This window comes from Lissotriton vulgaris, unplaced genomic scaffold (assembly GCF_964263255.1).
Source record: "Lissotriton vulgaris unplaced genomic scaffold, aLisVul1.2 SCAFFOLD_671, whole genome shotgun sequence".
NCBI classification, from domain to species: domain Eukaryota; kingdom Metazoa; phylum Chordata; class Amphibia; order Caudata; family Salamandridae; genus Lissotriton; species Lissotriton vulgaris.
This window is the reverse complement of record NW_028248167.1, coordinates 127,387-199,475: the sequence shown is the minus strand read 5'-3', so window position 1 is coordinate 199,475 and position 72,089 is coordinate 127,387. Positions and strand designations below refer to the sequence as shown.

At 50.2% G+C, this 72,089-nt stretch overlaps 1 protein-coding gene across 2 annotated transcripts; it reads right to left on the bottom strand.

The window, feature by feature from the left end:
* Positions 1-22,354: 22,354 nt before the first annotated feature.
* On the bottom strand, positions 22,355-67,613 carry LOC147664908 (uncharacterized). 2 transcript variants are annotated; one of them, XM_086949900.1, is made up of 6 exons: positions 67,411-67,613; positions 58,908-59,028; positions 54,502-54,612; positions 28,250-28,360; positions 24,232-24,327; positions 22,355-23,620 (listed from the first exon to the last, which is right to left on the bottom strand). In XM_086949900.1, exons 1-6 carry the CDS (start codon positions 67,432-67,434, stop codon positions 22,974-22,976), a joined length of 1,110 nt encoding a protein of 369 aa, XP_086806026.1. In that variant the 5' UTR covers positions 67,435-67,613; the 3' UTR covers positions 22,355-22,973. The 2 variants fall into 2 exon arrangements, with proteins under 2 accessions (XP_086806026.1, XP_086806027.1); XM_086949901.1 differs by having other exon boundaries at positions 24,232-24,321; positions 67,411-67,545.
* Positions 67,614-72,089: the final 4,476 nt, after the last annotated feature.

Sequence of the window (72,089 nt, the reverse complement as noted above, 5' to 3'; positions counted from 1 at the left end):
AGGGCTCCTTTTCACAGGAGCTTGGGTAGGTCTGGAGCAACCAGACCTGCTGTTTAAATCTTCGGGTTCGTCGCCAAGATGGCCGCTGACCACGTGGCTAGTGGCCGGGATGGCGCGTCGAGTGGCACAATGCAAAAGGGCCCCACGCAGATCGTGGAGATGCTGGGGGGCTGATCTTCGGTGCAAGGGCTGCTCGGTGGTGGGGGTTCTCAATCCCCAAAGCACAACGTCGAGGATGCCTCAGAAGCTGCGCAGTCAGCTTGTCGAGTGTCTTTCAAGAGGTCCGGTCCCACGTCACTCGGTGCCTCCACGGGTCCCTTCTTCGCAGGGACTGTGGATCGGGCTCTGAGAGGTCTGGGAGTCTGGTTCTTGTCGGGCTCTGGGCTCGGTCTCCGGCGGGAGGCGGCGGCAAAGCAGACGTCGAGTTGCTGGTTGGTACCTGTGTTCACAGGGTGGTCACTCCTTGGCCACAAGGGAGATTCTTCTTCAGTCTTCTGTGCAGCAGAATGTCGAAGTCCAGTCTTCTTCTTAGTTTTAAGTTGATTTCGGGATGATCTGCTGTGCAATGGCACTGCTCCCCCTCTTATTCCCAAACTGGGGGTGGATCACCTACTAGGTCCCTCCTCTGGGAGGAACCAGGAAGGGGGGCGGTTACACCCCCTTTCCTTTGTCCAGCTCCGCGCCAGGACTGGGGCTGGAAGGCCCCAGAACCGGTTTGGGCTGGCCTATGCACGGGGACACCTTGTGTGCCCCGGGCATGTCTGATTCTTTTCAGCCCTGTCCTACCTAATACACAAAATCCTGTCTGGGGTGGTGCTCGCACCTCCCAAGGCAGGAAACCCTTTGTCCAGGCCACCATCTGCCGAGTTTCGGTCAGCAGCAGGAGGCCAGACTTGTGTCTGTGGTGGCAGCGTCCATTTTGTGAAGCTGAGGCTCTGTTTAACTTTAACCGGGGTTAAGGCTACGCACATGTCGTGTCCCTCTAGAAGGGTGGAATGCTATCCCCGTCGCCAGAATTGGCGAGGGGATAGTATTCCAATTCGTATGACACCTTACTCGACATGTTTTGATAAAGCCAAACCAAAGATAGCATATAACCGCGAGGATTATAATGCACTTAAGAGTATATGGTATGGCAATATCCCGGAACAGCTTAGGGAGTGGTTCCCGACAGCTGCAGACAGGCTCAGCTCATGCCAGAGCACCATCTCACATATTTCCAAGCACTCTGCCTCCAGGATTGATGAGGCCTTCCATAGGAGTGGCTGATAGGAACATATGTGTCCAGTTTAGGGTTAGGCACAGACATACTGTACCTAAGTAAGAGGTGGTTACACCGACTTACCCCAGCTGAGTGATCAGCCAGTTGTGTCAAAGATGGAGGCCAGGCCAGGGGTGGCACAATACGTGCTGCAGCCCCTGGTAGGCCTTGGATACACCTATGCCCTGGGCACCTAGGGTGCACTCTTACAGGGGCTCATAAGGTGAACCAGTTCCAATTCGTAATGCACCTAAAGTGCATTGGCATCAATTTAGAGAGAGAACAGCAGGCTGTGGGTCTGATTAGCAGGCCCACAGCCACATTAAGTCAGAAACCAAAAAGCAAAAATTTGGGGTGACCATAGGATAGCAGACCCTACTCTCCTACACCGTCCCACACTCACTCCGCCTCCACTAAGACAGGGCGTGAGCCCCTACACCCCTACCATACTACTGGGACCAAGCTGGGTTACACATGAACCTCTTTCCCTTTACAGGATCATCAGATACACAAGCCACTCCTTTTGGAACCACTCCCTAATGCCTCTGCAAGACATCTAGCACACCGCCAGACATCCACCTTCTTGTCCAGTGCACACCACCAGAGGTACACCTCTCATGCAAGCTCTTTAACAAAAAGAAAACTCACACCAACTCCTCCAGTTCAGCACATCATTCATTCGCACACTCCCCCCCCTCGGACTGGTAAGGCAGTTTCCACCACCCCTGATCACTCAACCTGACCACACGTGACACAGGTACCAAACTCTGGGAGCGGGGAATGGGAATTAACACACTGGACACATTAAAGCTGCCACCACTGGATCCTACCACACTGGGGAATCCAGACACACACACTACACTCAGGGAACAACCACCCTCCTGAGCTAGTCATTTCTCCTCACACTCCCTCTCTTCCATCTACCCACACAGGGACAGGATTTGGGATTGGACACGGGACCCAGCAAGGGATTCCTAATCTATGGGAACCTCCCCCCTCTAATGGCGTCCCGCCCTGTCACTTTCTCTCATCTGCCACTAAACATAAAGCGCAGAAACACATTTGAAAATGACACTCGAGGAAAAAAAATTCAAAAACAATAATCCCAAACATGTGACTATCTGAAAAAAAACAATTGTAGAGTTTTGTAATGTAGCCAGTTGTCGCTATGGCACTGCGCAAACACAAGTCCAAAATCCGCACCGCTGACCCACCAATGTTAGAACTGGCTATTTCTGGTAGGCTAAGGCTGACGCCATAGCCAGGCAGAAACCACCATTCTAGTCAGGGCAAGGAAGTCACACGCCAAGATAACCTCTGCTCACCCCCCTTGGTAGCTTGGCTCAAGCAGTAAGGCTAAACTCGGAGGCAATGTGTAAAGCATTTGCGCCAGCGCACAACAGCAACAACATACTAGGCACACCACAAAAGAGACTCCACACAAGGTTATTATAAAAATAACTTTTGTATTGTAAAAACACATCAGATAAAATCACACATATACATTGTGCCAACTGGCACAGGCAATATTCACAGGGATTATGTACACCAGACAGGGCCACAAGGGCCACTGTCATATTCAGATATAGCACTTCTAGATAAAATGTAGAATATAAAATCACTTCTAGAATGAAATAGTAAAACATAAAATGGTAATCACAAAGATAACAACCAGTAACCACTGGTAACAGGAACCAGGACCTTACTAGGACCACCTGTACTAAGAAAGAAGAACCACCTAAGTATCACACAGCATTAGGGGTCTAAGAAAGAATACATTACTCATGATGCAATAAACCTACATTCAGAGGAGTAGAAAAGACAACCACCTAAGAATAACCACATTTTAGGGGCATAAACCAGAACACCTTACCCATGATGTATGAACACATTCAGAGGAGTAATAAGGAGAAACACATGATGACTACACATTCAGAGGTGTTAAGAATAGAGCACATGATGCAATAAAATCACATTCAGGGGTGCAGCGCAAGAAGACACATGATGACTAAACATTCAGAGGTGCAGCGCATGGAAAGGAAGACACACAATGCATAAACATTCAGAGGTGCCTAATAAGTCAATAGCGCAAAAACTCACACAAGCAATAACTATTTAAAAGCATAGAAATCACCTTGCGCCTACACTACATAAGCCACTACCTGTGGCAGTCCCTAGGCCAACCGGCCTTGTTGGGGCAAGGATGCCCTGTGTCCAATGTCAGGGCGCGCTGCCATGCAGCGCCAGTCCAAAGTACAAAAAGCCTAAACGTGGCAGCTGCCCACAAAGTGCTGGACAGCTGGGATCAAAAAGTTGTGGCAGGGCTCTCAGTAGCCCCCAGAACAAATCTGCGCCACCTGAGCCACACAGGCTCTAATCACTCGTGTCCCCCAAGGGCCTCACTGGGCCCAAAAACATCAGGTGGGCGGTGAGCTCCTCTAGACTCCAACAATAATGTGCCCCCCTAGAGCCTCCGTGGCTCTCGAAACAACTGGGGGAAGACACGGGCCACAGGGGCCATTGACATAATCGGGGGCGGCCCACTGCCATCTGGGGCCGCCCGGAATATACGTCTGCCGTGGCGGAGTTCTCAAGCTCCTGAAATCATGCCCCAAATGCTGGAGCGGCCCGCTGCCAAGTGGGGCCGCTCTTCGCCGTCACTGTGCCTTCAGCAGGCACCCACAGTGGCCCACACGGAGCCCCCCAGCCCTTCGACTCACCGGGCTCTCCTTTGCGGGGCTCCTCTGGGCGCGGGTTCGTCTTCTGGGCAGCGCGGGGCTCCTCTTCCACCACGGAGCCCCGCCTGCAAGCTCAGCTGCTCTCTGCCGCTCTCCTCTCGGCGGCGGGCATCTCCGGTCTCCCTCTCCTCATGGGAGACCGGAAGGAAACGTCCCTGGCTTCACTCTCTCGGGGCTCCCTCTTGGTCACGGGAGCCCCACAGCGGCCGCCGCCATCTTCTCTTCACCTCTTCCCAGGCGCTGGCCAATCCCAGCGCGGCTCGTCGGGACAGCCTCCAGCGCTGCACCAATCACAGCGCGGCCTTTACTGAGGGGGCTCGTCGCGCTGAGCCAACCAGGGCTCTCTTCCTTCGGTTTCTCCTTCGTCCCGGGCAGCGGCGGTGAAGTGGTGGCAAATGCCGGCTGGGCACCGGCCTCTCCAAAACAATGAATCGAGGTGGGCACTCGATCGGGCCACCAACACAAACGCTCCCAGCGCTGCAAGTGGCAAACGAAGCGCTGCCAGGCGCTTCAGGCAAAGACACCGCCATTAAAGTGCTCCTTAGCGCTAGGGGGAAATAAAGCGCTCCAAAGCGCTAGAAGGGCCATGAACCAGCGCTCTCAAGCGCCAGGGGCAGGAATCCAGCGCTCCCAGCGCTATGGACAAAACGAAGCGCTCCCAAGGGCAAATACAGCGCTCCCCAGCGACACGAACAAGAAGTCCAGCAGAGTCCTTCAGGAAAGGGGAGTAGAGGGGACCCAGCAAAAGGTCTCCAGAGTCTCAGGGGGCAAAGCAAAGTCCCCCCCATCAGCCCAGCAAGGCAGAGGGGTCCCCCAGGAGTCCATCAGGTGTCCAGGGCTGGGCAGAGCCAGGGATTCCCCTGAGCTCAAGCAGCAGCAGCCCCTGGCAGATTCAAGTTGAAAACAAGAACAATTTGGAAGGGGATACAACCCCTTTTTATACAGTGCAAAACCTTTGAAGTTCTTTGAAGTCCTTTGAAGCAGGCAGTGTGAGAACCAGCTGGACTGGTTTAGAGGGAAGTCCCCTTCAGTATCAGGGACAGAGGTGTCAGTCGCCCAGCGGGAGGTGGAGCCAGCTTTGTAGTTACACAGGAACAGCCCTTCACTATCAGGTGCCATCTCCTCCCACTTCCCTGGCAGCAGATGCTGCCTTTCATCCATGGGCTGACTTCAGACAACCTCCTGGGCTCTCCAGCCCCTGTCATCCTCAAACCAGACAGTCAATCCACAAGCAGGCCCATGCACTCTGGGCCAGGCTCACCAGCCAATCACACGCTAGCACCAACTTGCACAAATATGCCAACTTCCAAAAGTAGGACTTCTAGACTAGACACAGCCATGTCGCATACATCATTTTGCGGCATTCATTCTCACGAGTTCTCTCATACCAAACTCGCCCCTGCACTCCCCACGCATCAGGAACTACCATGGGCATACATATTCCCCATTCATTCCTATGGGAGGGCAGGTCACTCACCATTCATCCACAGAGAGCTCAAGCACTTTACACTGTACCACAGTGAAAAAGTGCGCAGAGGCCTAAAATCACAAATACCAGGTTCCATAAATAGGCTAGGAAAACGCAAAAAGTCTAGGGGTGAACCTGCCTAATGGGCCGGGTCCAACAAAACCCAATTTGCATCTCTGGCCACCTGTCAGCACCTAGTAAATGGTACCCTAGGTACCCAGGGCACGGTGACCAGAGAAGACCCCTAAGGGCTGCAGCACTTATGGTGCCACCCTTAGGGGCCCTGTACCCTGACACACACACAGTGCCTCTGCAGGGTGAGTGTCCTGGTGCAGAACTAAACCAAGAGTCGACATGGCACCCATCCCTGTGTGCCATGCCCACAAACCCACTGCCCTGACATACATCAGTCACCCCTCTAGCTGGGTGCACAATGCCAGTGGTGTGGGCACAGGTGCATGAGCCCTGTGCACCTACAGTACCCAGGGCCATTCCTGGGCACTTTAAGTACAGTGCAGCCATTTAAGAGTATATGGGGCTGGGAGGTCGTCATTACGTCTTCCCTGAAGACTGAGAAGTTTGGTATCAAACTGCTCAGCACATTAAACCCGCACTGATGCCAGTGTGAGGTTTAATGTAAAATGCACCAGAGGGCATCTTATAGATGCCCCCTGAAACCTAACCTACAAGCCACGTCTGGACTGAGAGGCTGCCTAGGCTGCCACACAGCAGACATGTAGCTGGACCCCTGGGTGGAGAGTCCCCCGCTCTCCTGGGCCTGCAACAATGCACATCCTGGGCGAGGTGCTAGGTCTCCTCTTCCAGGATGAGCAGGGGGAAGCTTCAAAAGCATGCCGCCTCTGTGAGCTTCTCCAGACCATTTGCTGTACCCAGCAACTGGCCCCCACCAGTTCTGACCCCCACTCCGGCGGGAAGACTGGCAGGAAACCCTACGTCAGGAAGGGGGGGGGGGTGTCAGCCTGTGCCAACCCCACCCCTCAGGTGGGAGAGGCGAGGTGAAGCACGACCCAGGGCTCCGGCCATCTTAAAGATGGGGAGCCCTGCCCAATAACATCTAGTTTCCAGCCCCCCCCCCCCCCCCACAGGAGAGGAGCAGACTAGGAGGTGTACCCACCCCAGGACAGGGACCTATTGGTCCCTGCCCTTGCCCTACCTATAACACCCCTAAATTCAGTCTTTAGGGGCTCCCTGAACCTTCCTTCCTCAGATCTCGTTTTGAAAAAGAAGAAGAACATGAATTAGGACGACCTGCCGTGCAGCTGCTAACGACAACTGACTTAGCCCCAGCCCTGGCCTGTTGATACTTGAAACTGTTCCTGCTTAACACAGCGTCTCCTGCGGGCAGCAACCTCGAGAACCCTGGAGGACCTGCCTGCCTTGACCCTCTTAGAGACTAGGACTCCCATGAGCAGAGGTTCTGCTCCAACAGCAACATCCCTGGTGCCAGCCAAGAACCGCAAATCCAGCCCACTCTGCACCCGCCGAGCCCAGCCCATGCCCAAGTGAACCAAGACCACAAGGACGTCCCCCCGGCGACTGGGACCCGAAGTCCAGTGCCCAAAGACCCTCCTCGACGAACCAGACAACGCCTGCAGCCTCAGAACCAGAGACCCCCCCCAACCGCGACCAGCCGAGGGTAAGATTCCCGACACCAAAAGACACCCCTGCACCCGAATCTCTGCAGCTCACCTGTGCCTTCCTTTGGGGTACCTACCTCTTCTCCAAGATCCCAACTTACCTCTCAAAGTGGTGGTCGCACCTGAAGAATCACTGTCCCCAAGTCTGCAGCCTTTGTTCCCTTTTTAGGTCTCGGGACGAAGCTGCGAAGCAGCTTCCGGTCAGAGAATTAATGTCCTCTAGTGGGGCCTCAGAACCCGCCTCCCTGCCCCGTCTCTCACCATTGGCTGGCTTCCTAAAAGGAGGCCAGCCATTGGAGGAGAGATGCATCACTTCAAACAAGCCCCGTCTTTTTCGGATTTGGGGGCGTGATTTTTTGCATTCTTTAGCCCTGTGACGTCGTCTGTCACTCAGGGCGCAAAAAACACGCCCCCGAATCCGAAAATGGCGTGCGTTTCCCCGAGGCATTGTCTCCTTGCCTCGGAGAAACGTGGTTGTGTTTTTGGAGCTGCTCGCCTCCCTTCCCTGCTGCTTTTAGGAGCTGCTCGGCTCCGCTCGCCTCCCCCCTCCCTCTGCCCTCCTCCGTCGCGCTCTCGCCTCTCCCCCCCCCCCTCTCTGCTGCAGCTCTCGGCCCCCACCCCTCCCTCCCCCGGCTTGTCGATGGAGCAGAGAAGAAGCCTTCAGCAGACAGTCCATTCACACCTCTTGCACCATGCGTCCAGCATCCATGTATCTACGTCGGAGGGGGCAGCCAGGCACAGACACGAATGTACCTCTTCGCACGCCCCCCCTCGCCATCATCTGACTGACCCGATGTGAGGCGGCCAGTTTGGAGAACTGTGTACGATGAACCTCGGCTCCGCTCGCCTCCCCCCTCCCTCTGCCCTCCTCCGTCGCGCTCTTGCCTCTAACCCCCCCCCCCTCCCTCTACTGCAGCTCTCGGCCCCCACCCCTCCCTCCCCCCCGCTTGTCGATGGAGCAGAGAAGAAGCCTTCAGCAGACCGTCCGTTCACACCTCCTGCACCATGCGTGCAGCATCCATGTATCTAAGGCGCAGACACGAATGTACCTCTTCGCACGCCCCCCCCTCGCCATCATCTGATTGACCCGATGTGAGGCGGCCAGTTTGGAGAACTGTGTACGATGAACTGGTTTGAAGGAACTGGGTTCAGTTTACGTCCACCTTTATGGCTGCCGGGGCGGCGGGACGTATCTTTCTCACATTTTTTGTAACCGTCTTTAATATGTGTCCAGACAGGTTTGGTTTTCCATGTACTGAGAAGTTGTCGCATGTGTGTGCAACCACCATCGCTCATAAATGCACACGCGTCTGACACTTCCACACCCGACGCTCGAGCAGTGCCTCCGCAGCAAACACTCGCTCCCCAACAGCCAAGAGCTCCATGTCCGCCCCGTTCCCTACACCGGTCAGTGGCACAGGCAGCCCATAATACTCTCGTGACGTAACTGTCTTTGCCAGCGCCGTTGCTAAGGTCTGGGCTCCGTGCACAGCTTTACATTTTGTGTGTTTTCTTTCTCCTACCTGCTCACTCTTGTCCGGGACAAGACGGGAGGGGGGATGTGAGTGAGACAAGTTCTCCCGCTCACCCCCCCCAACCCCCCCATCCCATTTTCCAACACACCCTCAATTGAAAGCGGCAGGTGGGCAGGGGCCAGATTTGCTTTCGCCCAGGGCGCTCTCTTTGCAAACTCCATCTCTGAGAGTGTCGACGTACATAAAAGTCCAGGGAGTTCCTTCCCTGGAAGACGCACCTCCCCCCAACAGAAGCATATTTATTTGCACAGAAAGCTCATCTGAGGCACATCTTTTTAAAGATGTTTTTGCGTGACACTCCTGCGTTACTTTCTGTTTCCAGGGGGAGAGTCTCCGGTGTTGGTGGTTACTGCCCCCCCCCCCCCCCCCAGCACGTGCCCGCCTATCTACGTCCGTTTGTGGCTTGTTGCTACGCGGTTCACATCCTTAAGTACACAGTAGTCAATGCTCAAAGCTGTAAGTGGCAGCAAAGAGGTCTGCCGGCCACCTTGTTCTCTCTGCTTATACCCTTGCAGCAGGGGTGTCCAAATAGGGAACCAGAGGGCCATATCTATGACAGATTTTCCGGCTATACATATAAAGAGAACTACATACAGGGAAATTCAAGTGAACTAATTTACATAGTCAGAGGTAGTGGGTACAATTGTAGGTAGGCTTCCAAGAACAGTTTCAATCAACCCTCCTGGGCCCGCATTGGACACCCCCGCCTTCAGGTCCAGTGGTCTCCAGACATACGCGTCCACAAAACTATCACTCTGGATGGGATGGGTGAAAGAGACTATGCCTTCTCAAAGGAACTGTGCTGCCTCCCTTCTTACTGTGTGTTAGTTGTACAACAGTCTCTGCAGTAGCAGCTAAACCCGCTGGGCTATCTTGTGGCCACAGAATGCATGGAGTGCGGCTCAGTGGACCTACTGGTGACACTCCAACAGGTATACTATAACCAGATGAAATCTAGGCTTTTCAGGACTCAGTTTCCCACTTCCAGCTCTAGAGCCTAGACCCAAAATTGAGATGGCGATTTAAAAGGCAACATTCTGAGAGGACTATTTTGAAATTGTATATCAAAAGTGAGACTTATTGCCACATTTATTTAATAACTAAAAGGGACAACTGGTAGGAGCATCTGCAACCCCACCCCCCCCCCCACCCCGCCCCCAAGCAGTTTATTTGTTTTTAAAGTTCATTAGGCATTCAAACACATTTTGACAAGCAGAGGTGTAGCGATCCATAGTGCAGCAAGTGCAGTGGCACCAGGGTCCAGCGCTGTGAGGGTCACACCGCTTCACAATTATGGATGCTTTTACTTCTCGGCACGGGATCAGAGGGCTCATTTTCCATGGTTCCAGTGGGCCCTATGGCACCCTTGCTACTCCGCTGTTGACAAGCCCATGATTGTTATGTTAAGTTGTGTTATGCAGATTCGTAGAGTGCAGTATCACCTGGGACGATATCCTGGTGCTGAGCAGCTGCGAGTCTAGACACACCTGGAGCCTTGTGGGACTACTCGAAAAGCCAGGTCTTCAGCTTCGTGCAGAGTGCAGAGTGCAGAGGGCAGAGGGCAGAGTGCAAAGTGCAGAGGGCAGAGTGCAGAGTGCAGAATGCAGATTCAGAGTGCAGATTCAGAGTGCAGATTCAGAGTGCAGATTCAGAGTGCAGAATGCAGATTCAGAGTGCAGGTGCAGAGTGCAGGTGCAGAGTGCAGGTGCAGAGTGCAGGTGCAGAGTGCAGGTGCAGAGTGCAGATTCAGAGTGCAGATTCAGAGTGCAGATTCAGAGTGCAGATTCAGAGTGCAGATTCAGAGTGCAGAATGCAGATTCAGAGTGCAGGTGCAGAGTGCAGGTGCAGAGTGCAGATTCAGAGTGCAGGTGCAGAGTGCAGATTCAGAGTGCAGATTCAGAGTGCAGATTCAGAGTGCAGATTCAGAGTGCAGATTCAGAGTGCAGATTCAGAGTGCAGAATGCAGATTCAGAGTGCAGGTGCAGAGTGCAGAATGCAGATTCAGAGTGCAGATTCAGAGTGCAGGTGCAGAGTGCAGAATGCAGATTCAGAGTGCAGGTGCAGAGTGCAGGTGCAGAGTGCAGGTGCAGAGTGCAGATTCAGAGTGCAGGTGCAGAGTGCAGATTCAGAGTGCAGATTCAGAGTGCAGATTCAGAGTGCAGATTCAGAGTGCAGATTCAGAGTGCAGAATGCAGATTCAGAGTGCAGGTGCAGAGTGCAGAATGCAGATTCAGAGTGCAGATTCAGAGTGCAGGTGCAGAGTGCAGAATGCAGATTCAGAGTGCAGATTCAGAGTGCAGATTCAGAGTGCAGATTCAGAGTGCAGATTCAGAGTGCAGGTGCAGAGTGCAGAATGCAGATTCAGAGTGCAGATTCAGAGTGCAGATTCAGAGTGCAGGTGCAGAGTGCAGGTGCAGAGTGCAGAGTGCAGGTGCAGAGTGCAGGTGCAGAGTGCAGGTGCAGAGTGCAGATTCAGAGTGCAGATTCAGAGTGCAGATTCAGAGTGCAGGTGCAGAGTGCAGATTCAGAGTGCAGATTCAGAGTGCAGATTCAGAGTGCAGATTCAGAGTGCAGATTCAGAGTGCAGGTGCAGAGTGCAGATTCAGAGTGCAGATTCAGAGTGCAGATTCAGAGTGCAGATTCAGAGTGCAGATTCAGAATGCAGATTCAGAGTGCAGGTGCAGAGTGCAGAATGCAGATTCAGGGTGCAGATTCAGAGTGCAGGTGCAGAATGCAGATTCAGAGTGCAGGTGCAGAGTGCAGAGTGCAGGTGCAGAGTGCAGGTGCAGAGTGCAGATTCAGAGTGCAGATTCAGAGTGCAGATTCAGAGTGCAGGTGCAGAGTGCAGGTGCAGGTGCAGAGTGCAGATTCAGAGTGCAGATTCAGAATGCAGATTCAGAGTGCAGGTGCAGAGTGCAGAGTGCAGGTGCAGAGTGCAGGTGCAGAGTGCAGATTCAGAGTGCAGATTCAGAGTGCAGGTGCAGAGTGCAGGTGCAGAGTGCAGGTGCAGAGTGCAGGTGCAGGTGCAGAGTGCAGATTCAGAGTGCAGATTCAGAGTGCAGATTCAGAGTGCAGATTCAGAGTGCAGATTCAGAGTGCAGATTCAGAGTGCAGGTGCAGAGTGTAGATTCAAAGTGCAGATTCAGAGTGCAGATTCAGAGTGCAGATTCAGAGTGCAGGTGCAGAGTGCAGGTTCAGAGTGCAGGTGCAGAATGCAGATTCAGAGTGCAGATTCAGAGTGCAGATTCAGAGTGCAGATTCAGAGTGCAGATTCAGAGTGCAGGTGCAGAGTGCAGAGTGCAGGTGCAGGTGCAGATTCAGAGTGCAGATTCAGAGTGCAGATTCAGAGTGCAGATTCAGAGTGCAGGTGCAGAGTGCAGAGTGCAGGTGCAGGTGCAGATTCAGAGTGCAGATTCAGAGTGCAGATTCAGAGTGCAGATTCAGAGTGCAGGTGCAGAGTGCAGGTGCAGATGCAGATTCAGAGTGCAGGTGCAGATGCAGATTCAGAGTGCAGGTGCAGAGTGCAGAGTGCAGGTGCAGAGTGCAGAGTGCAGGTGCAGGTGCAGATTCAGAGTGCAGATTCAGAGTGCAGATTCAGAGTGCAGATTCACAGTGCAGATTCAGAGTGCAGAATGCAGGTGCAGAGTGCAGGTGCAGAGTGCAGATTCAGAGTGCAGATTCAGAGTGCAGATTCAGAGTGCAGATTCAGAGTGCAGAATGCAGATTCAGAGTGCAGATTCAGAGTGCAGGTGCAGAGTGCAGGTGCAGAGTGCAGATTCAGAGTGCAGATTCAGAGTGCAGGTGCAGAGTGCAGAGTGCAGATTCAGAGTGCAGAATGCAGATTCAGAGTGCAGAATGCAGATTCAGAGTGCAGAATGCAGATTCAGAGTGCAGAATGCAGATTCAGAGTGCAGAATGCAGATTCAGAGTGCAGATTCAGAGTGCAGATTCAGAGTGCAGATTCAGAGTGCAGATTCAGAATGCAGATTCAGAATGCAGATTGTGTGGGTGACTATGTGTGTGTGGGTGGCTTTGTGTGTGTGGCTCTGTGTGGGTGTAAAATGCAATAGGTCATGCATTTGCGAGCGATTAAGCTATTGGCATTGTAAATGACTGTTAGACGGACCGGGAGGGTCGGCCGAGATTACGGGGAGAGGTCTCCAGGGAGAGCCGTCTCCAACGACTGTACAGATAAGTAACTTCCCCCCCACAGACGGACACCACACAAGATTGAAGGTTAACGAGACTTTATATGCACTTCTTAGGTTACGTTGATATAATACAAGGAGGTCTGGACTCAGGGGTCCCCTCGGTTCTGATCTCTGGTTGAGGAAAAGGGTAGCGGGACAGTCTTAGTTACCCATGAGTTCAATAGCTCTCAATCCTCGAGCTCGGCGTGGTTGCTGATCGGGCCGTGGAGGAGCCAAGCAGGTCCCGAGATGGATGAAGGGTGGTCGGCGGGCCGTGGAGAAGCCAAGCAGGTCCCGATATGGATGAAGGATGGTCGACGGGCCGTGGAGAAGCCAAGCAGGTCCCGATGCAGATGACAGTTACAACGGTCCGCGGCCTCGCCAGCAGATCCGGACGACGGTGAAGGATGAAGGTTACGACGGCTGTGGCAGCGCCAACAGGCAGGATGATGGTGCACAGGACAGAGCTACGGCAGCGCCAGTAGTCCGTCCAGGATGAGTTCTTCTTTCGTCTCTCGACTCCAAGATACAACTGCCTTCCTGTTCTGGAGCTGCCCCAGTTATAGGGCTGGTGTGCTTTGATGTCCGGACCCTCGCACTTGGAGGTCGGGAGGTCCGGGATGAGGGAGTCCAGACACCCAGCAGGGGGGTGGAGCCAGCGCCCGGGGAGGCGATGGGCGAGCGGCACTGGCCGGGGGAGAACCATCGACACCTCTTTCTCCCATTGACTGGCCAAGTAGCTCGCTCGCCTCCTGGGTGGAGGGTGGTGCCGGAATGTCTGAGGCCGGGCTAGGCCCAGGGTTGAGGTCGATCGGGGGCCAGGCGGCCTCGTGGCGAAGTGTCCAAGATGGCGGCCCGGGCTGGGCGCGTGGGTCGGCCGTGGATCGGACCCACGAGGTTATCATGCTTGAGGGCAGGTGTCCCTGAGGGGACGTAGGACGTGCAATGGTGGTGTGTGGTGCTTGTATGACTGGCTCGGGCTTGGTCGAGCCGGGGGAGAGCGGCCCGTCATGTGGCCTGTCCAACATGCGTCCCCCCCAGCTGAAGGCGGGGAGAGTTACCCATCCTCTTGGGGACTCTCTTCGTCGAGGCGGAAAAACCGGGACAGGCCATCCGCGTTGGCGTGGTCAGACCCAGGCCGGTGTTCAACGGTAAAGTCCATACCTTGCAAGGAGATGGACCAGCGTAGCAGTTTTGGGTTTTCCCCCCGCATATGCATCAACCACTGCAGGGGTCGGTGGTCAGTCTGCACCCGGAAGTGGGTGCCAAAAAGGTAGGGTCGGAGCTTCTTGAGGGCCCATACCACAGCGAAGGCTTCCCTCTCTATGGTGCTCCAGCGTTGCTCCCGTGGTAGGAGTCTCCGGCTGATGAAGGCCACCGGTTGATCAAGGCCTTCGGTGTTCACCTGGGACAGGACCGCCCCAATGCCCTGGTCGGAGGCATCCGTCTGGACGACGAACTCCCGGCTGTAGTCTGGGGCCTGGAGTACAGGAGCGGAACACATGGCGGCCTTTAGCTGTTCGAAGGCCGCTTGACACTCTGGGGTCCAGTTCACCTTCTTGGGCTGATTTTTCGACGTGAGTTCGGTGAGAGGCCCCACGATGGTACCATAGTCTTTCACGAACCTTCGGTAGTAGCCCGTGAGGCCCAGGAAGGCTCGCACCTCAGTTTGAGTGTTAGGGGGTTGCCAGTTCTGGATGGCGGCAATTTTCAGTTGAAGAGGGGCCACTAGACCGCTTCCCACTTGGTGTCCGAGGTAGGTCACTGACCCTTGTCCAATTTGACATTTGCTGGCCTTGATCGTGAGGCCAGCTCGCTGAAGGGCTTGCAACACTGCTTGGAGGTGGTGGAGGTGCTCGGTCCAGTGGTGGCTGTACACAGCGATGTCGTCCAGGTAGGCGGCGCTGAACTCTTCGAGCCCCGCCAGGACCTGATTGACGAGCCGTTGGAACGTCGCTGGGGCATTTTTCATGCCGAAGGGCATGACCGTGAAGTGATAGTGGCCATCGGGGGTGGAGAAGGCAGAACGTTCTTGTGCTCGGGGTGTGAGGCCGATCTGCCAATATCCTGCCGTTAGATCGAAGATGCTGAGGTAGCGGGCAGCGCCCATTCGGTCGACCAGTTCATCTGCCCGGGGGATGGGGTGTGCGTCCGTTCTGGTGACTTCATTCAGGCCCCGGTAGTCGACACAGAACCGGAGTTCGGGTGTGGTTCCGGGGGCGGCTGCTTTGGGGACCAGTACGACCGGGCTGGCCCATGGACTGTCGGAGGGCTCGATGACCCCGAGCGTGAGCATCTTAGTTACTTCCGCCTGGATGCAGGCCCGTACCCGATCAGGTACGCGGTAGGCCCGGTGGCGGATAGGAGGGCTGTCTCCGGTGTCCACATCGTGCACACACCAGGAAGTGACACCTGGGGTGAGGGAGAACAGGCTGGCAAACCGTGATAGGAGGGCTTGGCACTCTTGGCGTTGTTCCTGGGAGAGGGTCTCCGAGAGTCGGACCCCATCCACGGAGCCGTCTTGCTCCTGGGTCCGCAAGAGGTCAGGGAGAGGCTCGGAGTCGTCCTCAACCCCGTTGTCTGTGGCCATCAAGAGGCTGAGTTCTGTTCGTGCAAAGTGGGGTTTCAGTCTGTTGGTGTGGAGGACTCGGAGCGGATTCCGGGCGGACTCCATATCGATCAGATAGGTGGCGGGTCCCTTGCGCTCGATTACTTTGAAGGGTCCCGTCCATTTGTCTTGGAGAGCGCACGGTTCTGTGGGGGACATTACCCAGACCTGTTGCCCCGGCTCGAATTCAATAGATGAGGCGTTCTGGTCATACCATCTCTTCATGTCCTCTTGACTGGCCTCTAGGTTGGCTTTCGCTAGGTCTCTGAACCGCTGGGACTGGTTGCGGAGGGTGAGGAGGTACCGGAAGACATCTGGAGGACTCTTGGCCGGAGGCAACTCCCAGCCTTCTTTGATCAGGCTGAGTGGCCCCCGTACTGGGTGCCCATAGAGCAGCTCGAATGGGCTGAAGCCTAGGGACTTCTGTGGGACCTCCCGGTAGGCGAAGAGGAGGCACGGCAGCAGCACGTCCCACTGGCGACGGAGGGGTTCTTCCAATCCCCCGATCATCCCTTTTAGAGTGCGATTGAACCGCTCAACAAGTCCGTTTCCTTGGGGGTGATAGGGGGTCGTGAAGCGGTAGGTGACCCCACACTGTTGCCAGAGGGACTTCATGTATTTGGAAATAAAGTTCGTGCCTCTGTCACTGACGACTTCTCGGGGGAACCCCACACGGGAGAAGATCCCCATCAGGGCCCTGCCGACCACTGGGGCTGTGACGGTCCGGAGAGGAATAGCCTCAGGGTAGCGGGTGGCGTGGTCCACTAGTACTAGGATGAAGCGATGGCCTTGTCTTGTACGTGGGTCTAGGGGTCCCACAATGTCTATTCCGACCCTCTCAAATGGGGTCGTGACTACGGGAAAGGGTTGCAGGGGGGCCTTTAATTTGCGGCCGCTCTTCCCACTGGCTTGGCACGTGGGGCAAGATCGGCAATGCTGGTGCACATCGTTTCTCATTTTCGGCCAGAAGAAGTGGGTCACTAGGCGGCTGTAGGTTTTATCTTGTCCCAGGTGCCCTGCCAGGGGGACATCGTGGGCCAGATTTAGCAGGAAGTCTCTAAAGCGGAGTGGCACCACTAGTACTCGGTTGGCCCCCAGCTCGGCGATTCGTTGCTCGCTGTACAGTAGGTCATTGTCCCAGTAGACCCAATGAGTTCCGGAGGTATCCCCTGCGCTTTGGGCGAGCGCTTGTTGTCGGAGTCCCTCAAGGGAGGGACAGGTCTTCTGCTCCTGACGAAATTGTTCTTGTGTGGGCCCCCCTTCTTGAGCCCACTGGTCGAGATTAGCAAGGTCGGAAGGTTGAGCAGGTTCGAGGGGGATGCCCTGGTCGGGGGTCTCGGCGGGGGCGACCGGAGGCGGAGGCGCCGGCCATTCTGGTTCTTCCGGGTGATGGTTGGCACGGGCGGCCATAGACCGGGTGGTGACGCACGCCCAGTCTGGGACGCCCAACATCCCCAAGTGTTCTTTTCGCTCCACGGCTGCCCACGGGGAGCTTTCCAGGTCATTTCCGAGGAGGCAGTCCACGGGGGCGTCGTCTCGGACCGTTACTTTCAACATGCCGGAGACCCCTCCCCACTCAAAGGGGACGCAGGCCATCCGACACAGACTCTCCGAGTTGTCGGCTGATCGTACAGGGCAGAGAATGTTCGGTAGATATTGTTCTGGGGTCACCAGATGACAGCGGACGGCTGTCACACTGGCCCCGGTGTCTCGAAGGGCTTCGGCCCGTTGTCCATTGATGCTCACCCATTGGCTGTACTTCTGGGTGTTAGCGGGTAGGGGGACCCGCGGGACCATGTCTCTTCCCCCTAAGCACGCGAGAGTCATGGCGGCTGGCTCCCACCCTTGATACTCTTGCTCGTCTGTTTCTGGTTCCTCGGAGATCTGTTCTTCCCCTAGTGCCGCGGCGGCCACCTGGCGGGGTCTTGGGCTCGGATACTGCGGGCAGCTTGGGTCATTTGCATAGTGGCCTACTCGTTGGCATCGGTGACATGTAACATTGGCTCTGTATCCCGGTCGCGCCGGGGTGCTGCCCCGGTTGGCCGGGGGGGTGGTGCTGGTAGTGGGGGCGGCCGGAGTGTTGTCTCTTCCTCGTCCTTGGCCCCCTCCTCCTCCTCTGGATCGGTGGTGACCATTGTTGTTCCTGTTCTGCTCGTAGGACCCATTCCGGCCCACTCGGGTGATCTCCCACCGGTCAGCTTCGGCTGCGAGCTGCCGGGGATCGGTTAACTTGCTGTCGAGGAGGTGTTGGCGTAGTTCAATGAAGCAGTTGTTGGACAGATGCTCCCATACCATCAGATTGAACAACTGCTCGTAGGTCGTGACGTTGTTCCCTCTGATCCAGCCTTCGAAGGCTCGGCTGAAGTACGTTACATAGTCCACCCAAGTTGTACCTGGAATGCGTGTGCAGTCTCGGAACCTCTGACGGTACATCTCGGGCGTGAGGCCATAGCGAGTGAGGAGGGCCGCTTTCATATGGTCGTAGGAGGTCATCTGGTGGTCTGGGAGCTGTAACAGAGTATCGCGGCCCTCATTGAGGAATTTGCCCCATAGGCCGGCTCCCCAGTCGGCTCTATCGATCCGGTGCGCAGTCATCGCGATTTCATATGCCTTAAACCATTGCTGGATGTCGTCTTCTCGAAAATATTCTCGGACCACATCCTTGGGGATGTGCACTTTTTTGTCCGTGGTCCCGGGGGTGGACGGTCTGTCGGGCACCCCTAATTCTTTATTCTGTTTGCGCAGGTTGATCTCGGCTAGGTTCCGCTCGTGCTCGTACGTTAGTCTTTTTTCCTCGAGCTCCCTTTGCCTCTGTTTCTCCTCTCTTTCTTCTCGGAGGCGAAGGTGCTCTAAGTTTATTTTTTGCTCGGCCAATTTGAGTTCTATGTCCATCTTGAGTCGGGCCATTTCAAGTTCGTGTAGTCGGGCTTTTTCTCTTTCTTGGATCTCGTCTTGCGAGAGACCCGTTCTTTGCTCTTCAGGGGCCGTGTTGGTCTTTTTCGCGGTGCTTTGCTCCGGGGCTTCGACATCCCCGGTCTCTGCCCAAGATTCTAGGGCATGCTTAAAATCGTCCTTGGTACTTAGTCCGGTGGTAGCGATACCTAGTTCGATGCAGAACTGCTTTAGTTCACGATGGCTGTATTCCTCTAGCTTTTCCATTTGGAACTTCTCAGTTGATCCGCTCTCTTTAGTCGACATTGTTGTTCGTTGTGGGGTGAGCTACTCTCTGTACGTTATGCGGTGATTCGGATCGCGCCGCTGGCCACCAATGTTAGACGGACCGGGAGGGTCGGCCGAGATTACGGGGAGAGGTCTCCAGGGAGAGCCGTCTCCAACGACTGTACAGATAAGTAACTTCCCCCCCACAGACGGACACCACACAAGATTGAAGGTTAACGAGACTTTATATGCACTTCTTAGGTTACGTTGATATAATACAAGGAGGTCTGGACTCAGGGGTCCCCTCGGTTCTGATCTCTGGTTGAGGAAAAGGGTAGCGGGACAGTCTTAGTTACCCATGAGTTCAATAGCTCTCAATCCTCGAGCTCGGCGTGGTTGCTGATCGGGCCGTGGAGGAGCCAAGCAGGTCCCGAGATGGATGAAGGGTGGTCGGCGGGCCGTGGAGAAGCCAAGCAGGTCCCGATATGGATGAAGGATGGTCGACGGGCCGTGGAGAAGCCAAGCAGGTCCCGATGCAGATGACAGTTACAACGGTCCGCGGCCTCGCCAGCAGATCCGGACGACGGTGAAGGATGAAGGTTACGACGGCTGTGGCAGCGCCAACAGGCAGGATGATGGTGCACAGGACAGAGCTACGGCAGCGCCAGTAGTCCGTCCAGGATGAGTTCTTCTTTCGTCTCTCGACTCCAAGATACAACTGCCTTCCTGTTCTGGAGCTGCCCCAGTTATAGGGCTGGTGTGCTTTGATGTCCGGACCCTCGCACTTGGAGGTCGGGAGGTCCGGGATGAGGGAGTCCAGACACCCAGCAGGGGGGTGGAGCCAGCGCCCGGGGAGGCGATGGGCGAGCGGCACTGGCCGGGGGAGAACCATCGACACCTCTTTCTCCCATTGACTGGCCAAGTAGCTCGCTCGCCTCCTGGGTGGAGGGTGGTGCCGGAATGTCTGAGGCCGGGCTAGGCCCAGGGTTGAGGTCGATCGGGGGCCAGGCGGCCTCGTGGCGAAGTGTCCAAGATGGCGGCCCGGGCTGGGCGCGTGGGTCGGCCGTGGATCGGACCCACGAGGTTATCATGCTTGAGGGCAGGTGTCCCTGAGGGGACGTAGGACGTGCAATGGTGGTGTGTGGTGCTTGTATGACTGGCTCGGGCTTGGTCGAGCCGGGGGAGAGCGGCCCGTCATGTGGCCTGTCCAACAATGACAAGGCCATTTATTTAACGATTACGCTATCGGCAATGTAAATGACAATGCCATTTATTTATGTTTTTTTTTTAAAACACCCCAAAAAAAATGTCATGAGCAATGCCAATAGCTCTACCTTTAATATTGCCGAGACCATTGCATTGTAAATGCTTGTTACCTTTTCCATTGAATAACATTGGGCGCCCGACGGCTCAAAAGCACCCTGCACCCAGCCGCCCGAGTGCCGCTGGAAGGGAAACTACTACCCTACTCTACTTCCCCACTTGCCCTGAGTAAGTGCCCAGGAGCTCAGCTTCCACAGCCGCGTGGCCTGCTTGCTTGCATGCAGTCACCAACCAAAGGCCCCCTCCCCACCATTTGATAACATTGGGCCTAACTACCTCTGCACCCGGCCGCCCCTGCGCCACTGAGGGTGAACCAACTGTACCTACCTGACCCTGGGGCACCCCTGAGTCTATGCCCAGAACCTTAACTTCACCAGTCGAGTACTCACCTGGAAACCGATAACTCACTTTCCTGCCATAAGATAACATTGACTGGTTTGACTGGATAAATCTTCAGTGTGAAGTTTTGAAACTCTAAAATATTCCCATAAAATCAGCCGAATACCGAATCCCGAAGTACTCCCCTGTGATCAGGAGAGAAGCCAGAGCTGTACCTTGTAGGCCAGTACTGAACCGCAGAAGTAATCCTAACCGGGGTTACTAGTCCCCTGTATTTTCTCCGTAGGAATCCATTGACTGCTTTTCTGTGAAATTTCTTCTGTCTACTTTTGAAAACTTGAAATATTCCTTAAAAATCGTACCAACTACTGAAACGTAATTACTTAACTGTCTTAGGTAGAGATCCCAGTGCTAGACCTAGGAGCCCAGTTCTGGATTACAAAAGTAACGAGAACGTACTTTATCTGTAACCTGAATTTTCTCCCATTGGATAACATTTCTAGATTTTCACTGAAAAGTTTCTAAGTGTGAACTTTTAAAATACCTTTATATTCCTTAAAAATCATTGCAATAACCAAAACGTTTTTACTAAACTGTTTTCAGCTTAGACCCCAGGACTGAATCTAGGATCCAGTCCTGGAATTACAATAGTAATTTACAAAGTAATCAACTGCATTTCTTGTAGAAAAACCCATTGAGCTCAATGTTAGATTGTGTTTAGAATTGTGTTGCCTACTGCAACCCCTGTACCTGTTGTGTGTACAAAGTTATTTCCTTTCTGCAAAGTAATTACTTGAGATCACTCATAATTGAGAAAAGTATATTTTTGATACCTGTTGGTTCTAAAAATAAAACAACTATATCTTTTGATATAAAAACAATTGGCCTGGAGTTCAGTCCTTGAGTGTGTGAAACCTTTTGCTGACTGAGTGTGTACAACAAATGCTTTACACTGTCCTCTGGTACTGCCTTACTGCTCGACCAAGCTACCACTTTGGAGAGTAAGGTCCGCCCTGACTTTAACCTCTGTTATACCTCTAGGGTTGGTGGTCTCTATACACACTGTACCTTACTTTGATCCAGTATATATATAGAGCCACTTTCTCACAGCCTCTCACAATTGTTTTTGTGCAGGAAGGTGCCCATTCTTGCACAAAAAAATCCTGCCTGCAATAGAGGCATCCTTGCACCATGGTGCCAGGGTGCCTGCGTTGGCGCTGGGCTAACAAAAGGGCGCCAGTCAAAGGGAAAAGGCAGGAATCCACTGTATTGACTTAAATACGGTGCATTCTTGTCCTTTCTCTGTCACGTAGTCAGATTAGCAAGGTAACTTGCTGCGCTGCATGACAAGTTCATAAATCTACCCTTACAGCAAATAAATCTCCCCCTAAGATCCTTCGAGAACGGAGCAGAGACATTGAGCCACATGAGCCTACAACAATTTTGCCAGGTAAGGCAATAGGGATATCGGTTGATAGTTTTAAAGTACAAAGGGATCTTCAACCACTTTCTTCTGCGGTGGAATGACCTCAGCCTCTTAAAGGAGTTTGGTAGCCAGCTAAGTAATTATTATTAATTCATTTCGTCTTGCTTTCAGCACCAAAGCTTACTGCACACAGCTGCTACGTCATCCTGCATTTGCAGAGTGGCCGATGCATATAGTTCTGCACACCAATATGTGCTTAGAGCCTATCACCATCGGGAGAGAGTGTGACTTGATATATTTCACAGAGAGCAGTAAAGTTAGCTGAAAATGTATTTATTTTCATTAAAGATCATTTAAAGGGAAGAGTTATGATATACGTCCGTCCAGCACACACACAGCAGACTGACAAATGTTCAGCTCTGTGGCAAATGTGGATTTATTGGGTTCCTGTTATTTGTTAATTATATACCAAAGACAGTTTGTTTTCCAGTTGTTTGTGTCATGTCCGTAGTGTGCTGAAGTAATGAAATATATCCGTGGTTACAGGTTACAATTGACAGCTCTACTTTATTTGCTGCCATACTCTTACAATGAGCTAATGCTCCTCACATGAACAAGGCTTGAAACAGTTTCCAAAAGACGAACAGCAGACTCTGTATTGTAATGTTTACTTTTTTCTGTACAAACAGTAAGCAGTTTGGTGGGTCGTAGGCTTGATGACAAATCCTATTCTTAATTGTGAGAGTATAACAGCTAAAAATAAACTCTTCTGTTAAATTTTAGACTAAAAGCAATCAAGGATTTGATGTCCCAGGAACACCGGACAAGGAATGTACCTTCAACCCTGGCTAAACACGCCTTCCCACAGCCCATCTCATATTAATCCAACTTTTCTTCCTGCAATAAATGCCCTCCACTTCCCAATATCTCACTACTCAGAAGTTTAAAGTCTACCCTCTTGATCTGGAGAGTCACTTCCTCCCTCTGTGAGCTCTACTTTTCCCTGCTCCACACAGAGTGCTTGTTCTCGTCCGGAGTTTGCCTCATCCATGTGGGCTCATCAACCCATGACACATATATATGAAATATAAAATGTTCCAAGGGAGATCACTGGTGCTATATAAAACACTGAAAAAACACATAATTAGGTCTAATTACCAAGTCTCTGTTTGCTAATAACTCATTATAAAATTACCGATCTAAGTGAGAATAGCTATTCAAAGCCCCAAGGCAGTGTAGTTTTCTTTCTCTCTTATCAGTCTACGTTGTTAATTTGCTATTTTGGATTTTTTACTGCCAGCGTGTTTCCGTTGATGTTCATTAAGGTGGCTTTTCCAAGTGAAACTTTTGTCACAGACAGTACATTTATAAGGCCTTTCTCCTGTGTGTATTCGTATGTGCCCATCCAGGTAATCTTTCCGATTGAATCGTTTGTGACAGAAATGGCACATGAATGGTTTTTCACCAGAATGTGTTCTATGGTGCTTGATAAGGTGACTCTTGTAATAAAAGATTTTCTCACATTCAGTGCATGGATATGGCCTCCTTCTTTGATTCGGTTTCATAAGTCTTGGACTGTCTCTACTGAGACTGTAACTGGTATCCAGCTCGGCACATGTGTATCTGCTCGGAGGTTCAGCTGTGTTAGGAATATTGTTATTGCATTCATTATATGTGTTTGATCTTCCGAGGCTGGGGCTTCTGCGAGGTGAACTATAATGTGTTGGGTTGCTAAAAGTACTTTCACATTGAGATGTTTGCTCTCCTCTTGGTTCCGGATAGCTTCCTGACCACGTCTGGAGTCTTGGGTTTGCTTCCCTGTTCAAGCTCTGGGGAACCATTGTCTTGATTCTTCTTCTTTCAGAGTTTTTGATTGAGTCTCCAACTTTTATTTGTCTGCTCATGCTTTCACCACCTGGATGATTGAAATGAATCAGTTATTAAGTGAGATAGAGACTATTTTCTTAAAAATGATCAGTCTTATTTCCTAAAAATGATCAGTCTTATTAGAATTGGTATAAAATGATAACCCTCCAGTGAACATACATGATCCAAATAGCGCTAGTGTAATAAAGACACCGAATTGGGGAGAGGAAGGGTGAGAGAGACTAATTCCAACAGAATAAACATTTTAAGAGCACCTGCCAGTGTGCTCAGTGTATGAGATATATTAGAGGAGGCTGGTTCTTATACGAGGTAGTACCCAGAATATTTACTCTTTCCTAGAGAAAATACACACACACACATATCTGTTTTAACAGTTTTGCCTTAGTATTAGTAAAATAATTTATTATTTACTTATTCAAGTATAGACTGTTACACTTTTAAAGTAAGATGATTGAACGAAAGCGTATGTTATCTTATGGTTTAATGAAGCTGTCTTGTACCATGCCTAAAGAGAAAAGACACATTTTAATGGAAGCAGATAATCCAAACTGAAGAAGGGAAAGAGATCCAGACAAAAGCATCAATTCCCATAAGGGGTCAGACACTGTAACAAATTCTTCTTGTTCTCATTTTACTCACCCGAGGCACCCCCAAGCCTCATACTGTCCCGATGATCCATCACATAGGTCTCCTCTTCATCTTTGATGTGGAATGTAACAATTTCAAACCCTGTCACTTAAAAAAGATAACATTTACATCAATATATGACACAAGAAAGGTCTGCAATACATATGTGAAAACGTGCTGTATTTTCTTTTATAGTTTAGTTGGTACATCACTGTTTACATCAAATTAGAAAATTACAATACTAATGAAACAAGGTCTTACAGCTGCAGCCTCATTCGCAAAGACCTACTACTACATAAGGAAAACAACAGCTTCCTCTAACAATCGCCATATAATGAAATAAGTGCTCTAGTTTTCAATCCAATCCAGGAGAGTTGTGTGATCCTGTTTATTTAATGCATTGCTGGAAATCAGGACATACGATGAGCAAACATCTATCAGCTTGATACAACATATGGCAAAACGCCTTTACAGGGACCTGAATGAAAAACATCTTCGCATTTGCTTGCAAAAAGATTACAGGCAGCGTTTTAGGTTGTATTATTCTCAAAGTGCAACTTTTGCCACTAGTCCTCTTGTTGACTGGCCATAGCCAAACAGGGGTACAGTCTGTATAATACCCAACAGAATACTGTTCAACAGGGCGTACTGTCAGAGAGTGTGAAGGAAGAGGACATAACTATTTTAAAGTCCATTGACCGGATCTAAGGGGTGGTACCTGGAATGAATCAGCAAACAAAGCCCCTGCTACAGTATGGCATGGGCCAAGGGCGTTTACAGTCACCTTGAACAAGTCTCAAAGGTTACATTATGGACAGGTGCGTGAACAAAGGGTTGGTGGGAGACAGGTATACACAGCGGGTGGTGGGGGCTGGAGTCACCCTCCACAAGTCTATCAATAAATATATTATGTTAGGTTGTATTAAGAGTATGGCAGGCATATCATCCAGGACAGTGTCCTGGTGCCTCAGGAAGAAAGGTGTGGACCTCACATAGGGTTATTGGAAAAAACTGATTTTAAGTTTATTTCACAATTCTAGGACTGAGCTGGTGGCGCGGATGCGTAAGGAGAGGCCATTGCAGACTTTAGGAGCCAGACATCAGAATGCACCCTTGCCGGCACTAGCTCTTTGGATGCTGATGAACCGGAGGTTGACTGAGTGGAGGTTTCGGTTCGGAGTATGAACGCTGATGAGGATGTGCAGATATGAAGGGCCTCGATTGTGCAGGGCTTTGTAAGAGTGTGTGGGGAGCTTGAAGAGTTTGCGCTTGTGAGCTAGGGGGACAGTGGAGGACTTTACGATGCAATGAAATGTGAGGGCAGGTGAGAGTTTGAATGCGGCTATTGTTGCTCTGTTGGATGACCTGGAGCCACTTGGTGAGCTCCAAGGTGATGTTGACACAGAGTAAATTTTCGTACTGTAGAATGTTGACGATCAGGACCTGTGTGACGGTGGATGTTGAGCGGGAGCCATCTGAAGATTTTGCTAAAGAAGTTGAGGGTGTGGAAGAAGCAGAAGCGACCAACTAGGCTCCTGACTTGGTTCCACTGGCTCCATGTTAATCCAAGTGTTGGTGGCCATCAGTCCGCAGACTAGAGCGAGAGTGCCACCCTTGTCGGAGTGGAGTTTCAGGCACTTGGGCTTCATCCAGATGGCAACTTCGGACATGCAGGTGGTGACGTTCGTCTGTGTTTTAAAAACGTTGAAGGAGAAGGATGACCGAGTGATTGAAGGGCCTGAGCAGTACCGATATGGACACGGAGGTGGAAAGGAGGGAGGATCATGCCACCGTGCCAGGTCTATCAATGGTTGCATTATGGATGAGTGCATGAATAAACCCTCAGTTATAACATGGTGGACACAGCATGTTCACAGTTACGTTATGTTATGTTATGTTATGTTAAATTTAGCTTATAAAGCGCACGTACGCCCGTAGGCTTCATGGCGCTGTAGGAAGTTTTCAGAAGCACAACACAACAACAGGAGGACAACTTAGAACATCTAAGGATAGGCTTCCCTAAAAAGCCAGGTCTTAAAGGCTAGTCTAAAGGCTAGAATATCCTCGTGTGACCTTAAAGAAGCTGGCAAGGAGTTCCAGAGGGAGGCAGCAAGAAAATGAAAGGAGCTGCCGCCCTGACGTTGTTTCCTAACAACCGGCACCGTGAGCAAGTTTTTGTGACCAGAACGGAGGTTGCGGGAGGGGATGTATCTGGCAAGCAGGTTGATGATAAATTTGGGGCCCTTGCCTTGTAATGCCCTAAAGATAATGCAGCCGGTTTTAAAAGCCGCCCTCTGGGCTACCGGCAGCCAATGCAGATCTGCCAGGCCTGGCCTGATGGACTGCCATTTAGGAAGCCCACAGATCAGCCTGGCCGCCTGATTTTGAACCAGCTGCAGCCTCTTGAGCTGCCCGGCTGGAAGGCCCAAATATAAACTATTTGAGTAGTCCAGCCTAGACAGCACAAGGGCGATGGTCACCTGTATCAGGGCAGAATGGGTTAGGAAATGGGCAATCTTTCTAATCTTGCGCAGCTGAAAGAAGCATGCGGAAACAACTGACCCTACCTGACTTTTCAAGGAGAGGTCTTCACTAAAGGTGACTCCAAGGCTCTTGACCGTGCGGGATTTGGAGGGGGGATTTCCCATCTCCGGAGGCCAAAATTGAGGTCCCCAGCTGAGTTCGCTCTTCCCAGGCAAGATCAGTTCAGTCTTGCCTGGGTTAAGTTTTAGGTGGTTAAGGCCCATCCATCTCTGGATATGAGCCATGACCTCCCTAAACTCAGTGACAGCATCCGGCGACCCCAGGGGGAAAATCAATTGCAGATCATCTGCGTAGTTAAAGATCCACACTTTGAATTTCCTCAAGGAGTACAAGAGGGGACGCAAGTATAAATTAAATAAAAGGGGAGACAGGGAAGAGCCCTGAGGGACACCACAGTCGTTCTTAATTCTAGGGGCTGTGAAGGTGCCCAGTCTCACTGCTTGAGTGCGGTCAGACAGAAATGATTCCACCCAGCTCAGGGCAGTACCTCTGAGGCCTGCCTGCTCGACACGGCCGACCAAAATAGTGTGGTCGACCGTGTCGAATGCAGCAGACAGGTCAAGAAGCACCAGTGCCTGGCGGACGTCCCTGCACAAGTCTATAAATTATTCCATTATGGATGAGTGAGTGAATAAAAGGCCTGCACAGGACACTAGGGGGCACATGGGAGGAAGGTGGGAAGGATCATGTCACTCTGAGAACTCTATCAAAGGTTAAATGAGTGAGTGAATAAAGGTCCTGTGCAGGACAGGTATACACACAGGTGGTCACCCTGCACAGGTATATCACTGGTTGTATTATGGATGAGTGAGCGAATAAAAGTACTTCTGCAGGACAGGTATGGGCGCATGGAGGTAAAGGGGAAGAATTATGTGACCCTGCTCGAGTCTATCAGTGATTTATTGTAGATGAGATCAGGCCTAAAATAATGCACTACTCTTTTGCTAGTCTTGAGCGCTGCTCGATACTGGCAGGTGTTGAGATGAGAAGAGGATTATCCTCTCAACAGACCTGCACATCTTGCCTGGTGAAAAAAATGAACAAGGTACATCTGAGATCTTTAGATACACTGCCCAATGCAGAGGGGTCTACTGTTTGGTGTAAGGGTATTCTTACATTACAAATATATTTGTAACACAATTTTTCTTATGAAATAAAAATACGTTACCAAAATTGATTTAAAGGCATGAATTTGTGAAGAACCATCTTGTTTAGAAAATTACCTTAATAAACTACGAGAGATCTTGGAAGGGTCCATTGTCTTTACAAAGGAACTATGATATGAAGGACACATGTGGGTACTTGGGTCAATAATGAATCAGATCACTATCGCCCATAAACGTTATATATTTGTTGTTTATTTGAATTATGGAAGTGATCACTCGCTATCAAAATCCATGAAAACTCTTGGGCTCTGTGGATTCCTTGAGAGGGTCACTCACTTAGGAATCTCAGCGTCATTAATATCTGAGTACCTGTGACGTACCAGAGTTTGGGCTGGTGCTGAGTTCTCCCACTGATGCTCCACGATGATCAATGGAAATTGAAAGGGGTTCCTCTTTCCGCAAAGAGACTTCTGTATTGATAAACGGATATTCTGTGGAACAAGTAAAGGATACGTTTACATTCACTACATTTTAGTACCTTTTCAATACCGTATATATCCAGTTTTAAGCTGATTATATTCTTCACTAAGCTGATATGCGATTTGCTTCCTGAATGTCGAAGGACACCCTGGAGGAGATGCCTATTTTTATTTCTATAATAAGAACCTTTTTAAGAGCCGAAGGACACCAAGGGCCTGATTTAGATCTCAGAGGACTGGTTACTCCATCACAGCGGTGTTGAATATCCCGTCCACCGAAATACAAATCCCATTGTGTCCTACGGGATTTATATTTCGACTGACGGGATATCCATTATTGTTGTGGCGGAGTAACCTATCCAGCAAGATCTAAATGAGGCCCATAGTCAGTCGCCCGTACACTATAGAGGTTCACAGATCCTGCTGCAGAACTGCAGCCAATGCACTCTGATGCTGCAGTGACGCTCAGTGAACCACCAGATACAGGAATCACCAACACAACGACCATAACAGGAGTGAACAGGTGGATGTCGGGGCTAAGGAAGTACTTCTGAACCAGGTCTTTCAAAGGCAATGGTGCCCAGCACATACATTTGTGCTTCAGCCTCCAAGCTTTGTGTCTAGCATTCGATTTTATGCGTAGCCACTGAAGCATCTACACAGATGCTGTTACTGTTGCTAAAGTCTGTGTGCTTATATCAGGTTTAGCTTAATCATATTCTCCCTTCCCTTAACTGTGGCTTCAGACTCACCGGGCAGCCTGATGTTCTGCAGAATCTCAGAATCCAATAAGTATAAAATTCTATTAAAAAAGTCCTTCAACAAGAGCTTAATCATATTTGCTCATAAATCACTAAACATTCTCCGGTTGAAGGCAGAGGTTTTGATAGCAATGGTTCCCAGGGTAGGCAGGAAAATGATCCCTTTATTTCTAGCATTGGTTGACAGCTGATCTCTTTGCCAATAATGGCAGTAAGAGTAACTGTGAGGTAGGAGGACGGTCCACAGAATTATATGTTCAAGAATCAGCCACTCTGACTCGTGGCCTTCTGGCTTCAACAGACTTCTGTCCCATTCACATCTCCTCCTCTGCTAAACACCTATAAATACATTGTGGAACCTTGTGCTGCACCGTCCAGGGTTATTCTTCATTCTGCAGACATGCTTGTACTTGTATCAAAGTCATGCGGGTCACTGTCATACAAGTTGGAGTTCACAAATGCAGCACACAACTCTCTCCACTCTCTAAGGTCATCTACCAGCTTCTCGTCCCTTCTGCTTAATTTCATACAGGCCACTTCAAGCTGGTGTCCACTCTCTCACATCCCGGTGCCATGCTCCAACTATGGGGCCGCGTTGACCCATCCATGTATGGCACTTCTGCATTTTGCTAACACCAGAAGCAGCTGCAATATTTCGTAAGCCAGGTTTGCGCCCCTTAGGTTTTCTAACATATACCAATAAACAGTGTAGTGGTGAACTTTTGACTTGGAAGCCCGTACCCCTCTGTACATCGGCTAACACCCAATTACAACATGTGTTCACCCTGGGGCTCCTCCAAGCTAAGTGTAAAAAAATTAGCTCCTCCCTCACCACATTGTGGGCAATCATCCAGTCAGGAAGGGGTAATATGATGAAGTCTCACAGGTATGTACGATGTAAAAAGTTGTAATGCACCAGCTTGAATCATGCATTACAGGATACTGTATGCGTAAGAGCGCTAATAGCAGTCCATGTCTTGTCATCCAATGGTGTGCCTAGGTCTGCGCCCCATGCCACTCTCGCCTTTGGCGGAGGAACAGTCGCGTCCACCCTCATTGCATTATATAGTAAAGAAATCAACCGATGTCCAGAGCCGCAGGTTAGTAATATATCCAGGGTATCCGTCATCTGCGGGATAGCGGGACAAGTGGGCTAAGTCACTTCAAATACTTCTGTCAAGAGTGAAATCCCCACATGCCTGCTCATACGTGATGAAAGTTTCACCAAGGTATATATTGGCCATCACTTAACAGCCACCGCTACTACATGCCTGAAAAGACATATGGGCCATCATTACTGCACTGGCGCCAATATCTATATGGGAAGTTTCCTATGAAAAGGGGCGTGTTTCGACTACTTCCACATAAAATTGCCTAATGTGTGCACCTTGTCTTGGTAAGCTGTGGAGGAGAGGGTGTGGACTGAGTTTGGATTCTGATGTTGATCCACTTAATGCACATGTAGTAAAATCTTTGATCTTACAATTTCTTTTTTCCTTTCTCTAGAATCAAAGGCCCTGATGAGAATCCTCGTACATCTGTAGGATTCGAAACGCGTTGGCCCTTTACCACCTTTAAGTCTGCTTGGGTGACAAGTTTGTTCGAATTGTTTTTGCCGCTTATCACCCTTAGTTGTACATTACCTTGTTCATCCTTGTGTTCGATTCTATCAAAAATTGTGATTACTTGAACCTTTGTTAGGAATGTACATTTTATGTAAATAATTTCAAAACCAAACTCTTCAGAATACTTTGCAGACTGTGGCCTGTTCTAGCATCTTTGTGTTTGTCTGTTCACTGTAAATACTGTTCACTGTAATACATGAGTTTTTCATGTTTCCCATTGTCCCTGAATGATTGGATGTTGTATGCGTGTGATATGCCTGATATAATGATAGACCTTTCCTCCCCACATTTTTGTACCTAGCATGTAATATCGTTTATTTTTGAATTAATTGTCTTTTGATAACATTAAGCAAAATAATAAAAGCTACTAATCAGCTCTAAGCCTCGAATTTTGCTTCAGGTCGAGTGTTTCAAATTGCTAAATGGTTATTTGTATCAGTACTGGCATCCCCTTCTTGTTGTTATAATGTGTGCAGTGTGGCGCACCATATAGGGCACGTTGTCCGTGGCACCGTGCCCTACATCAGGGCCACTGGCAGTCTGTTAGCAGGAACAAGTCTTGTCAATAATCTCTTCTCCTAGTCATCGCCCTCATTGAACCACTGGGTTGACTGTTGTCGGTGTGCCGGCTAGTAATACAAGTCCAGTCTCGGTGCCTCCAGCCCCCCTTCTCGTACCGGTGAGACAGGGTGCTCAAAGCTACTCTGCTACAGTGACCTGCCCAGAGCAGTGATATGAGTACTGAGTTCAGTTGTTTAAAAACAGCCTTGGGGGCAGGGCATAACGAATCCTGTAAAACATAAAGATAGCTTGGTAATACCACCATCTTGGACACGCCTGTCTGCCCATCAGCTAAGGTGGCAACGTGTTCCAAAAGGTCACCGACATCCACAATGCGGCAACGACCCTATCCACATTAACGTGCAATAGATGGACATCTGTATGCACCACCTGTACACCCAGATAGCGAAAGGGTGCCAGTTCCCAGTGTAACCCAAGACAAGGGAGGCGATCTAAGGGTAATGTTGCCATGCTCACCTGGGGGAAGATTAAGGATTTATGGTGAATAAAGCGCAAGCCAGAGAAGTCACCAAAGTCACCTAGGAGACACAAGTCTAGGCAGTGCCACGGAGGTGAGGCTGTACAGAAAAGGGCATCATCCACGTACAATGATATCACGTGCGTGGCTCCACCCACACAAATGCCTCAATTTTCGAGGTTTAGTGGCACCCAAACTGCAAGCGGTTCTATTGCTAGGGCAAATAGCAATGGCGAAAGTGGGCATCCCTGGTGCGTTTCCTGTTCTAGTGACCACACTCCAGAGTGACTCAGGCTCATGCGAACCATTGCACAATGGGTTGTATAGAGTAGTTTGACACACTGCAGAAACTGTGGCCCTACACCCACCACTGTCATCACCTCCAGTAAGTAGCCCCAATGCACTATAATTATGTCTTCTCATGGTCTATCAATACCAGGGCCGGCTCCTCATCCCTATGCTTCACTTCGACTAGTAAGTGTGATAATCAATGCAAATTCATGCTGGTATTACGGCCGGGTATAAACCTGCATTGGTCCTCGCGGACTAGTTGGGCATATTTGGGGCTAGTTGAGTAGCCAACAGCTTACACAGCACTTTAACATCCGTGTTTATCATGATGAGCGGGCAATACGCCGCTGGATCCAGTTTATTGCCACCAGGTTTCAAGAACATGCATATCTCCCCCTCCCTCATAGAGGGAGGTAATACTCCCTGGTCAAGTGCCTCCCTGAACATTAGTAGGAGGCTTTGCACAAGTGTGGCCGAACATGCCTGATAAAACTGGGGCGGGAGCAGTCGACACCCGGAGCCTTTGCCCTAGGAAGTGCCTGCAGCATGCACGTTTATCTTCCAGTGACAACTGGGCATCCAGTGACCCCACAACTAACGGGGGAAGGCACGTTAGGGTCAGCCCTTCCAGGAATGACAGCGGTCAGGTATGTCTGTCCATCAGTTTCTACCACCGGCAGAATGCCCTCCTCCTCTCTGACAGACCCCACATGTCAGTCCCATACATATACCCCTCAGCACCACTTTCAGCGACTCCCACTCCGTAGCTCTTCTGGACGTCACTTCCCAGTTAAATGTCATATAGCTAGTCAATGCATGAGACAGTATCTCTCTACCAACTGGGTCCTCAAGAATATCAGTGAACATTCTCCATGATCTTGCCTCTGTACAGGGCCACCCCATTTCATCGTGCAGCTGACCAGAGAGTGGTTGGATAGGAAATGGGCTAAGTGCGTCACTACGATGTCTTCTAGCCTGGGCAGCCATGACAATAATATCCTATACAGCCTGCTGTGGGTGCTGTGAGTGGGTGAGTAGCAGGTGAATAGCTTCTGTGTCGGATGTAGGAGAGTAGGGTCTGCTTCCTATGGTCATCCCCACTTTTTGCTGTGATTTTCTGTTTTTTTCGACTTTAGTGTGGCTGTGGGCCTGCTAATCAGACCCACAGCCCAGCTGTTCTCTCTCTAAATTGATATCATGTACTTAAGGTACATACCTGATTGGGTAGTGGGTCACCTTTGTGAGCCCCTGTATAGTGTACCACAGGTACCCAGGGTATAGGTGCATCCAAGGCCTACCAGGGGCTGCAGCATGTATTATGCCACCCCTGGGTGGCCATCCAAACTGACATCACAGGCTGATCACTCATCTTGGGTAAGGTGGTGTAATCACCCTTACTTAGATATATTATACCTCTATCTACCCACATATATAGACACATATACACCTATAAGTCACTCCCATGGTAGGCCTCGACAATCCTGGATGCAGAGTGCTTGGTTTTATGTGAGAGGGTGCCCTAGCATGAGCCAAGCCCCTCTGCAGCTTTCAGAACCATCTCCTTATAGCTGTTCTATGATACAGCCATACCATATACTCTTAAGTACATTATAATCCTCGTGGTTATTGCTAACTTTGGTTTGGCTTTATCAAAACATGTTGTGTAAGGTGTCAAACACTTTGGAATACTACCCCCCTCCCATTCTGGCGGCGGGGGTAGCATTCCACCCTTCTAGAGGGAAAAGACATGTATGTTACTGCTTTACCTGGTTAAAGTTAAACAGAGCCTCAGCATCACAAAATGGATGCTGCTTCCACAGACACAAGTCTGACCTCCTGCTGCTGGACGAAACTCCGGCAGGGGAGGCCTGGACAATAGGTTTCTTGTCCAGGGAGCTGCCAGCACCTCCCCAGACAGGCAGATGTGTATTGGGTCAGGGAGGGCTGCATCAGCAGATGCTTTTTAAGACACTGCCTGGGGCACACAAGGGTCTCAATGCATAGCCCGGTTCAAACCAGTTGCTGGGGCACTCCAGCCCTGCTCTGGCGCGAAACTGGACAAAGGGAATGGGGTGTAACCACCCCCTTCCCAGGTCCACCCATAGGAGGGACCTAGCAGGTAATCCAGCCCCCATCCTTAGTATAAGTATAGGAGCTGTGCCCCCCAGACTTTAGATTATCCTGGAACAAAACTTTGATACAGAACTCTTGGACCTTCGACGATCTATTTTGACTAGAAGATTGAAGACATCTCTCTTGTGGCCAAGGAGTGACCACCCTGTGCAAACAGGCACCATCAGTAACTTGCTGGTCTGCTTTGTTGACGCTCCCGCCGGAACCCGAAGACTCCGCGATATAGGAACTGGACTTCCAGACTTCTCTGACACCGACCAACATCCACAGCAAAGCTGAGATCAGTGGCGGACACGAGAGACGTGAGACCGGACACCCTGGACATCCTGCATTTTGCTAACGGCATCGACTCCTGAGGTAACTCGAAGTTGTGCACTGGGGTACGAGAAGCCCCAGACCGAGCACCATTTGCACCGAAGCTTAGCCCTCCACACTCCACGAATGCCGCGTGGGGCCCGCTCTTGCATTTCAGCTCGACGCGTTTTCCCGGTTGCTAGCCCGTTGGCTAGTACACCTCCTGAAGACAAACCTTTGAAACCAAACTGCTTTCATGGTTGCTTCAGGCTTGCTCCAGCTTCCCTGCAAAGGAGAAGCTCCTCAGACCTTGCTGGTCCGACCCGAAGCCCATCTTCACTTCCTGCGTTGATTGCGTTTGCCAAGGCTTCTTGGGTCCAGTCCGGATACCGACACCGCAGTCAACTAGATCCTTAGTGGGACAGCTCGAATCCAGCTTCTGGTCATCGTCAACGCCACCTGGTCCTCGTGGCTGCAGAAACAAGCTTCACCTCTTCACCCGAGATCATCGCGATATCGCCTGGTTCCTTCCTGGTCACTGGCTAGTGACTCAGACTCTGTCCCCTCTTGTTGGACAGGCCACATGAAGGGCCGCTCTCCCCCGGCCCAACCAGGCCCGAGTCCGGGCCCACCAGTACCACACACCACCATTGCACGTCCTCTGTCCCCTCAGGGACCCCTGCCCTCGAGCATGTCGACCTCGTGGGTCCGATCCACTGCCGGCCCACGCGCCCATCCTGGGGCGCCATCTTGGACACTCCACCACGAGGCCGCCTGGCCCCCGATCGACCTCAACCCTGGGCCTGGCCCGGCCTCAGACATCCCGGCACCACCATCCACCCAGGAGGTGAGCGGACTACTTGGCAAGTCAATGGGAGAAAGAGGTGCCGATGGCTCTCCCCCACCAAGTGCCGCTCGCCCATCGCCTCCCCGGGCGCTGGCTCCACCCCCCTGCTGGGTGTCTGGACTCCCCCATCCCGGACCTCCCGACCTCCAAGTGCGAGGGTCCGGACATCAAAGCACACCAGCCCTATAACTGGGGCAGCTCCAGAGCAGGAAGGCAGTTGTATCTTGGAGTCGAGAGACGTAAAGAGGAACTCATCCTGGACGGACTACTGGCGCTGCCATAGCTCTGTCCTGTGCACCATCGTCCTGCCTGTTGGCGCTGCCACAGTCGTCGTAACCTTCATCCTTCATCGTCGTCGGGATCTGCTGGCGTGGCCGCGGACCGTTGTAACCGTCATCTTCCACCGGGACCTGCAGGCTCCGCCGCGGACCGTCGTCCTTCCTTCATCCATCTCGGGACCTGCTTGGCTCCTCCACGGCCCGATCATCTAGAACGCCGAGCTCGAGGATTGAGAGCTATTTTGTACTCATTGGTAACTAAGACTGTCCCGCTACCCCTTTCCTAAACCAGAGACTAGAACCGAGGGGACCCCTGAGTCCAGACCTCCTTGTATCCATCATCGTAACCTAAGAATTGCATATAAAGTCTCGTTAACCTTCAACCTTGTGTGGTGTCCGTCTGTGGGGGGGAAGTTACTTATCTGTACAGTCGTTGGAGACGGCTCTCCCTGGAGACCTCTCCCCGTAACCTCGGCCGACCCTCCCGGTCCGTCTAACATTGGTGGCCAGCGGCGCGATCCGAATCACCGCATAAACGTACAGAGAGTAGCTCACCCCACGACGGAGTCACAATGACCACGAAAGAGAGCGGATCAACCGAGAAATTCCAAATGGAGAAATTGGGGGAGTACAACCATCGTGAACTTAAACAATTCTGCATCGAACTGGGTATCGCTACCACCGGACTGAGTACCAAGGACGATTTTAAGCATGCCCTAGAATCTTGGGCAGAAACCGGGGCTGCCGGAACCCCTGATCAAAGCACCGTAGAAAAAACGACCACGGCCCCGGAAGAGCAAAGAACGGGTCTCTCGCAAGACGAGATCCAGGAAAGAGAAAGGACCCGACTACACGAACTAGAAATGGCCCGACTTAAAATGGACGTTGAACTTAAGTTGGCCGAACAAAAAATCAACTTAGAGCACCTGCGTCTCCGAGAAGAAAGAGAGGAGAAACAGAGACAAAGGGAGCTCGAGGAAAAAAAACTAGCGTACGAACACGAACGAAACCTAGCCGAGATCAACCTACGCAAGCAGAATAAAGAAGCAGGGGTGCCCGAGCGACCCCCCACCCCAGGGGCCACAGACAAAAAGGTACACATCCCCAAGGATGTTGTCCGAGAATACTTCAGAGAGGACGACATCCAGCAATGGTTTAAAGCCTATGAAATCGCTATGACTGCACACCGGATCGATAGAAGCGACTGGGGAGCCGGTCTCTGGGGAAGATTCCTCAATGAGGGCCGCGACACCCTACTACAGCTCCCGGACCACCAGATGACCTCCTACGACCATATGAAAGCGGCCCTCCTCACCCGCTATGGTCTCACACCCGAGATGTACCGTCAGAGGTTCCGAGACTGCACCCGCATCCCGGGTACAACTTGGGTGGACTATGTAACATACTTTAGCCGAGCCTTCGAGGGCTGGATCCGAGGAAGCAACGTCACGACCTACGAGCAACTATTTAACCTGATGGTATGGGAGCATCTGTCGAACAATTGCTTCATTGAACTCCGCCAACACCTCCTCGACAGCAAGTTAACGGATCCCCGGCAGCTCGCAGCCGAAGCTGACCGGTGGGAGATCACCAGAGTGGGCCGGAATGGGTCCTACGAACGGAACCGGAACAACAATGGTCAGCACCGACCCAGAGGAGGAGGAGGGGGCCAAGGGCGAGGAAGAGACAACGCCCCGATCGCCCCCGCTACCAACACCACCCCCCCGGCCAACCGGGGCAGCACCCCAGCGCGACCGGGGTACAGAGCCAATGTCACGTGTCACCGATGTCAACGAGTCGGCCACTATGCGAACGACCCAAACTGCCCGCAGTACCAGAGCCCAAGACCCCGCCAAGTGGCCGCTGCAGCCCTAGGGGAAGAACAGATCTCCGAGGAACAGGAAGAGTACGAACAAGAGCATCAAGAGTGGGAGCCAGCCGCCATGACTCTAGCCTGCTTAGGGGGGAAAGACATGGTCCCGCGGGTCCCCCTACCCGCTAACACCCAGAAGTACAGCCAATGGGTGAGCATCAATGGACAACAGGCCGAAGCCCTTCGTGACACCGGGGCCAGTGTAACAGCCGTCCGCTGTCACCTGGTGGCCCCAGAACAGTATCTACCGAACATTCTCTGCCCTGTACGATCAGCCGATAACTCGGAGAGCCTGTGTCGGATGGCCTGCGTCCCCTTCGAATGGGGGGGAGTCTCCGGCATGTTGAAAGTGACGGTCCGAGACGATGCCCCCGTAGACTGCCTCCTGGGCAATGACCTGGAAAGCTCTCCGTGGGCCGCCGTGGAGCGAAAGGAACACCTGGGGATGTTGGGCGTCCCAGACTGGGCGTGCGTCACCACCCGTTCCATGGCCGCCCGTGCCAACCACCAGCCAGAAGAACCCGAATGGCCGGCGCCACCGCCTCCGGTCGCCCAGGCCGAAAACACCGACCGTAACATTCCCGCCGAACCAGCTCAATCTACCGACCTCGCTAACCTCGACCAGTGGCCTCAAGAAGGGGGGCCCACGCAAGAACAATTTCGCAAAGAACAGAAGACCTGTCCCTCCCTCGAGGGACTCCGCCAGCAAGCGCTCGCCCAAAGCGCAGGGGATACCCCCGGAACTCATTGGGTCTACTGGGACAATGATCTGCTGTACAGCGAGCAAAGAATCGCCGAGCTGGGGAGCAACCGAGTACTAGTGGTACCCCTCCGTTTCAGAGACTTCCTGTTAAACCTGGCCCACGATGTCCCCCTGGCAGGACATCTGGGACAAGATAAAACCTACAGTCGCCTAGTGACCCACTTCTTCTGGCCCAAAATGAGAAACGATGTGCACCAGCATTGCCGATCTTGCCCCACGTGCCAAGCCAGTGGGAAGAGCGGCCGTAAACTAAAGGCTCCCCTGCAACCTTTTCCCGTGGTCACTACCCCGTTTGAGAGAGTCGGAATAGACATTGTGGGGCCCTTGGACCCACGCACAAAACAAGGCCATCGATTCATCCTGGTGCTAGTGGACCACGCCACCCGCTACCCTGAGGCTGTTCCTCTGCGAACTGTGACAGCCCCGGTGGTCGGCCGGGCCCTGATGGGGATCTTCTCCCGTGTGGGCTTCCCCCGAGAAGTCGTCAGCGACAGAGGCACGAACTTTATTTCCAAATATATGAAGTCCCTCTGGCAACAGTGCGGGGTCACCTACAGATTCACAACCCCCTATCACCCTCAAGGGAACGGACTCGTTGAGCGGTTCAACCGCACGCTAAAGGGAATGATCGGGGGGTTGGAAGAGCCCCTCCGTCGCCAGTGGGATGTGCTGCTGCCGTGCCTCCTCTTCGCGTATCGAGAAGTCCCCCAGAAATCCCTGGGCTTCAGCCCATTTGAACTGCTATATGGACACCCAGTGCGAGGGCCGCTCAGTCTCGTCAAAGAAGGCTGGGAGATGCCTCCGCTAAAGAACCCTCCAGATGTCTTCCGGTACCTCCTCACCCTCCGCAACCAGACCCGGCGGTTCAGAGAACTAGCGAAGGCCAACCTAGAGGCCAGTCAAGAGGACATGAAAAAATGGTATGACCAGAACGCCTCATCCATTGAATTCGAACCTGGCCAACAGGTATGGGTGATGTCCCCCACTGAGCCATGCGCCCTGCAAGACAAATGGACGGGGCCCTTCAAAGTAATAGAGCGCAAGGGTCCTGCCACTTATCTCATCGACATGGAATCCTCCCGGAACCCTCTCCGGGTCCTCCACGCTAACAGACTAAAGCCCCACTTTGTGCGAACAGAGCTCAGCCTCCTGATGGCCACAGACACTGGGGTTGAAGAAGACTCCGAGCCTCTCCCTGACCTCCTACGGACTCAAGAGCAAGACGGCTCCGTGGATGGGGTCCGGCTCTCAGAGGCCCTCACCAGAGAACAACGCCAGGAGTGTCAAGCCCTCCTATCACAGTTCGCCAGCCTGTTCTCCCTCACCCCGGGTGTCACTTCCTGGTGTGTGCACGATGTGGATACCGGGGACAGCCCCCCTATCCGCCACCGAGCCTACCGCGTGCCAGACCGGGTACGGGCCTGCATCCAGGAAGAAATAGCCAAGATGCTCACGATCGGGGTCATCGAGCCCTCAGACAGTCCCTGGGCCAGCCCTGTCGTACTGGTCCCCAAAGCAGCTGCCCCCGGCACCACACCAGAACTCCGGTTCTGCGTCGACTACCGGGGCTTGAATGCGGTCACCAGAACAGACGCGCACCCCATTCCCCGGGCAGATGAACTAGTCGACCGAATGGGAGCTGCCCGCTACCTCAGCATCTTCGACCTGACAGCAGGCTATTGGCAGATCGGCCTCACACCCCGGGCGCAAGAACGTTCTGCCTTCTCCACCCCCGATGGCCATTACCATTTCACGGTCATGCCCTTCGGCATGAAAAATGCCCCAGCAACATTCCAACGGCTCGTCAATCAGGTCCTAGCGGGGCTCGAAGGATTCAGCGCCGCCTACCTAGACGACATCGCTGTATACAGCCACCATTGGACCGAGCACCTCCACCACCTCCGAGCAGTGCTGCAAGCCCTTCAGCGAGCTGGCCTCACGATCAAGGCCAGCAAGTGTCAAATTGGGCAAGGGTCTGTAACCTACCTCGGACACCAGGTGGGAAGCGGCCTAGTGGCCCCGCTACAGCTGAAAATTGCCGCCATCCAGGCCTGGCAGCCCCCCATCACCCAAACCGAGGTACAAGCCTTCCTGGGCCTCACGGGCTACTACCGAAGGTTCGTAAAAGACTATGGTACCATAGTGGGGCCCCTCACAGAACTCACGTCAAAGAACCAACCCAAGAAAGTCACCTGGACCCCAGAGTGTCAAACTGCATTTGAACAATTAAAGGCCGCCATGTGTTCCGCCCCTGTGCTCCAGGCCCCAGACTACAGCCGGGAGTTCGTCGTCCAGACGGACGCCTCCGACCAGGGCATTGGGGCAGTCCTGTCTCAAGTGAACACCGAAGGCCTTGATCAACCGGTGGTCTTCATCAGCCGGAGACTCCTACCACGGGAGCAACGCTGGAGCACCATAGAGAGGGAGGCCTTCGCTGTGGTATGGGCCCTCAAGAAACTCCGGCCCTACCTTTTCGGCACCCACTTTCGGGTGCAGACCGACCACCGACCCCTGCAGTGGCTGATGCAGATGCGGGGGGAAAACCCAAAGTTACTACGCTGGTCCATCTCCCTACAAGGTATGGACTTCACAGTTGAACACCGGCCTGGGCCAGATCACGCCAACGCGGATGGCCTGTCCCGGTTCTTCCGCCTCGACGAGGAGAGTCCCCAAGAGGATGGGTAACTCTCCCCGCCTTCAGCTGGGGGGGACGCATGTTGGACAGGCCACATGAAGGGCCGCTCTCCCCCGGCCCAACCAGGCCCGAGTCCGGGCCCACCAGTACCACACACCACCATTGCACGTCCTCTGTCCCCTCAGGGACCCCTGCCCTCGAGCATGTCGACCTCGTGGGTCCGATCCACTGCCGGCCCACGCGCCCATCCTGGGGCGCCATCTTGGACACTCCACCACGAGGCCGCCTGGCCCCCGATCGACCTCAACCCTGGGCCTGGCCCGGCCTCAGACATCCCGGCACCACCATCCACCCAGGAGGTGAGCGGACTACTTGGCAAGTCAATGGGAGAAAGAGGTGCCGATGGCTCTCCCCCACCAAGTGCCGCTCGCCCATCGCCTCCCCGGGCGCTGGCTCCACCCCCCTGCTGGGTGTCTGGACTCCCCCATCCCGGACCTCCCGACCTCCAAGTGCGAGGGTCCGGACATCAAAGCACACCAGCCCTATAACTGGGGCAGCTCCAGAGCAGGAAGGCAGTTGTATCTTGGAGTCGAGAGACGTAAAGAGGAACTCATCCTGGACGGACTACTGGCGCTGCCATAGCTCTGTCCTGTGCACCATCGTCCTGCCTGTTGGCGCTGCCACAGTCGTCGTAACCTTCATCCTTCATCGTCGTCGGGATCTGCTGGCGTGGCCGCGGACCGTTGTAACCGTCATCTTCCACCGGGACCTGCAGGCTCCGCCGCGGACCGTCGTCCTTCCTTCATCCATCTCGGGACCTGCTTGGCTCCTCCACGGCCCGATCATCTAGAACGCCGAGCTCGAGGATTGAGAGCTATTTTGTACTCATTGGTAACTAAGACTGTCCCGCTACCCCTTTCCTAAACCAGAGACTAGAACCGAGGGGACCCCTGAGTCCAGACCTCCTTGTATCCATCATCGTAACCTAAGAATTGCATATAAAGTCTCGTTAACCTTCAACCTTGTGTGGTGTCCGTCTGTGGGGGGGAAGTTACTTATCTGTACAGTCGTTGGAGACGGCTCTCCCTGGAGACCTCTCCCCGTAACCTCGGCCGACCCTCCCGGTCCGTCTAACACCTCTGCTTTCAGGTTCTTCACATCTTCGATCCACCCTTGGATCCACCCGGACACTCTTCTTCTGGCCCCCTGCAGCAATTCTTTGCAGATCTCCATTGAAAGCATCGAAGAAACCCGACACCAAAAGGCACCTATGCACCCGGCTTCCCTGGGTGAGGTAACACGAGTACTCCGGTGCTCCTGTGGGTCTTGACTCTCGTAGTGTCCTAGTCTAAAGGGGTTTTGTCGTAGCCCATCCGGAAGTGCCCTTAAACAGTAACTTTGTAACTTCTTCTTTCTCCATTACAAGACAATGGTAATTCGCAACTGTGTTTAGACACTGCACGTGTCTCCCGTGGGCCTCCTACTTCCTAACCTATGGTTGTTTAGTGTAGCCCCCGCGATTCCCAGGCCCTAGGCCTACTCACTGTTTCTGTCGTGGTTCTTATACCACTTACTTAGTATATGGCTTGTGAGGCCCCTAGGGCATAACTGTATTTGTGCAACATATCGTATGCTAATTGAGTAACTTGTGATGTACTTCGATCTCTGACCTCATAAAGAGGGCAGAGGGGATGTGTTAGAAATAAATACATATATATTTGGTATATAACTTGTGTGGTGTCCTTTCATTTGGTACTCAAGGGATTATAATTGGTAAAACAGCTGGCTTCACATGCTCTCTGAAGTCTTAGCCTAAGACTGCTGGTCCATGCTACCACTAGGATGGCTGATCTATAAGGTTGACTTTACAACCCCCATCAATAAGGGTCGTTTAGCTTGGTGCAAGGTGCCCACTAGAATAGTGGACATCATATGCCAGGCTAACTTCTCACATCGGATAGCCCAGTCACCATGCATCGTGTATGCCGCCTTCATGCATCACCTCATACAGCTTTTTGGTCATTAAGGGTTTGGTGCCCTGCCTGGGTGGGTGTCTGTCCAAGATAGGGTCCAAGACTTTCACAGATCCCTTGGCTCTTAAACAGTGTCTTCCAGTCTCTCAGGCCCTTTGCTCCCGCCTCTCTGACTTCTTTGAAGACAAGATCGCGAAGATCTATGACACCTTCCCCAAGAATAATGATCTAGCGAGTGATACGCCTTTACCTGACCGCATCGAGTCTTCTTCCACCTTTTCAGACTTTGGGGCAATCTCACTGGAACACTCACTGATGGAACTGTCTAGATGCCGCTCCGGCTCACCACTTGACCCTTGGCCAGCCATGCAATATGAATCATTGGCCTCTTTTCTTAATCCCTTCCTCAACTACATCTGGAATGACTCGCTCAAAACCGGAATTTTCCGGGAGTCTTGGAAACATGCACAACTGGTCCCGATCCTAAAGAAAGCTAACACAGATCCTAATGAGCCGGTGAACTATCGACCCATTTCTCTGCTCCCAGCCCCTGCCAAGGTCCTTGAAAAGCTAGCACAGCAACAACTGGCAGGTTTTCTTGAATCCCACGGTATACTTCATGAATCCCAACATGGTTTTAGAAAGTGCCATAGCACTGAGTCTGCCCTTATAGAAATGGCCGACTCTGTGCGGTGGAAACTGGATGGGGGTTCCAGAGCGGTGCTGGTGCTGCTCGACTTGTCGGCAGCATTCGACACCGTCTCTCACCCCATCCTGATTGACCGTCTTCGGTCGAAGGGCATTCAGGGGAAGGCCCTGGAGTGGCTGACCTCTTTTTTGTCTAATCGCACCCAGGCAGTCTATACTCACCCTTTTACCTCTGTTAGCCGTACCCTGAAATGAGGTGTCCCTCAAGGCTCGGCTTTGAGCCCACTATTGTTCAATGTCTATTTTTCTCCTCTGGCTGAACTCATTGCTAGGTCGGGCATCATAGCTCCTTCCTATGAAGATGATATTCAGCTGCTTTTCTCCTATGAGAGTGCCACGCAGACTACTTTTGATCCTCTGAAGGATTGTCTGCGGGACATTTCAAAATGGATGGACCATAACTGCCTCCGCATGAATGCAGCGAAAACGGAGGTTCTCTTTTTCCATCAACCCTCCCCTCTTGATTCAACTCTCTGGTGGCCACAGGAACTCAGCCTTCCCCCTGTCCCTAAGGACTCTGTAAAAAATCTAGGGGTCAAGTGGAACTCTAATCTTTCTTTTAGCAACCAAATACAGACCGTTTCAGCCGCTTGTTTTTCCGAGATCAGGATGATTAGGAAATTCATCACCTATCTCCCTAGTGACACCAGGAAAACCATAGTCCAGGCATTTATTTATTTATTTATAGCATTTGTATAGCGCTCTGTAACCCTACGGGCATCCTGGCGCTTAGGTACGTAGCTAAAGCTTTGTGGGGACAGGAGCAAGAAGGAGATGCTGAGCCGGGAAGAATTATTTATTGCGGAGGGTTTTGGGAGGGTTTTTTGGAAAAAGCCAAGTTTTCACCTTTTTCCGAAAGGTTAGAAGATCATTAGTTGTCCTGATGTCAAAGGGGAGGTTATTCCAAAGGTGGGCTGCAGCAATGCTGAAAGCTCGTCCTCCACAGGTGGCTTTCTTGATCTTGGGGATGCTGATGAAATTCATTGATGAGGATCGAAGAGACCGGCTGGGCTCATACCACTTGAATTTGTGCTGGAGTGGTCGGGGGCCTAGCCCGTGAACTGCCCTGAAAACAATACATAGGGATTTGAAGCAAATCCTTTGGTGTATGGGCAGCCAGTGTAGGTCAGCCAGGGCAAGAGTGGTAGAGGATCTACGCTCACAAGAGAGTGCCAGTTTGGCTGCGGCTGCCTGGACACTCTGGAGTCTGGAGATGAGATAGGCAGGGGATTCCAGCAGGAGGGCATTGCAGTAGTCCAGGCGGCTCAGGATAGTGCTCCTGACTATGTCGGCTCTGGTCTGTGGGGGCAGGAGAGGTAGCAGTCTTCGAAGTCCTCTTAGTAGGGCGAAACAGCAGCTAACCTGCTTGTTGACGTTAGTCTCTAGGCTTAGTTTGTTATTAATAATGACTCCAAGATTTTTTACAGAGCTCACTGGGGTGGGCGAGTCCCCTAGCGACTGAGGCCAGAAGTCTGTCGGGAGATTTTTGGGGATTTTTCCTACTGTGCAATGTAGTATTTCAGTTTTCTCACTGTTGAATTTTAGTGAGTTCTGACTGAGCCAGAGAGACATGTCCAGCATACAGGTGTGAAAAGTTTCCATTGAGCTTGCTCTATTTCCGTCCAGCGAGATTATCAGCTGGGTATCGTCTGCATAGTTTGTCACGCTGATGCCATGGCTTTTGATAATCCGCATCAGGGGTTGCATGTAAATATTAAAGAGTATAGGGCTGATGGCAGACCCCTGTGGGACTCCATGACGGACTTTCGTGAACTCGGATTGGTAGGGAGGGATAGATACTGCCTGCCACCTGTCCGTCAAGTAAGAGCGGAACCAGTCGAGCGCGACCCCTCTGACTCCGAAGTTCCTTAATCTTTCCATCAGGATGCCGTGGTTCACCGTATCGAACGCGGCGGACAGGTCAAGCAGAATCAGAGTTGCTGATTCTCCACTGTCCACCCTCGTTCGCAGGTCATCCATAACTGTCAGCAGGGCTGACTCTGTTCCATTGATTACATCTCACCTGGACTATGCGAACGGCCTGTATTTAGGGTTGCCCGCGGGCCTCCTACATTGGCTCCAGACAGTCCAGAATGCGGCTGTTCGGCTGGTCTGCGGGGTTTCCCTACGCACCCATATTTCGCCACATCGCAGAGCATTACATTGGCTACCAATCCATCAAAGAGCTGCATTCAAAGCCATGACCGTAGCCCATCGAGCAACTAGGGGTAGGGGATCGGCCTACCTCTCTGTTAGTATCCGTCCTTACTGTAACTCTCGGAACCTCCGTTCCAACTCCCAACATCTGCTTTCCATACCAAGATTCAGGAAGGCACGTTCTGGAGGTAAAACCTTCCAGGTCTGTGCCACAACTCTCTGGAACAAACTCCTGATCGCAATTAGGATGATCCAGGAAGAATTACCCTTCCGTAAGGCACTAAAAACTTTTCTCTTCTGTTAAGCCCCCCCAGGACTATCACTCTGCTTTCACTCAGAAGCGCCGGGACACCCCGTTGGGGTAGCTGCGCGCTATATAAAATTCACAAATATAAATATAAATATGCAATTAAAGTCCCCCATCCACAGGAGTGGCACGTCAAGTTATTGTGTTATCAAATCCTGCATACTCTGATAAAACGGTGGGTCATAAACATTTGGGCATAAGAATTTAATATGATTAAGTTGCGTCCATCTAGGGTCCTCCTGAGCAGCATATAACAGCCGCTCGCATCTGCCTCCAGGTGTGTCAGAGTGAATGGTGTCCGGGAGCCACCCATATCAGTACGCCCCTAGCGTAGGTCGAGTAGGGGAGTTGAACATCTGACCCGCCACTTCTTAGCTAATCTAGTAGCGCGAACATTGTCCAGGTGTATCTCCTGAAAACAAGCTACGGAAATGTGATGCTCTTTCAGGAAGGCGAGCACTCAATATCGCTTAGTACCGGTACCAAAGACCTGGACATTCCAGATTAGGAGCTTAACATCAGTTGCCATCCCAATATGTTGCATGTCTCAAATGTTGCCCGTTCCTCCGCCCCCAACTGTAGTCTGCAAATTACTACATCTAATAAACCAACAATACTGTAACTATGTCGCCCTCCCTCCCCACCCTGGACAAATACCGTGCAACTGTGCATTCGTAAATGCCTACCCCATGTCAGTTCCAGGACGTGCACAGTCTCCCCATCAGTCCAACAGGGACCAATAAACTCCCTAGTGTCTACCTGCATCCCGACAGGGACCAATCCATTAATGTATCCAGCTGAAGCCCACCAGGGGGGCAATACTGCATCAATCTCAACCGAATGTACATCACAGACAGTGATCTCTTCTTACATCTGTCTCTCCAGCTGTGCCAAGGGCAAAGCATGAAGTCATGCGACATCACCACACTCGCTGAACGCAGGGTCTATATCCCAAGCACATACAAAAGCCATACTACAAAAATAACCAGGAGTCCTTGTGGTCAACACTCTCCTATGTCATCAGCTTCAGCAGCAGGGGCCGGCAGAGTATCCAGGACAAAGTCTGACAACGGGCTCAGTGTCATTGGTATATCTCCAGACTCCAGCACAAACGAGGCAGCATGTGGGTCTGATCCCTGCAACTTCACAGTCCCAAGATCCATGGCGCCATCCTTACCTACCGTGACCCTTCGTTCCCCTAGTGCAGTCTCATTAAGGGTCTTGCGCGGATTGTCAGTCACGTCTGTCCCTTTCTAGCACAAGAGCCCGATCTCCGCTGCGGACAGCGCGGCTCTTGGGGAGGTAGGGCATCCCCCTAACCTCAAGCCATTTCCACACTTCCTCCACCGTCTCCAAGAAATGTGCCTTGCCTTGTGCCAGGACCTTCAGTTTGGTGATGTACAGAAGTATATATTGTATGGCCCGCAGCTTCTTCTTGACTCTAAGACATGATTTGTGCAGTTCAAGAACCCGCTTGGTGTAATCCGGGTATATAATACTTTTACTATTACCATGGCTGAGGTTTTGGCACTCCCAAGCCGCACAAAATATACAGGCTCTGTCGCAATAGTTAAGTATCTTGGCTATGATAGCCGACTGCTGGACTCCCAGGGAAGCCAGTGAAACAAACGCCCTGTGTTCCCCTTTCACAACAAAAAATTCTGACAGTCCCTGTGGGTGCAGTTGAATATAGATCCACTTCCCCAGGAAAAGTTGCGCCGATCCCTCCTCAACCCGTTCTGGGAATCCCAAGACTCGAATGTTGCTGCGCCAGACCCGGCCCTACGCATCTTCGTGCCGACGTTCCAGGCGCTTCGTAGTCGTGGTCATCTGAGTGACCTGTTGTTTAAGATTTTGACCTCACCTTTTAGCTCTACAATGTCCCTCTCCACTGTAGATGCTTTATATGCCACTTTATGCAGGTCCACCCTCAGTAGGTTCACGCCGATTGATACAGTCTCTATTTTGTGTTCCAGGGCAGTTCTGGTGCCTTGTATAGCCGGCAGCAGGTCTGCGTGGGAGGGCTCAACACTGCCTCCATCTTCCCCATCATCGTCCGTTTGTCTAGATATCCGCTGAGAAAGGTGGTGTGGAGTAGTGTTTTGAGTGATTGTGTTGGCGGTAGTAGTGCAGGCCGCCTTGTCTTTACCCATTTCACAACAATGCAGGACAGACATCTTTTCAGTGAGCAGACCCATTAGCACTCCTGGAAGAGGGACAGGGGTGTTGAGAGCAGTCACCACACACCATCAACGCCACCGCTGGACCAATCACCCGGGCCCACTGGAGTGTGGGTTCACTCTGCTCCAATCACACTGCACCAGTGGACTGTCCCAGCCTCCCGGTGGCAAGTACACCAGATGAGGTCGTTAACTGAGGACAACTATGATAGTCATCGTGGGGCGGTCACTCTTGCCACTGCAGTGGGTGAGGAGGAGGCTTCAGAAGGTCGAGGCTTAGCCAGGCTCAGGAGGAGTTATGCAGGGCTCAGTCGGCCTTCTCTGAAGCATGGTGGTTTCCCACAGATGGTAGGCACCTTATGCTCCCAGCGCAAGTCTGCACCCCCTCATGCAGTGTGGGCTCCAAGCAGGTTGCACAGGGCCCGGGGCCACCCCCCTTCTTAGGGGCCTGTCTTGTATCTCAGCGCAGCTCCGCTGGCCATCAGGTGCACTGCAGCGCAGTGCGCGGGTCCCACACGTACCTTTGGGGCCACTGGCAATCAGCTGGGCCGCAGCGCAATCCAGTCAAGACAGCACTTCTCACAGCAGGGCCCTGAGTCTGCTTCCCTCAATCACAGGGGCCCAGCAAGGGCGGAGTTGTTCACCTTCTGTGGTGCCGCTGACTTTGAGCAAGGTCAGGGAGCAGCAAGGCCAGGGCATCCGACCCAGTTCCAGGCGGTAGAGGCCCACGCTCTGCTGTCACCTGCCGCCACAGTTCCTCAACGGGCCGGCAACCACCACTGCCCCAGCCGCGGTGTGCACACCGGATCGGCCATCTCCACAACAGGCATGCCGACCAGCCTCCAGGCCAAAGACTCCAGGCCCAAGAGCGGGACTTCTGCCCCTGCAGCTGCCAGGTCGCATCTCGCCACCAGTCCAGGGCTCCGACCCCGCCAGCTACGTTTTCACCCAATATGGGGCCACTGGGTCCTCCCTTAAGCTGCTTCAGGCCTCTCAATGCAGTGATCCACCACAGCGACTACATTCGCAGAGGGAGGGGGGCCGATTCCATCGCCTCACCCCTGCTGCCCACGAGCAAGTTGTGCTGCGGCTCTGGTTGCACTCACAGGCCTCCCCCTCATAATGGCAGCCGCCAAGCAACCAGCACGCTTCTGCTGGCACAGAGGCTGACTTTTATACTATGGTATGGGGTTGCCTGATGGCTGTGCAGTTCTAATCAGTCAGTTGCCTTCACGGGGGAAATCACTGGCAGCCTACTGGTGGTGGACCTTCTTGAGTGTTTATTGAGGATAGCGACACACACCAAGAAAAATAAACATACAATGCGATTCATAGACCTGGTATATGTCTTGACCAACAGACAGATAGCAATGGCATGGAAGTGGCCTTTAGCCCCTATAGTACAGCTCTTAATGCGTAAGCTCACTGAATGGGTGACTGCTGAGATCACAGCATGGAACTGATTTAGCACGTGGGGTGATAAGGGTTGCCCTATATATGCTTGGGATACGTACGGATGCGCTTGTGACCAAATCAGACTGGAGGCCACCCTGAACTCTTCTTTCCAGTGGACAGTAGATTAGGGGACGAAATCGGCTGTTACCGACCGGTAAAAGCCTTTTCCTATGTAGGGGGCATATTTACCGATTTGGTAAATAATGAATCGGTATTTTCCGATTCGGTATTTACCGAATCATCATTTACTGATTCAGTATTTACCGAATCGGTAAACGAAATGTAGGAAGCACTTCAAACAGTGCTTCTGGGCTTAAAGGATTCATTATTTACCACCAACTATTAGTTGGTGGTAAATAACGAATTACTATGTAAATGCAAATATGTGCATTTACACCTGTGCCATGTGACAGACCCTTAGGGCATGTGTGTGTGCCACATGTGCACATAAGCACTAATCAGGGGTGCAACAGGGTGTCAAAGTGACACCCTGCCACCCTTGACTTTTTCCCAATTTTACAGAATTGGTATTTACCGATTCGGTAATTGACATTCATTCCTATGGGCCTCCAGGGCCATAGGAATGAATGGCAAATACCGATTCGGTAATTACAGATTCGGTAAATACCGCATCTTAACGATTCGGTATTTTTTACCGATTTTTTAGCTACATAGCATTTACCGATTCGTAAATACCGAATCGGTAAATACTATTTACCTACATGAGGCCCTAGATCGCTAGCAGCTGAGGTGGGGTGAGTGGACTGGACAGAGAGAGAGAGGAGAGTGCACACTATAGTATGAAGAGAAACAGATGGGGACACTGTACAAATTACCTCAGATTTTGTCACACGTCAGATACTAGAACACATTACCTCCAGAGGACGATCATACACATTAAGTTTTGACCAGGAGAGATTCCAAACACAGTAGGAGACCGTGTACGGACGGGCCTGACAAATGTAGGAACATAGCTCGTTAATTTTCACAAAGTTCCACATATTGGTTTGGTCCAGTTGGCCTTGCTTATGTTTATGTAAGGGGGCTCGACATTACTGAAGGCACCTTGAGATGGAGACGTTATCTGTCTGCAATCTGTAAGCGATGGGGGTTCTCGCACTGCCAATATGTTGTAAAAACCAGTTCACAGACACTTATAGGAACGATGCAAGAAGTATATGCCCAATGCTTTTCGGTGTGATCATTACTGTGAATTGAGTCTTTTGATACTACTTATACAATTAAGGACTTCTGAGTTAGTAATTCCATATCAACAAAACTGGTCAATATGTATAAATAGTTTGCCCTGAAGAAGTCCCCAGATTGTTGAGATGAAACGAGTTGGCTGTAGTTTCTGATGTGTTTTATGGGGAAAGAAATGATACAAGAGTATTTGATATCCACTAAATGTTTAATTGAATTTTATATTTTTCCTCAGTTATAGAGGAGTGACTAGAGGGACACGATAATCTGTGTTTTATGGAACCACTGGTTTAATCAACGGTGATGCTCAACTTTGTATTTTTATATTCAGCCTACATGACCCATACACGCACAAAGACGATGATAAATCGTACCACCTGCTAGCCTGGTTGATAGCTACCAAGATCAAACAGCCTCCTAGCGCTTCGAAGGGGCAGATGAAACACTCCACCACTTACAGAGAGAAATCTGCACAGCATTTGTAGACCTCTATACCAGACTCTACTCCTCTCACTCAGGTGCCCCAGCAGCACCTATCCAATCCAAACATCCCTCAATCAGGGTTCTATTCCCACCCTCACAGAAGTATAAAGAGAGGCTATTGATCATGGAAGTGGACATCAGCGCAGCTAAGGCAAACTTGGCAGCAGGGAAGATGCCAAGGACAGACGGGCTACCGACAGAGTTCTAGAAATCTTTTTCGGCTTTCCTAGCACCCCGAATGACCAGACTCTATACCTCTGCACTAGTGGAGGGATGACTCCCTACTACTAGTCCTGCTTCCTAACTCTACAGCCATCCTGAATATGCGTTACAAGATCATGACCACAATCCTGCACTACTTGCATGCAGCCAGTCCTTCCCTCCTGATCCATGCCGAACAAAACAGTGTTATTCCCGGCAGATGCACTGCCCGGAATATTAGACACTTGTGTTGTACCATGGCAGTGGTGCAGATCCAGTAACTCCTGGCCATAGCCCTGGAATTAGAGCTGGGAAAAGCATTCCCTCAACTGGGTCGATCTGTTTGCGACACTGCATAGCTTTGTCTTTGAGTCCCGCACTATTAAACTTATCTGACTGGTATACGCTGGTCCTATGAGGAGTCCGCACAGGGGGGCTGATATCATGCCTAGTGAGGGTGGCAGGGGCACTAGACAGAGGTAACCACAAACCCGCTACTTTTTGCTTTGCCGATGCATCCCCTGGCATCTCACACTCGCCTCTCAGGAGGGGACTGAGGCATCCCATTATTGAATAGCACTCACATCATATCCCTACACCCGGACGCCGTCCTCTTTTTTATCAAAGATCTAGAGGCCAACCACTCTGCTATGGCCCACTGTTGACAACTTTTGGGGCACTTTCACAGCTCTGAGTCAGCTATTCCAAATGCTGCATGTTTCCTCTGATTCCCCCCCTACCCATTTGGATATGGGAAAATGCCCAGTGCAGTGGAAAGCGACCTCTTTCCAATATCTGGGCACTGAGATATACCCTTCCAAGCCTGATATCTCGATGGGAACATCACCGTTGCGGTCTCTTTTCTCCGAGCTCCAGTTAATTTTTGTAAGTCCCCATCAGTATAAGAGTGAATAGCCCTCTTGAAGATGGTAATACTGCAGCGGCTCTTGTATCACTTTACCACCCTCTCAATAATGCCTTGCAGAATAGTTTTCAAAGAATTGGATAAACTACATGGGGAACTTATTTGATACAACTATCGGTGGCACATGGCCTTGTCAAAGATGCAGCTCCATCCAACTTCCAGAGGCCGGGGAGCGCCGCGGTTAGACGTATACTACCTGGCCGCCCAGCTGCCCTGACTCACTCTTTGAAGACTTAGTAGCCCAATATGTTCTCCACCCAGGCCAATTCTTGACATATGGCCTCTTGAGACGGCTGCTCTGGGACCGCTGGCACACAGAAGACAATGAACCAGCAGGGCTCGTGCTTATGGATTCCTCACATACTCTGGGATCTGGGAGGCGACTTCTATCGCGGCTCACACAGGTGACAGTCGCTCAAACATTGATCCAGTTGCAGCATCTCCGGGTGATCTGGGAGGTAGAGTTCAATAGGGCACTACACGAGAAGTAATGGGTCTGGGCTCTTGAACACCCACACAGCTCCAAGTATTACACAGGGCTAATCTTATGCTTGTCGCATTCACTGCATCCTTCCTGATGCCCTCGATACATGTCCTCGATGTAAGTTCCAACAGCAGACATCCAACATGTATTATCGGACTCTCCCGGCCTCCGCAAATGCTGGATTGAGGTTGCTCGGAACAATTAGATACCAGGGAGGCTAGTGCCTTAGGAATATACCAATGACCCAAAAACACAGGACAGCGACCTATTTCATAGATTTAACTGTAATACTAGCGAAGAGAACAATAACAATGGAATGGAAAAGTGTTGAACCCCCCAATAATGCTGTGCAGAAAGCCACAGTACAACGATGGGCTAAGGCTGAAGCAATCGCCCTCCACAGAGAGGAGGCCAGGGGCCTCCGCCCAGTCCTGTAGCCCCAAAATGGGATCACCTATTAGCGAGGTTTGAGGAACCAGAAATGGTGAGTTCCTCCTCCACAACATGCGGGGTTTGATTTCCCCTCACTTGTACCCAGCATACCAGTTCCACATGGCAGACAGTCCAGATGCACCATCTGGGAGATGCCCCCTTTCACTGGCCAGGGTCAAATTGTCTCCCCCTGCCTGCTTTAGAAGGGGAAGAGGATGCAACCCACGCCCCCAGTGTCAAACTACCTATGCAGAACCTTAAACCCTCTGACAATAAGTATAACAAGCACCATCCACTGAGCCAAATCCTCCCATGATTAATCTCGAGCCCTCTCTTTCCTAACCCTGGGCTCCCCCTCACGCCCTCCACTCTTCCTGATTAAAATACCAGGTGCAATAAGTCACAAGAGGGTCCTTCCCATGTCCATTCGTCACCTATAGGGATAGTCAAAATAGTTTTTTTTTTGAATGAGGCATTGATTTACTCCTGAATTTATTCTGTTTGTTACATCAGGATGGGACGGGGACACAACAGAGACTACAGTACCCCCCCTTCCCTTACACTCAGATGTTTACTTATTTCTGGAGGGACTACTTAAGTAACATCGGATTGGTTTAATGTGATATGAACATTTGTTTAACAGACTGAACCAATTTAGCTCCTCAAAGAATTAAACACACAGAGAGCTTTGTCCTTCAGGCATATACATGAGAGAGAAGGAGTGGGGAACTTGGACTCCTGAAAGGATAAGAACACCCTCCGGGTGCAACTCTAAGTTCCACTGAATTTCCTCCATCTTCCAAAGTTACAATTCCACTGGTATTTGTAATTCCATGAAAGATTAAAAAGTGGGTGAACCTACAGTACGGAAGCCCTTCGAGCGCCCTTCATCTTTACACAGCGTGTGTTGTGCAATTTACACACACAATCATTTGATGGCGGTATCATGCTTCGGCTCTCAGGCGAGCATCAGTCATGCTCCGCTTTCTCTATGAATCTGCTTGTTGTGGGTCTGTTGTGTGTGTGTAGTGTTTGGAGTGTGTGTTTTTCTGAGCGCGCAGCAGATGTGGAGAAGATATTCCCATGTTAATGCAGCTCTTACTCACTTGGGGACTGACTAATCCTGAGTTTCTGCTCCCAGTCCTGCTCTGCCAGGGAGAACCGCTCTTCTTTTTCTTTAGCTCTCAAAGATGAGACAGTGGAGACAATAAGAGGACCTGTTATGGAACAGAAGAACAGAAGAATTATAGTCACATGTGCTCTGTGATCATAGGAAGTGTTGGTTTTTACATCTGTCAAGATTATCTGAGGAAGGAATCAGAGTTCTAGAGACAAGTGTATTGACAAACAACTCTAGCTTGGGATTGAATTGTATGTTGTGCAGCCGTGATCTCCACACATGCTTCTCCACACATGCTAATATGAGCTGTGGAGTAATCTGGAACTCTGCCCATCCCTTGTGGCGGCACGAGGGTAACCAAGAGGGTGGGAGCAAACCATGGCTCAACGTATTCTCCTGAAGACCCCCTCAAAACCTGACATCTGAGTTCACGGCACCCAAACAAGTTTTTACACTACTGTTTCTGGTCTCTGTGTTCTTGCCAAGGAAGGCATGGGGACCACACCGATACCTGGGTCACCATACCGAGGACGTCGATAGAGGTTCCAGAATTACTGTACCCATAGGAGTGTGTCATGCCCATGCAACGCAGGTTGTTCCCCTCTCAGCCCACGTGCTCACACTCGCTACTCCACTGGCCATGCATTTGGTATGAGTAAGCGCCCGATGGTCGTCTTTCGAACACCAAAGCAGAGCCCCTGCAGTAAAACCCTCAAACACCACGAATAATGAAAAAGGCACTGGTTTTCTAAGGCAGCACCAGGAGTGTAAACCAGCAGCAAGGCTTGGAACAAGGATGGAGATCAATGCAAAGGTTAAGTAAGAACACAATCAGGAGATACGCACCAACACACAGTATTACAGAGGTTAACCAAAGTAATCCAAGTACACAGCCCTCTAGGAAAGAGCGTACAACATACCAGAAACTACAAATTAGAGAGCAGGTCATGCAGTATGGGGCAGACCAAGGTACGAATGTGACATGCCCCCCAGCACAGAGCAGAATCTAAAATAGGATCTTCTCCACGTGAATCATACGGCGTCGGCAGAGGACCGAGGGGTGCCCTGGCTCATTCTTGATGTTTATGCAGAGCCCCTTTGTGATCATAAGCATTGGCCGTGGGATACATCTGGAATATACATCAAGGCATTTGATAAAAGAGAGAACAGCTTCAAGGACATGATCCTGCATGAGTATGCTTGCACACGAGTCCTGAACCTGTGAACTGAAGCGGTGTCTCACGGATGTCTCACTGATGCAACCAAACTAGCCCCGAACATGCCTTTAGTTGTTTCTGCTCAGAGGGAAACCTTTTGGCAGCTTTACCAGGACTCTTCCACTTACAAAAAGTAGGAGAAATAAAGTTCTTTCTCCTGGTTACGCCCCACCTTGACCTTGGGAAGCAGAAGGTTTTGGCTCTTTCCCAGGTTTACGTGCTCTTGTAAATCTGGGGAATCGTCAGAATCCATGGGTGGCGCGTGGGAACCCCCACAGCAACGCCCGTGGAACGCCACCCTGGGAGCAAAGTAAAGCACTACAGCAATGCACGCTGCTGCCCTACTCCATATTTATGAGCCGCTCAAAGCAACGCATAGTGGCTGTGCGTGGTCTCCTAGATATGATTTAGTCTTTTGTGCAGCTGGAGCATCACCTGCGGTGCAATGCGGCTCCTAAATATGCCCTGTAGTCATGGAAAGACCCCAGGGCTCCCAAAGCGGTTGTATGGAAAAATGGCCTTGATTTTTGCATGGGATTGGAGCGGCCAGTATTTGAAGCCAGGGGCTGCCCCAGGAAACATTATATAAATATGGAAACGGTGGGCGGACTACAGGGGTCTATGGCTGGAACCCCCAGCACTGTTAAGAAACGCAGAGGGACAGATGTGATGGGGACATGGGGGCGATATCATACACACTGTTCTATGTATGGACATTTTTCTGCAAGAATGAAGAGACACTGTGCAGGGGGGTGAGGGGGGAGGGAGTGGTCCAAAGGGGGGGGGGGGGAAGGGGGCGGGGAGTTAGGGGTTGAGTATTAAGATGTAATATGGATCGCTGATTATGTTATAATGTACTTGTTTTAGCTCCTCCGGGGTACGGAGTGCTGTGTCTTATGTGCGATCTGTCAATAAAAAGAGTTGTTAAAAAAAAATATGCCCTGTAGTATATTAGATGACGTTCCAGAGTAAGGCTGCTTATATATAACTTTGAGCAAGCCCCAGCATTCAATTGACTGCTCATTACTACACCTGATCCACAGTGTAAAGCTTTGCTTACAGCTTAAAGCTGGATATTGTAACCGGTGGCATGTGGTACAGATTCCCCATGTTCCTTGGGCAGCTAATTTGAAGCTACAGTGTTGAGGCGGACAGTGGGTTACAGACCAACAGTAAAAGGAAGGCCATTCTTCAAAAAGCAAGTGCGGTCCAAGACAGCAAGTTCCCTGGGTAATGAGCAAAGAGCTGTGGCTCTGTAAGCTAGCGTGTAGCCAAGCTCCTTTATACGAAGGAAGCAGGCTCAACTAAACAAGGGCCACCAACTGTTCCATCAGGAATGAGGCTATTACCAATAAACCTGGAGTAGGATAATAGCATCACAGCCCTACTGATACATGGTGTTTCTGTCTGATTACATTAAATATTTCCATTTCAATCCTTAATGTAATTTTTCACAAACGGACATTATGTGATAATCAACAACATCAGTTTTTAGTGTCTTTCCTAGCTTTGCCCACAGTACTGATATTGTCATTTGTGGATTTGTGCTTCTAGTCCATTCCTCTCTTCTCTGAACATCATTGCAACATTATCACCACCTTCCTGACATCACATCATTAAGGTGTCCCGGAATAAGATTTTCCTGGCTTTGCTCGGTGTGTCTACAGTATCTCGATAAGTCAATCAATCAATCAATCATAGCATTTGTATGACGCACTACTCACCCGGAGGGTCTCAAGGCGCTTGGGGGAAGGGGGGTCTGCTATTGCTCAAACAGCCAGGTCTTGAGTTGTCTCCTGAAGGCGAGATGGTCCTGGGTCAGCCGAAGGTGGGTGGGGAGTGAGTTCTATGTCTTGGCCGCCAGGTAGGAGAAGGATCTTCCTCCGGCGGTGGCTTTTCGGATGCGTGGTACGGCGGCGAGGGCGAGGCTTGTCGAACGTAGCTAGCGGGTGGGCATGTAGAAGGTCAAGCGGTCGTTGAGGTACTTGGGGCCCAGGTCGTGGAGGGACTTGTGTGCGTGGGTGAGGAGTCTGAACGTGATTCTCTTGCTAAGTAGGAAGGCCTTGGGTTTGTTGAGTTCAAGTTTGTTCCTTTCAAATACTTGTCCAGTATCACAGGGTACTGCTGGGCAGAAATTTGAGAGAATCAGAAGGCCTGTGATTTATTGGATTTGGAGGTGCGGCTTTAGGGCGACATGTAATGCCTAGTTGAAGTCATAAGTGTAATGCCTAGTTGAAATCGTGTAATATGCTGATTTTACATGTTCTTCTGGTTTTTTTTTTAAATATTCGGGACATACGAGCTTAAAGTGTCTTTACCATCTCCTATCATTACTGCTGTCAGTATACTGGAAAGTGTCTCTGACTTGTAAACAACAATTAAAAATTATTTCAATACTTTCATTTGGATAATCTCAACATCTGCTGACATATTCCACATGCGAACACTAAGCTGCTAGTGTGGTGGGATACAACAAGCACTGGGTGACAACTTCATTGACTATAATTCTCATCAATCTAATTCAGTGCTTGCAGCATCTTAGTGGCCTCTGCTACTTGTCTCAGCCTATACTTTGTTTAAACTTTTGCCCCATCCCTTAGTTCTGCCTCAAATCTTAGCACCAAAATTGCTTTCTTCCAGAATGTGTTTACATTCGACCGCCTGGGCACAGACCGTGGTACTGCATATTACAATGGCCTCCTGTCTTATGCCAACATGACCTCTCAGCTCATGTTTAGCTGCTGCAACTAAGAAGTGCTATTTGTCTGGTGTGTTAGAGAGGGGTGCATTATAAAGAATGGGCAATCTACCAATAAAGAATCTCCTGCCTTAACGTGTGAAACCGTGCCTGAATAGCGCCTAGACACTGAATGGATGAAGCCTTGAGGTACGCTTGTCTCTTGGAGTAAGAGCTAACTTTACATGTCACCGCAAAAGTTCTCTGCCTTCTAAGCGATGAGGTGTCAGGAAGTGGAAGTATCACACCCGCTGCTGTCCCTCGCGTTGTAACATCAGATGCCTCCCAAGCTGCCTACTATGTAAGTGTTCAACCACAATCGCCCTACCCAGAGAGCGAAGGCAATGGGAGAGATAAACTATGTCACTTGTTTAGATAAGATATCACATGACAGGCATGCAATAAGCTTCAAAACCCATCAATGACAGAGTGACTTACCCAGAGCGATCAGGGCCTGGTGAATCTCCTTCATCACGTTCATGTACAACTCCTTCTGCCACTCGCGGAGAAGCCCCCACTCCTCCGCAGAGAAGCAGGCAGAGGCTTCTTGGAAGGAAACCTGGAACAGAAGATGTTACATCACTTACTGATCAGCCTTCTTGATGGGAGGGTTTCGAAAAGTCACTTAAGCACTGAATATTCTCATCTGGTTCACTTCCATCCTCCCTGTGGAACAGCAAGCTGCCGGGTGGTGCCTGTACCTCCAGGAGCTCCAGCACCCTCCCACTTAAACCAAAGAAATTTAAAAAAACTAAAACGTACAACCATTCCTTCTCAGGAATTGCGCCAAGAATCTGGAACTCCCTGCCTACGGAAATGAGATTGATTCCATCAACAGTGTCCTTCAAAAAGGAAGTGAAAGCGAAAGCGCTACTGATGAATACTTGCCTGTCCTGAAACCCAGTTGGGGTCCTGAGTCACCTCATCTACTTTCAGGCTGACTCTCTCATCTTATCCTACTGCCTAATTCTTTTGCTCACTATTATGTTGTTATGTAATTATTGTTATTTTTGTCTATTGCTAGGATTCTGCCACTATTGCCACCTACCCTCTGTAAAGCGCTCGGATTCTCTCTTGGGTCATGTTCGCGCTAAACAAAACTTTAAAAATAAATAAATAAAGAGACCAGCTGAATGTTCATGAATCAAAGGGGAGGTTAAAGGACACTGAATGTAAAGGGACAGTCTATCATGTACTGTGAATGCAAGGAGACAAGATTAAAGTACACTGTGAACGCAAAGAGACAGATTTGGGTACACAGACAAAATAAAGAGACAACCCTGGGTATGCAGTGAATGTAAAGAGACTATGATGCAGTGTTAATGGAAAATGACAGAAACACGAACACCTTGAATGAAAAGAAACAGATTAGGGGACAGAGTGAGAAAGTAAAGACATACAAGGGTATACAGAGAATGCACAGAGAATATAAAGAGGAAGACTAGGGTGTATGGTGAATGAAAAGATAGCAGCTAGGATGCTCCGTGAATATACGAAAATAATTTTACGTTGCCAAGGAAAAGAAAAGAGACAAACAAGGGTACACAGTGAACTTAAATCGACAGACTATGACACCACTGAATGTAAAGAAATAGACTAGATTACACTGTGAATGTAAAGAGCAAGACTGTGTGCAACTTCACTCTGTGAGAAAATCTAAGGCTGCCATGGGAAATTTGCTGCCTGGCTATGAAGCCTGTTCACCTACTTCTTATATTTAATACTTAATGTTTCAGCTTTGAGTCATAACATAATAAAAGACCTTACAGAATGATACAGAAAAAAGAAAAATGACTCACATACAGGTACAGTTAAAAAGCTCGGGTTTGCAGTTTTGCAGCCAGAGAAACAAAATTCATACCAGTTAAAGCCTCGAAGAAAACAAGCAAGCCATACATACAACACAACATAAGAAGCAGTACCAATGCTATTAGTCCATATAGCGTGGCAATTGACCATCGGGACAGAGACTTTTTCCTATGGCCTTAGATGAAAATTTGGACCACATCTGTCTTCAGCTAGCTATAACTGTGCAAAGATGGACCACATCTGTCTTCAGCTAGCTATATCTGTGCAAAGATGGACCACATCTGCCTTTACCCAGCTATAACTGTGCAAAGATGGACCACGTCTACCTTTAGCCAGCTACTACTGTGCAAAGATGGACCACGTCTGCCTTTAGCCAGCTACTACTGTGCAAAGATGGACCACATCTGTCTTTACCCAGTTACTACTGTGCAAAGATGGACCACATCTGCCTTTAGCCAGCTACTACTGTGCAAAGATGGACGTCTGTCTTTACCCAGCTATTACTGTGCAAAGATGGACCACTTCTGCCATTAGTGAGATAATACTGTGCAAAGATGGACCGCATCGCTCTTTAACCATCTATTACTGTGCAAAGATGGACCACATCTGCCTTTAGCCAGCTACTACTGTGCAAAGATGGACCACGACTGCCTTTAGTGAGATAAAACTGTGCAAAGATGGACCACGTCTGCCTTTAGTGAGATAATACTGTGCAAAGATGGACCACGTCTGGCTTTAGTGAGATAATACTGTGCAAAGATGGACCACGTCTGCCTTTAGCCAGCTACTACTGTGCAAAGATGGACCACGACTGCCTTTAGTGAGATAATACTGTGCAAAGATGGACCACGTCTGCCTTTAGTGAGATAATACTGTGCAAAGATGGACCACGTCTGGCTTTAGTGAGATAATACTGTGCAAAGATGGACCACGTCTGCCTTTAGCCAGCTACTACTGGGCAAAGATGGACCACATCTGCCTTTAGCCAGCTACTACTGTGCAAAGATGGACCACGTCTGCCTTTAGCCAGCTACTACTGTGCAAAGATGGACCACGTCTGCCTTTAGCCAGCTACTACTGTGCAAAGATGGACCACGTCTGCCTTTAGCCAGCTACTACTGTGCAAAGTTGGACGTCTGTCTTTACCCAGCTACTACTGTGCAAAGATGGACCACATCTGCCTTTAGTGAGATAATACTGTGCAAAGATGGACCGCATCGCTCTTTAACCATCTATTACTGTGCAAAGATGGACCACATCTGCCTTTAGTGAGATAATACTGTGCAAAGATGGACCACGTCTGGCTTTAGTGAGATAATACTGTGCAAAGATGGACCACGTCTGCCTTTAGCCAGCTACTACTGTGCAAAGATGGACCACATCTGCCTTTAGCCAGCTACTACTGTGCAAAGATGGACCACGTCTGCCTTTAGCCAGCTACTACTGTGCAAAGATGGACCACGTCTGCCTTTAGCCAGCTACTACTGTGCAAAGATGGACCACGTCTGCCTTTAGCCAGCTACTACTGAGCAAAGTTGGACGTATGTCTTTACCCAGCTACTACTGTGCAAAGATGGACCACATCTGCCTTTAGTGAGATAATACTGTGCAAAGATGGACCGCATCGCTCTTTAACCATCTATTACTCTGCAAAGATGGACCACATCTGCCTTTAGTGAGATAATACTGTGCAAAGATGGACCACGTCTGCCTTTAGTGAGATAATACTGTGCAAAGATGGACCACGTCTGCCTTTAGCCAGCTACTACTGTGCAAAGATGGACCACATCTGCCTTTAGCCAGCTACTACTGTGCAAAGATGGACCACGTCTGCCTTTAGCCAGATACTACTGTGCAAAGATAGACCACGTCTGCCTTTAGCCAGCTACTACTGTGCAAAGATGGACCACGTCTGCCTTTAGCCAGCTATTACTGTGCAAAGTTGGACGTCTGTCTTTACCCAGCTATTACTGTGCAAAGATGGACCACATCTGCCTTTAGTGAGATAATACTGTGCAAAGATGGACCGCATCGCTCTTTAACCATCTATTACTGTGCAAAGATGGACCACATCTGCCTTTAGCCAGCTACTACTGTGCAAAGATGGACAACGTCTGCCTTTAGCCAGCTACTACTGTGCAAAGTTGGACGTCTGTCTTTACCCAGCTATTACTGTGCAAAGATGGACCATATCTGCCTTTAGTGAGATAATACTGTGCAAAGATGGACCGCATCGCTCTTTAACCATCTATTACTGTGCAAAGATGGACCACGTCTGCCTTTAGCCAGCTACTACAGTGCAAAGATGGACCACATCTGCCTTTAGCCAGCTACTACTGTGCAAAGATGGACCACGACTGCCTTTAGTGAGATAATACTGTGCAAAGATGGACCGCATCGCTCTTTAACCATCTATTACTGTGCAAAGATGGACCGCATCGCTCTTTAACCATCTATTACTGTGCAAAGATGGACCACGTCTGCCTTTAGCCAGCTACTACTGTGCAAAGATGGACCACGACTGCCTTTAGTGAGAAAATACTGTGCAAAGATGAACCGCATCGCTCTTTAACCATCTATTACTGGGCAAAGATGGACCGCATAGCTCTTTACCCAGCTATTACTGTGCAAAGATGGACCACGTCTGCCTTTAGCCAGCTACTACTGTGCAAAGATGGACGTCTGTCTTTACCCAGCTATTACTGTGCAAAGATGGACCACATCTGCCTTTAGTTAGCTATTACTGTGCAAAGATGGACAACGTCTGTCTTTACCCAGCTATTACTTTGCAAAGATGGACCACATCGGTCTTTAGCCAGCCATTACTGTGCAAAGATGGACAACGTCTGTCTTTACCCAGCTATTACTGTGCACCTGTACACCTGTAACTGACTGGGTCAGCTACAGGTGGTAAGCTGGAATGTCAGGTGCATGCTCGATACAATTAAGCACTGGGCGATACTCCGCCAAACAAAGTGTATAAAGGCAGACATACTGCTACTGCAAGAGACACACCTCCTGGGCACAAAAACTCCCCGTTTATACTGTTCTGACTAAATGGACACATTCCATGCTTGATTTAAAAGGGGCTCTGGGGTTGCAATTTTAATATATCGTACACTTTCGTTTACATTTACTTGTTCGTGGATGGATCTGCAGGGTAGATACATCCTGGTTCATGGGATAATGCCATGGAAACACGTGGTGATTGGCAGCGTCTATGCCCCCCTCCTCTCAGTCAAAGTTTTGTAGATTGCTTAGTTGAGGTTTGGGGGTTAATACCCAAGGGCACTGCGGTAATGGGTGGTGATTGGAATGATGTACTATGCTTGTCCCGGAACCAATGGCGAACAACCAGGGTTGTAGAGAGTACACGAGGATCGCAACTGAAATCCCTGATTGACCTGGAGGGCTGGGTGGATACTTAGAGGGCTCATCATCCACGTGATGCATGATACAGTTCTACTCCCCAGTCCATGAGTCCTTCTCCAGGATTGATTATATTTTTGTCAAATGCCATTATGTACACTAAGTGTTGGAAGCCATAATAATGCCTTGTGGGCTGTCGGACCATTCTCCGATAGCGGTGGGGCTCCTAATGGGCCTAAGCTGAGTCCCATTTCGGTAGAGGCTCTCTCCATGGTCCCTTCAAAATCAGTCCTATCAAATCCACATTCATAAAACACTGAATTCCTTACCCTTAACACTGAGATGGCCTCTTCCCTAGAAATATTGTGGGAGGCGATGAAACCAACCATTTGAGGAATAGACATCAGCTACTGTGCAGCAGGGCGTAAGAGCTGCAAACACAGCTTATTACAACTGGTGGCCCACATCATAATGCTGGAAAGGCAGGGGCAGGGAGATGGAGATGGAGCTCGCGAGGCACATAGACAGCTCAGTTTTACCCAACAGCAGTACTAGGGGTACCTAATGGAGGAAGTGGGATGTGCATAGTTGACATCTCAGGGCAGAATTTACCAATGGAAGATAAATCGGGGAAGCTCCTACATCGTCTTCGCAAACAGGCCGCAACGCCAATCCACCTCCCCGCAGTGTGTGATGTACAGGGTGTGGTGCTTGCAGACTTGGCCAAAGCAGCGCGCAGCTTTACTTATTTCTATGAGGCCCTATACGCACCTAAAGAGGGTATCCATGCTTTTTTAATTGAGAGCTTTCTCAAAGATATACCCCTGAGGACAATGTTGATGGATGCATGGAATGCCTTCAATGCACCCCTCACACTAGAAGAACTGACAACTGCGGTGTCAGAGTTGCAGTCCGGCAAGGTGCCTGGCCCTAACAGGTACCCCTGTGAATTTTAAAAGGCATATATGTCCCAGCTAGGCCCCCATTACCTCAATGACATCCAAGAGGCGGCTAGGAAGGTTCGACTGCACCCAGACTGGAGACATGCCCAGATAGGGGTCTTCCTCAAACCGTGCCGATCCCCTGAACAACATGCCTCCTATCGCTCGCTATCCCTCCTGAATACAGAAGTGGAATTACTGGCCAAAATTCTGGCAAAGAGGTCAATATTACATATGCCATATCTTGTCTATCGAGATCAGGGGTGTTCATGCCCCATCGGGCCACCCGCCATAATATCAGGAGGACCCACAATGCGATAGCAGCAGTTGACCGATTAGGCAAACCGGCTGCCTTGTTACTGGCAGACACAGACAAGGAGTTCAACTCGGTCAGCTGGACATACCTTTTCGCTCTTCTGAAACGGCTGAACTTTGACCCACGTTTCCTGACATATATTCTGATACTCTATATGGATACGAACGCATTCATAAGGGTGGCCAGCAGTGTCTCGCCCCCCTTCCCAGCTAGGAGCGGCACTAGACAGGAGTGTCCCCTATCCCCACTATTATTTGTGCTGGCCAATGAGCCCCTGTCAGCTAGGGTCTGTAAAGATGCTCTGGTTCGGGGCTTTGAATGGACAACAGAAATTTCAGATTGCATTGCTTTATAAGCAGACGATAGTCTATTCTTTCTTAAAGACCCACATAAATTTGGCCCCAGAATCCTACAGATAATGCCCGTCTTCGGTGAAACGTCTGGCCTTCATGTGAACCTTCATAAATCGACAATTTGGCCATTGTGGGGGATGCTTGGGAATAGAGGATGGGCTTTAGACCTGCTGAAGGCTTCAGAGGAGCTGCAATATCTTGGGTCTTCTTGTCAGACAATCAGAGGATATTGTGGGACCGCAACCTGGGCATTGTGACTGAAAAGGTACAGACAGACATAAGATGGTGGACAGGATTGCCCCTACCCGTATACGGGAGGTCTGCCATTTTCAAGATGATCTCCCTCACGAGATAACTTTATTATCTACAGAACCACCCCTATCCAATCCTGCTATCCTGGTTCTGCCAGATCAATGCTATACTGGGACAGTTCATATGGGTGGTGCGCCATCTCGCGTGCGCTTTCAATCCACATATTGTGGCGGTATCGCAGCTGCGGGTGTCGTGTCCAATCACACAGCCTCGCATTTGCATGTGATTTACCACTGGTGGTATGGGCCCAGTGACGACCCAGCCTATGTCGTAGAGTGATGGCTACTCGAAGACCTCACTTTGCACTCACACCTATACAGTAGGTCAGACGTCCACCCACCACTAGAGTAGTTATAGTTACATGGCGGCAATCTCTCCGCTGGATGGGCTGGTGAGACGCTGCTGTGGGGAAACCTACTGCTACCCCATTTAGCAGTTCTTCAGGGCTTTCGTGGTTGGGACCAGATAGGGAGCTCCACTGTTGGAGACTTAATGCATGGTCTCATGCACAAATAATTTCAAGAGCTAAGAGAGGAATATTCAATGCCCCATTTCCTGTTTATGGGTTCCTACAACTCCTTCATGCCCTAAGGCCACACATAACCACTAATACGACTCTCGCATATTTTAACCAATTATCAGGCAAGCTTTTAATGGGTTACTTGGATGACCCCAAGATATTGAAAATATACCAATCTCTCATCAGACATAGCAACACCACTCTTGAAACCCCGAAGACGACATGCAGACAAACATAGGCCCCATTGATAACGACAGTTAGGCAGAAGCCCTAGCTCCTCCCCGAGGGCAGGCCTCAATTCAAATATTTGCACAGGCTTTATAGCACACGATATAGGCTGTGGACGGATGAGATGATAGAATCCCCTGTGTGTCTGCGCTACAAAGGTCAAAGGCACTTTCATACAAACTGTATGGGCATGCACAGCTTTAGATAGATTCTAGAAGGGGCTGATTGCATGTCTCGTTGAGGTCCTGGGGTGGGAACTTCCTAGGTCTCCAAGGTTGACATTGCTTCACTTTACCGATGAGATTGGAGGTAATGGATATCAGCGCCATCTTCTATTTCAACAGGATTCAACTAGAGGAGATTACCTGTAGACCCAGTTGAGACCTGGATAATAAGTGTATATAACAACTACCATCGTCTCAACAGGCAAGACAGCTATATGAAAACATGCACAACAATTGAAAAAGGAAGGAAACGGGGAGGCATTAATGGTTATTGCAACAATTGCAAAGAGCAGTGTGTATTCAAACAAAGTAGGAAGAAAGTACTATATCACATTGAATGTACATGTAACCTCCCTGTTTCCTTCCTTTTGCAATTACATTGAGATGTTCAGGGCATCAGGGTCCTAGAGACATCTTGTCCACTCATGACATGGGGTTATATTTGTTAGGATGCTTTAAATATTTCGAAAAAATATGTTGTGAGCTACTTTCACGATTATTGCACAGAAGGGAGGAATAGGTGATCTCTGACCAATCACATGATCAAGAACGCTTTTGTCACTCACCGTAAAGTGTCACTCAAAGTGTCACGCGTGCCAATCAAGTGTCACTCATAGACAAGCTGAAATAATGGAAATGTCACACAAGCATACTGAAAACCTGGCAGATGTGAATGTATTCAAATACATATTAAGCTGACACACATGGTTAGAATATAAAACATGAATAGTGGGATGGTCGCACTGTTTAAGCTGGGCACTGCCCTTCCACTGCTGTGACCTCGATGAATGTAAACACAGGGCCGGCTGGGCAGTGACACCAGGAGAGCTGTCCCCACTGCCAGGAGCCAGGCTCCGCACCAGACCCACCTCGTCCGAAGGCTGCTGGGACATTTCAGGGCAGTGGTGCCTCCTCCCTCGTGAGCTCCTGTGGGGCCCTCGTGAGCTCCGTGCAGACCCCAGGAGCTGCAGCAGCTTCCGCCCTCTCGGCAGTGGCACCTGTGGGTTCCTGCGAAGCTGATGCGCATGCGCAACACCGGAGACACTGCCTTCCAAAGCATGCGCAGTACCAGAGACACGGCTCTCCGGAACACACTCCCTCTGATAGGTAATGCGCATGCGCTGGAGAAGAGGTCACGGCATAAAGCCACGCCTACCTTTAGTTAGGTAATGCGCATGCTCTAAACACAAGACACTTTGTTCCCTCGCACAGCAAAAGCTCTCTAGTGCGCATGCGCCACAGAAGAAATAGATGTCACTTGCAGTAATGAATGGTCACTTACAGTAACTCCTTTGGAAAACATTGCCATGGTCGCCCCACTGCACCTTGTGGCTCAGAACAGGGTGCAAATTTAGGGTGACCAACCGTCCGTAAATTTCACGGACTGCCCGTAATTTGGGGCTCTTGTCCGTTGGAAAAACCACAGTTGATGGACAGAATGTAGAACAATATCTTACATTCACCCCAGTACAGAGATCTGGGCCTAAATCCATCGTTTTTTGCACTCCACACCACCCCAGTTCAGACATGGCCATATGTGTTGTAATCCATACATGCCAACATTTCAGAGGAGCAAAGAGGGAGATTTTAAAAAAAATCGGGAGAATGGGGCCTTCAATCAATCAATCAATCATCGCATTTATATAGCGCACTACTCACCCGGAGGGTCTCAAGGCGCTGGGGAGGGGGGAACCACTACTGCTCGAACAGCCAGGTCTTGAGCTGCTTCCTGAAGGCGAGGTGGTCTTGGGTCAGGCGGAGGTGGGTCGGGAGGGAGTTCCACGTCTTGGCGGCCAGGTAGGAGAAGGACCTTCCTCCTGTGGTGGCTCTTCGGGTGCGGGGGACGGCGGCGAGGGCGTGACCGGTCGATCGAAGCTGGCGGGTGGGAGTGTAGAAGTTGAGGTGGCTGTTGAGGTATCTTGGGCCTTGGTTGTGTAGGGCTTTGTGAGCGTGGGTGAGGAGACAGAAGGTGATTCTCTTGTTGACCGGGAGCCAGTGCAGGTCTCTCAGGTGTCCGGAGATGTGGCTGTGTCGGGGGATGTCGAGGATGAGTCTTGCTGAGGCGTTCTGGATCCGCTGGAGTCTCTTCTGGAGCTTGGCGGTGGTTCTGGCGTAGAGGGCGTTGCCGTAGTCCAGTCGGCTGGTGACAAGGGCCTGGGTGACCGTCTTCCTGGTCTCGGTGGAGATCCACCGGAAGATCTTGCATAGCATGCGCAGGATATTGAAGCAAGACGAGGAGACGGCGTTGACTTGTCTGGTCATGGAGAGGGAGGAGTCCAAGATGAAGCCCAGGTTGCGTGCGTGGTCTGTCGGTTTGATGGAGCAGGGATTCGCATGTAAGCGCCCTGCTCGTATACGAAACCCTTTTGTGAAACATGATTATTGTCCAGCTAAGAAATGTATTTTTTACATAACAAATTTGTAAAAAGTTATGAAGCAACCGTCTCGCCTTGGATAATGAACTTTAAAAAAATTTTAGTAGGTGACATCCAACCATAATATACGTAGAATACTGCATTTGGATTTATATTACAGGGATTGGCCTACCTCCCTAAGAGCAATAATTAAGTGTCCTGCCAAATAGGTCCATTATTCACATCTGTAGTGCCAGCTATGTCAATGAATATCATCACATCATTGAGTGACCTGTCCTATAGGCCCATCATGTGCATCCGTAGCATTTTAGTAGTGTTTTTAAGATGCCTAAGATAACCCTATCTGAACCTAAATAAATATATCGGCTCTTCCATCATAACTTGGATGGTGGACACGTTCCAACCAAATTAAAAGAATGGGTTTAAAATTTAACAATTTTTCGATATCATAAGTTAAATATGATTATATCAAATCGCGCCAAATGATTGTAAATGAAATAATATAATCCTTTTCAAAGACGGCGACTACAGCTTGATAATACCAGTCATAGAGTTTTCTAATCCCCGTTCAAAGATGGCCGCCGCGGAGCTATTGACAATCACTTAGTCCGTTTTTGACCTTACTATCAGTGAGCAGCTGATTGACTGCTTGTTTGGCGCGATATTCGGGCTATTTAAAACCGCCTAGGCTCAGTGCCTGTGCGAGTCCTGCCCCGTTTGAGGATAGGTCGATTCAGCCAATCGACGGAACCCCACCTATGGACGCTTTGGAAGGAACACCAAGTAAGTAAGCTCTGTCGATGCCCCCCGCTGGCGCTAAAATAGAATGCGTAAAGAGGTTTTCTCACCCTGCCTCTTTTTACCTCTAAACTCCAGGCAGCTCCGTTTAAAGACCTGCAGACTAATGCGCCTGTAACAGAACTTCATCGATGGACGCCCTGCTAGGAACGCCGAGTAAGTGTGTTTTACCGATGTCTCTCGTTTCATCAAAGTAAAATGCGCGTAGAGTTTTCCTCACTCCCCCCTATCTTTGCTTCTAAACACTAGGCAGCCTTGTGTAAGGATCCTTTGACTAAGTGCACTAGTGAACCTTGTCCCCTGTGGGGAACGGTCGACGGAATTCAAGCTACGGACTGTGCCCTCCCAGCCAAGTAAGTACAATTGGCCGATAGTTCGGTTTTTTCCAAACAAAACGCGCCAGCAAGTCTAATTTTCGACTACTGTTCTCCATTAGGCAGATATATGCTAGCCGCGTTGGTGGACACAGATTTTTCAGACTAGCCGCCCCGGAGTCAACACTCATGGTGTGTATAAACTATAAACAAATATAACCTTTTACTAGGTGAATAATGGCCATCATGTATATTCATAGTATCTTCTAACTTTAGGGACGCCTGCGTGACATCACTGAAAACACTCCAAAGTGTAGCAACCCCCAGCTCTTCGTTCACCTATAAATCCCTGCTCAGTGGAATTCTTCCTTTGATAAACAAATTTAATATTCAGGTAATGGAACTAAAAAATGTACTGGCAATTTGGTGAGAAGAAATCAATCAGGAGAATATATAAACTGAAAATATTTTTCATCTAATAGTTTCCTGCTTTGCCGAAAAAACTTTTTATGCGCCCTTTTGCTCTAAGGAACCCTCCACAGACTACCTCAGGTAAAATTAAAACACCTAGACTGTGCTGTGAGCCTTTACATCGTCTCTTAGATTAGAAACTATTAATAGGTAAATCATGTCCACCTTGTGCAATAATATTCAGTCAAAATAACCAGATACGATCCTATATTGTTGTTGTTTGCTGTTACCTACTGTAATTTACCTTATATCTAAGGCCCTAGAAATACCAAAGGTTTGGCTTCTAAATGTTGTACCCCTGGACTAGCCTGATGTATAATAATCCTTTCTTGTGTTTGGTCAACATGTGTCCGAGAATGAGTATTTTGTATAATGCGAGTTAATGTGGGATATGAAAGATGCTAAAAATGCTTTAGTTGCTCTCTTTTGGTTACTTAGCCTAGGTTATCTAAATTGCCTCTTACAGATCTCACCGTTTGGGAGTCTGACTTAGGGAGTGGTCCTAGGTTTGTTTGGTACTGCACACTGCCGCAATGGCTATCATAGAAGTATGAGATTAAAGATGATAATCATGTTCTCAAAAACAATTTTTTATCTATGTTTTGGTAAAGAGAAATGCATTAGAATGATATATGCCTTTATTAACCTAAGGCATTGTGTCTTTATTTTTAGATTACTATCCCGTTTCCTCCCAGTCAACATCTCCCAGCCCTGACGAAGGTGTGGCCCACCTGGCCATTCACCGAAACGCGCGTCGGCTCGTGGCTCCAGAAATACGGCACACTATGTAGTACCAATTAGGTGCCGAAATAAGATCAATTGTCTGAAACAATATTCTGCTCTATGCCACATATTTACCATCTCTATGTGGCATACAACAGAACAATTTGTATGGATTGAAGTATGAGAGTGGAATGTCTGAACTTTAAGTAAGATTAGGCCGTGAAAAACTGAAAGAATGATAGTATGATTGAAGCATGAAATGTTACTGGGTAGGTTCAAAAGAAGAATGCAATTTTGTCACTTTTATCTTTTTTCAAATTGACTATGTGTTTTGTGCAATATTTATAAAATAATCATGTGTTATAGGTGTATATAAATGTTTTCTACACTAAAATAAAAATACTTATATATTTGCTAAAAACTCTCTCGTGCAAATATTTGAATCATGTTAATCTTGTAATGTGCAGTGCCAACTTCTAGGTTTATCACCCCACATATATTGGGATCCCAGATTTGGGACCACGTTATCAACTGGCGGGGTACGTTCTTTGTTCTTTGTTCAGAAACCCTTGCCTAAAACTGTATAATCATATTAACACCATTGTTCGTCATTTATTAAGTGTTTTCCCCAACACGCGGGTGTCCCCAGGATGCTTGCTTGTATGTCTTTTCTCATACTAACGAAGCTTGCACTAAACCCGGCTGCTTCGCTGAAATTCAGTCTGCGCATGCGTCGGTCATACCCATGTGATGTGACGCACTCGCATTCTGGAGGGAATTTGTGCTCATGCGCACTGTTGCAAACATGGCTGCTTGTCTCTCACCACGCTTTCTGCTTGCTACTGCTGCTTTAGCCTATCTGTCCTT

Excerpts from the sequence above, each read along its gene's own strand:
- LOC147664908 (XM_086949900.1), bottom strand. The coding sequence starts at position 67,434 with ATGTCCCAGCAGCCTTCGGACGAG. Across the intron at positions 28,361-54,501 it reads CAGGATTAGTCAGTCCCCAA|AATATCCGTTTATCAATACA; the intron begins GTGAGTAAGAGC and ends CTTGTTCCACAG. Across the intron at positions 24,328-28,249 it reads CAGCACCAGCCCAAACTCTG|TGACAGGGTTTGAAATTGTT; the intron begins GTACGTCACAGG and ends ATCTTTTTTAAG.